Source organism: Mus musculus, chromosome 2 (assembly GCF_000001635.26).
Source record: "Mus musculus strain C57BL/6J chromosome 2, GRCm38.p6 C57BL/6J".
NCBI classification, from domain to species: Eukaryota; Metazoa; Chordata; class Mammalia; order Rodentia; family Muridae; genus Mus; species Mus musculus.
The window spans coordinates 171,605,477-171,677,565 of NC_000068.7; the positions used below are offsets into that span (position 1 = coordinate 171,605,477).

The 72,089-nt window shown below is 43.0% G+C and overlaps 1 long non-coding RNA gene across 3 annotated transcripts; it reads right to left on the minus strand.

The window, feature by feature from the left end:
* Positions 1-17,419: 17,419 nt before the first annotated feature.
* On the minus strand, positions 17,420-34,985 carry Gm35481. 3 transcript variants are annotated; one of them, XR_867052.1, is made up of 4 exons: positions 33,364-33,536; positions 30,346-30,477; positions 26,733-26,870; positions 17,420-17,538 (listed from the first exon to the last, which is right to left on the minus strand). It is a non-coding gene; the product is annotated as a predicted gene, 35481 (long non-coding RNA). The 3 variants fall into 3 exon arrangements; XR_375336.3 differs by lacking the exons at positions 30,346-30,477; positions 33,364-33,536 and adding an exon at positions 34,955-34,985; XR_867051.1 differs by lacking the exon at positions 30,346-30,477.
* Positions 34,986-72,089: the final 37,104 nt, after the last annotated feature.

Consider the following 72,089-nt stretch of genomic DNA (forward strand, 5'->3'; position numbering starts at 1 on the left):
TGACAGAGAGCTGGAGGAGTGTAGTCTTTTATAGGTGAGCCCTTCAACGAATTATAACGGCTATACACCCCAAAGTGGAAAGTAACTCCCAGGCACCGTGTTTTTAAATGGTCATTCACCATCTCTAAAGTTTTCCTCAAGATTGTCTGAGTTAACCTGGTCTCCAGCAACACACCTATGAGCAGCAGGCAAAATGGCTCAGCAGATGAAAGAGGTGCTGACAGACAAACCTATAACCTGTTTGATTCCAGGGACTCAGGTGACAGAAGGACATAATCAGCCTCTAAAAGTTATTCTCTGTCCGCATGTCCACTGTGACAGACTCCCTACACTTCCACCAAATAAATACAGTAAATAAGTAAAACTAAAGATATGTATATTTATAGAGAGATTGCAATAAATTGTATATAAGGCATATATATAATTTATTGTATATGTAATATAATATATTGTATTAGTTAGGATATACTATATCTATATATATGCATTTAAATTCTGGGACCTGGCTTAAGGCTATGCATGCAAAAATAAGGAATTTTATAGCTTGCCCTCTCCATTCCTTTTGAGAGACAGAATTTGCAGGAAACAATAAAAGGATGTGTGTGTGTGTGTGTGTGTGTGTGTGTGTGTGTGTGTGTTTTCACACATATCTGTGTGTTCAGTTGGTGTCAGACTCTCCAACTTTCTGGTGCCTAAAAGGATGGTGGCCTCCCAGTGGGACTGTATTAATAACAGAAAACACTCAAGCAGGGCTATTGGACATGTCACCTGGTTTGGGTGGTGGCACTATGTTTCTGAATGTGTTTTCCTTAAGAGTTTCCTTCACAGGGATGATCAGAAATTTTAACCCATGAGGAGAGGAAGATCCAGTGTTCAAGGAGGACCATTGTTTTCCTATTTGTAAAACACCTTTGGGAGAGGCTAATAGTGAAGCCAGTGGCCACACACGCTCCTTCCTCAGATGGTTTAGAATTTGAACAAGAAAGCAAGCCAATAATTTTGTATTTCAAAGGGTGCAAAATACACCGAGGTAATGAACACCAAACAGAAATATGCTGGATGAAAAGCTGCACACATTAACCTCAAGCTGTGCATCCGGAAAAGAGTCTGGCCTAAGAAATGATCATTGAAAGATGTGAAGAAGACAGTTATGTAAGAGTCAGCAAAAGCCACACATTTAGACATTTTTTTTCTAATTAAGGTTTCACATGGAGTTATTTATGTGTATATCAAAGAATAGTGTCTTATTAAATTCAAGCATATGCATATGCAATATCTGTAATATCATACAGAGATGCCCAACTTTTAAGTCCAAAAGATGTCTGAAATATAAAAGTGGTCTGGTTCTCTAATGACCTCTCGGTGACCTTGCTGAGACTGTTCTGAGGATCCCAGAGAGCTGCTGAGAGGATTCTGTTATTTCTGAGAGATCTTAACTCATTGAAGTTGGATAAAGTGGGAAAATTAGCCAACTGTTGTCTAGGAAAAGTAACCTGTGTAAACTCTAAAGAGAGGAGATGACCCTGAAGTGCCAAAGAAAGCCTGAGCCTCTGCAAATGATTTCTGCAGCAACCCACATACATGTACATGAATGCATTTATTCTCCCTAACAAAATTCAAAAACACACTTTCTAAAAGCAGAGAGAAAAAGTCATTGAAGAACTCTGACAAGAGAAAGAAAACGTTACCCAGTAAAGCAAGATGCTGTAAGTTTGTCATAGAACAGCTTGTTTGTGTTTGAAGACTGCAAGATCTGGGGTAGTTTGAGAAATCACAACCAGAAAGTCAGAATTAAAATCCACACTGGGTTAGAAACTAAGACCTCTCTGCAGACAACTATACCCTTGGTGCAAAGGTCAAATCTGAGACATGTCCCCAAAGCGTGTAGGGAAGAAAAGGCTAATGTGAGAGGGGTTCTAGGCTCCAAAGTGGTAGAGGAAGCAGACCAAGAATTCTTAATGGGGACCAGAGAAGAGCTCGCCTATGTGTAGCCACTCTCATCAGCCTGCAGAGAAAGCAGAGGTGTCTCCTTGCCTCATGTGGCTGCAGTGTCTCCTCATGTTAGCAGAATACGCACTCAGAAGGTCAGCGAGTGTATTGTGTGCTTATAAAATATTAGAGAACAGCACAGATAGCCCTAGTGTTTACATTATAGAGAGGAGGTAGAGTATCTTGGGACTTCTAATGAAGGAAAGAATCAGTTAATAAAAATTAGACAGTGCGGGTGGTCTTCGAATTGCTGCAGGACTCAGAGGAGCTGTGCATCAGAGCAGTCTGCAGACTTTGAAGGGATGTGCAGTGAACGGGCCCAGTCAGTACTCCCAAGCAAGGGGGATTTCAGCACTCAAGGGCAATGTTAATAATGAACACCCACCTCACTTAGTGAGTGAAGATGTAAAGTTAGGGGCTTAGAATCAGACGGTGCTGGTGTAAAATAATTACACACAAACCCAGAAACCACTCACACATAGCATTGAAACTTGACAATTTCACCAATCAAGACTCAGGACTAAGGGTGTAGATCAAGACTGACCTTGAATGCTGAGGTATGGCGAGGAGGTATAGAACTGGAGAAATGGAAGCTAACAGTCCATGCTAAGAAGAGTGAGTGGAGGAGATAATTATGTAATAAACCCTTTGACTAAAAGAGCCAACCTAGCTGTAGCAGGTACTACAGACTTCTTACCTTATTACCAGTGACGGAGTGGACACTAAAAGAGCATGACGTAGGATGGTTAATGTTGTGAGTTATCCAGAAGTCAAATGACTGAGCACTTGGGTTGGGAGTTCCTTCCTAGGTTAATATTTCTGAGAAGGCCCATCATAGATGTAGGGAGAACCGCTTCTATAGACTGAACGCAGTTCTAGGCTGACTGTGAAGGAGAAATGGAGCCACACACCAGCATTCATCTCTCCCTTCATCCCTACTGCAGAGACAACAACACCTCTTGCTGCCTCAAAGCCCTTGCTGTCCTGCTTTTCCCTCCACGAAGAGAGCGCATCCCTTCTCATCTATAAACTGAAACAAACCCTGCTCCCCATCACTTGATTCTTGTCAGATATTTAATCACAGAAACAAGTAAAGAACCAATGCATAGTCACAATAAATCTGTCCATCATAAATAATCAAAACCTATGATTCATATGTAGAAACTGGAGCAATGGAGGCAGTAGGAAAATATAAAACTAGGGGATGGAGAGATGGCCCCTGGGCTAGGAGCATACCCTTCTGCTGCAGGGGACCCAGGTATGGTTTCTGTGGTTACTTACAACTCGCTATAACTTCAGTTCCAGGGGATATGTGCTTTTCTCTGATCTCTGTGTGCTCCTGCACATGGTACACGCACATACACTCAGTCACACACAAATACATAAATGCAAAGAAAGAAAATGTAAAATTAAACAACTAATGTTAGCATAAGTCTACATAACAAACAGCATGAGCAAACTCGCTTACAAAGATGAAATATATTGAATAAAATTACATCTACCGTAAGATCTTTACAAAGGGCAATTCAATGATCCCAAGATGTTTTGAGTAAAGTAAGAAACAAATGACGATTCGATGAACGAGCCAGTGGAGGAGACGTTTTCATTTTCAGGGATGTCTATCTGTGGCACGTAAACATGTGCGTTTACATGCAGATGACCTTGAAGGACAGAAGATGATGTCAGATTCCCAGAGCTGGAGTTAAATGTAGCTTTGAATTGCTTAACATGGGTTTTGGAAGCATACTTCAGTAATCTACAGGAACAGGAAATACTCATAACTCTTGACCCATCTCCTCTGCTCCAGGCAGAAGTTTAATATTAGCAGGGAGTAAAGGACTGACACAGTAAAGAGTAAAGAGAATCGTCTATTTATTTATTGGTCAATCCTAATATTCCCATAGATGGGGCAAACATTAAGCTTTGAGCAACAGCCTTGACTTCAGTCATTCTTGAAAAATAAAACAAAATTGAAATGTATCTCCCAATTTCAAAACCTCTGGTCAAGAACACAAGAAACTGCGGAAACAGATACTTTTAATTCTACTTGCCTCTGCACACATCTACTCATGCATCACACAAGGGTTTTGCCTTCGTGTGATGTCGGATGCTACTCTGACAATAGCCCCTCACTTCAGCAGGCTGATGATCTATGCTGTGCCAAATGCAGGCACGATACAAAAGAGAGCAGCATGGTGTGTGTGTGTGTGTGTGTGTGTGTGTTGGGGAATGAAAGGAAAGACAGCAAGGAAGGGAGGGAAGGTGAGGAGGACAAGCCTAGAGAGGAGTCACTTATTTTCTCTCAGGATAAAGTAGATTCCTGCCCTGTTAGGTGATGAAGAAAATGCCTTGCCCAAACGCACATAAACCTGATAATCGTTTCTATTTAAAGATTTCTCAATAATATGATTATTTATTTATTTGTTTGTTTGTTTGTTTCTGAAGATTGTGGCTTCAGAATTGCTTGTCCTCGATCACAGAGAAGCCAGTGCCACTTTCCCAGACGTCACCATGACATCACCAGGGACGCTCTGTGTCTCCCCCAGCTCACAGCCCAGGGTCCCAGAGGGAGGAAGGTCACTCCACACATACAGCTAAAGGCACTGCTATGCTAATTGGAGCTGCCTGAATCTCTTACAACCCACAGACACAAGCCCAAGGCCAGCGTGTCTCCACCAATCACCATCTGTAAGCTGGATCTGGCTTACTCGGTCCTTTCCCTTGGCCCTGACATCAAGCGTACTCAACTGAAAATATGGAACATGACAGGACCTTCTTTTCTTCCAGTGCACTAAAATGAAACTATTTCAGAGGAACAAGTTTCACGCTTAAATGCTGAGTAATGGGACCTGCTGAGAGATTAAGACATGTAGCAAGGCCTTGCAGCCTGACATATGTTCATCCAGTTGACAGACAGCCACCCATGGAAGGAAGGTGTGGTGGCTATTCTTGGTTGTCAACTTGACTACATTTGGAAGTGAATAATAAAACCCAAGTGACTGGGCACATTTGTTAGAGATTTTTTTTTTTGATTGATTGAATCATTTAAGGTGGAAGGACCCACCCTAAATCTAGAAATACTGAGGTGGGAAGACAGACCTAAAGCTGGGCCACGCCTGCTGGCAGCTTATAGAAAGGACGCAGAAGAAAGGAGTTCTTTCTCTTCATCTGCTCGCTTTCACCGGCAGGTCCATTCCTTCACTGGCACTAGAGCCTACGTCTTTGGGCTTCCAGCATACACTAAAGACTGGCTGAGACATCAAGGCTCATGGACTGAACAACTACTGATCTCATAGACTTTCCATCAGGAGACACTTTTGTTGAATAGTTGGACCATAACCTATAAAACCTATAAGCCATTGTAATAAATGTCAATTATATATGCATTTAACCCACCAGTTCTGTTCCCCAGAATGCTGACTAATACAAAAGACCAAGCACCCATGGGACACCTATTTCTCTTGCCTTGGATGCTTTCCCCGATAGTCTTAGAGGATGACAGGGGCTCCTTTGCTGGTTTCCCCTGAGGCCTTCCTTAGAGATTTCATCCTCTTCAAGCAATGACAACTGACTGACTTCCACTTGGATTTAGAAGAAGTCCTTGAAGTGGGACATCCTCCACAATGGCGAGAAGCTTCCTGGCCACCATACACTCAGCAGCCCCATGTGGCCTGTGTGACTGTCCGGTTATAATAAGACTGTTGGCCAAGAGATACTGAATTGCATATGGCTGCCTTCTGCCAAGCTGAGAACCGCTCTAGTTTCTGTGCCTTGAATTTCACCTTATTTAAAACATGGAATGGTGAGAATCATTCTCTGTGTTCCGCTGTGATAATTTCTAGTGTTCTCTTCATCTCTTATTGAGACTCCCTGTGCCTTCTCTCAGAGCACACAGTGTCTGAAGCATTACTTAGCCTCACAGTCCTTCAGATATGCTATGTTCAATGAAGCTCTGATATTTAGGGACTGTCAGTCACTTGAAGTTGTACTGAATAAAACATTCCTATTAAATATCCTTCTAAAAAGTTTATGTACATGAATTGGGGGGGGGGGGAGGTGCTGAAGACCAGACAAGGTAGAAAAGAGATCATTTACTTTTTTAAAAAATATCAAACAACACAAGGTAAATGATGTTCTGAATTAATGAGGCATCCAATCATAATTCCCAACATCCTACCTTCCAAATCATGTCCCAAATAAGCTGATGACATCACACTGCATACAGTCCTCAGCTCAGTGCTTGGCCTGGGTATTCTGTGTTTTAGCCCAGGTTGTCTGTACTATCCCTGCAGCAGAGAACACACCCAGCCCTGAACACTGAGGCAGAGGCCATGGGTCCTTTCCAGCTCTGCTCTTGCCTCATTTCTCTCAACCAGACTTCACACTGTTGGATGGATGAGAAAACCGGGAGGAAATCTGATGTCATGAAGGCCTGAAGTTTTCCCTGAGGTCAACATACTGCCACAAGGTTGCCTGGGTAAGATGCAAATGAGGGATAAAAGAAAGTGCTGTTTATTAAACAGCTGGCACAGACCAGGAGGGTGCCTGTCTTGTTTGTGCCAGTAAGTGGAGCAGGATACTTCATACAGAATTGATGATCAATAAATATTTAAACAAATGAATAAATGTATGACTTTTTAGGGAAAGGAAAGCATGTATATGTGTATTTATTTAAATGTACCTGGAAATACAGAGGTCACGTGTCTGGAGGTATACTCAACGGATGTAGGATCATCTCTGACAGCTCAACCTTAAATTTCAAAGCATCATAGTATTTCTTTCTTGTGTCTCTATTGCTAGAACCTCTTTTGCCATCCCATAATTTCTTCTTGACTGCAATCACTCACGGTAATGGGGATCTTATGGTCTCCCTATGAAAGCTATGTCAGAACATAAGTTTCTCACATTGAGAACCTTATGGAACCACTGTGCCTTTTGGTATTTGGCCCGATTCCTTCTGCGATGTTAATGGTCTCGTTTCCTCTGCCTACAGAAGGGAGTGTTGGCAAGAATATTACCTAGCACCAGTCAAGGTGACCTAAGGGCTGACATCCCAGGGCTCTGCTTCAGTGATTGGAGGACCAGTCACATGCTGGCGTTAAACTCCATGTGTATGACATGTGCCCAGTCACAGCAGCGAACCCATGACCAGCCACAGCAGTGACCCTGTGCTGAGTCTCAGCTTTTCTGGAGTTCTCCAGACAAAACTTCAAAGACTGCAGGTTTGTTTACTCTTTCCCGAACTCTCAGCACTCAGTAAAAGGCACACAGACAAGACAGAAACAAGACAAAATGGCTGTTTGGGATGCCTCCTTTCCCCTCAGCACACAGGGTAGAGGATTCCATTGTGCCATTGATGTCCAATAGTCCCTCCTTCCTTTCCCATTTTACCCAGCTGGGGCACACAGTATAAAGAACCCCCAGATGCCCTTCCATGTCTTTCTGTGTCATACATATACAAAACAAGTTTGTATTTTTAAAAAATCCCATATAGAATTTTATAAAACCTACATTTCCCTGCAGCTGGCTTTTCTCCATTCCACACACACACACACACACAAAACCATTGAGTTATATGATGAACATAAAGATTGATTTAATTGCCTAGGTGCCCCTTCTGTCCTCATCAGGGTCATCATGGTCAGGGGAAGTGTTCCTAATTTTGTCCATGAACATGACCTTGGTGAGTGGTATCGGTATGGCTTGTGATGCAGGTGACCATGGATGCCATCGGATCCTCTAGAACCGGAGTTACAGGTGGCTGTGAGGTGCCTGACCTGAGTCCTGGAAACCTAACTGAAGACCTTTACAAAAGTAATGTGTGCTCTTCACAACTAAGCTGTCTCTCCAGTGAATTCTGTTTTCATCAAGGGCAAAGAGCTGCTAAAGGAGCCACTAGCGAGTTCGGGATGGTTCTCTTCCCACATTTGCTGACATATCTTCTTCCCGAGGCTTCTTGGCTCTGACTGGAATCTTCTTCCTCCATTCATCCCTTATCTTCTTAGGATCTCATTTCCCTTCCTTCTCCCTCGCGCTGCTGTGGTGATCCTGCCTGACAGCGGCCCTGGATACCTTAGTGACACATAGTCCTCACATTCATCTGAAAGGGCCAAGTTCATATCTGCGGCTCATTCTTAGTAAGCCATCTCCCCTGGAGCTGTGTGTGTGTGTATCTGTAAATGTGGAGCTGTATGTGTAGAGCTGTGTGTATGTGTGTGTGTGTCTGTGTATGTAGAGTTGTATGTGTAGTGCTGTGTGTATGTGTGTGTGTCTGAACATGGGGAGCTATATGTGTAGAGCTGTGTGTGTGCCTGTGCAGCTGTGTCTGTGAGTATAAAGCTGTGTATGCGTGTATGTGTGTCTATATGAATGTATATGTGTGTGTGCATGTGGAGCTGTGTTTGTGCACATGTGAAACTGTATGTGTACACACACATGTGGAGCCCTGTGTGTGTGTGTGCATCTGGAGCTATGTCTGTGAGTGTGAAGTTGTGTATGTGTGTGTAGTTGTGTTTGTGCATGTTACTTTGTTTCATGCAATTCCTTTTTTCATATTTTACTTTGCCTAGAGCTGCACTCCAATTTCCTCTATGAAAAAAAATTAAATAAAAATAAACCTCACCAAGTTTTCCTTGGAAACAACTGCAAGATGCTGGGATGAATACCAAATTGGAATTACATTTGTCTTTCTATACTGGTTGTAAGGGAATCAAGACTCTGCAGGCCACCAGTTGGTCTTGTTACTACAAAAAAAAATAATAATAAGGCTTCTTTTCATATCCATTAGCAACTTTGAATCTTCAAAACAATAAATAAAACCACCCCTTTGTCTGGCTTTTATATAAAAACAAAAACAAAAAGTCTATCATTTTATCTCAGTAGAATCATCAAGAGAGACCAGAAATGCTAGTGTCTAGGAACAATAAATACAAGGCCAATTTTTATAGTCTCAGTGTAAGGCTTAAATGTAAGACTAGCTAATTTTTTTTTTACTCACCATAGAGACTCCAGAGAGGATCTAGAACTAGCCGTTTGCTGTGAAATGAGTTCGATGTGGGACACACCTGTATAGACAACTGAGCTTGAGCCATTTCACAGCACAGAAAACAGGTTCCGCAGCACCTTAGCTATGGAATAGGGAACTCCCACCTTAGATAAGCAACAAGGATCATGTGGGGAAACAGCAGAAAGTATACAAGAAAACCAGGGTCATGACTCCAAGGAAAGCCCTAAGTCATACAAGGCCAGGGTGGGAGATTAAGGCCAGAATTAAAAAGCAAAAGGTGAGCTCCCCGGAGAAAAGAGCTCCAGGGAGGTGAATGGAGGTCAGACCTTCTGTAGACACCATCAAATACCAGAGTGGCCAAGGTCTGTGTCATTTCCACCTTTTGAATATTGCAGTATTTTAACTATCATAGCATGGCCCAATCTCAAGTATAAAATCAGCGATACTGTCTGGTGTTCCCTTTAGACAAATCAATACTTTTGACAGTAACTTCATAATGCAATGTAAGTATGATATGCATAAGATATTGGATCCAAGAAACCACACACTAAACACCTGACCAGTTTGTTAACATAGGATGCTTTCTCAGCCAAGCTTAAAGCTAAATGCTGTCTCTTCGAGACTGTCAGTCTTGGTCTGTCATTGAATATATATAAACTAATACTTACCCAAAATTAGAAATCTAAACTTTGGATTATTAGCAACTGTGTAGTGTGGTCTTTCCTTTCCTATCCCCCTTCTCTGACCTGGGGTGGGTCTTAGGCATCCCAGCAGGGGAGCTGTCTGTATCAGTGTGATGAGTGCAGCTGACCTGAAGGGTGACAGTCAGCAATCTGAATTTACAAAGGCTTCAAAATTCAGAGTTAACATTTGTGGTGCATCTCTGATAGGTAAATTACCTGGAGACATGTTTTATTTATGTTTTGGTGTGTCGGTGTCTCGCATCCCCTTGCATGCAAATTCCCAATTATGCTTTCTTTTCCTTGGAATGTGATTTTCATAACCACAGCAAGATTCAAGGAACAACTTGGGGAATTACCTTTTTTTTTAATCCAGTGGGTGCATATGGATATTCTGAATAAATTGCTCTTGGTTGTATTAATCTCCCAACATAGCAGGATACATGAATCATCCTCTCCCGGAAGCTAGCACTAGGATCCATTGTTTTCTGCTTGAAGCCACTGTTAAAATCATCTCCAGGATCTATCTAGGCAACACCATGAGGGACACACCCATGTTAGCAAGATGAATAAGGCACTGCCTGTAGCAGAACTTCCCTGGCTGAACAAATAGACTCGAATTTTAAGTTGTTCTTGGTAAGGATAATTTAAGCAAGTGGGCAAGGAGCTAATATACAGGGAAAATGATTATCCCTTACATCAGCTACCACTTGATGTCCTTGCAGTACATAACTGAGGCATTTACAATAGATTTTTAAAGTTTTAATTGTGGGATATGTGTGTGTGTGTGTGTGTGTGTGTGTGTGTGTGTATGTGTGTGTGTGTGTGTGTCTTGGAGTGGTGGAGCTAACAACAGTAAGACATGAGTTCCCTTGGGAGGTAGCAAGTGCTTTTAACCACAGAGCCATCTCTCCAGCCCCAACCTTAAGTATTTAAAAAAATGCTTGTATTTAATTTTTTTGGAACACATCTTTTATGATAAATTTTGAAGTCAGTTTTTAAGCTCCTAGTATAACTATAACTATGTGCTGTTTCAATCTGATTGCTCCAAGTCATGACCCTAGTTGTCTGTCAAAACTTTGAATTTATCACATACCTGACTCACATTTCCTATCTTGCGGGGGGGGGGGGTTAGCCCATTTTATGGTAAGCTAAATAAAAATTTACTGTTTATTTTGTCTACTATAATTTCCTTTCCTTGGGTTCACGACATACAACTCCAAGTGGAAAAGTTAGGTTCTAACGACTGGAAGTATAAACATGTTGAATGAAGCCGGATGACGTGAGCGAGTCTTACTTCAAGTAAAGCTAGATCTAGCTGTTTAGTTCATAAGATTTTTTTTAACTCTGTGTCTTACATAGTTCTCATCCATGTTATAGTACTTGAAGCTTTTCTTCCCGGCCACTTAATATAATACCCAGAAATAACAACTCTGAGGCCATAAGCCTCAGCTTGTTCTCTGACTAACTCTTAATTTACTGTGTCTCTCCTTCTAACCTGTGTTCACCTACTTGGCTGCTCTCCTCTCCGTGTTCTTCCTCTCCCTTCCTTAGTGTTCTGTCGTGCGAATCACCCATGTTCTTGACTATTTCCCAGAAGTCTCTCTATTCCTGCCGGATGTCCCACCTCCTATTTCCCTGCCTCACTCAGCTCATTGGCCATAAGCTTTTTTATTGACAGGCGATGCCTAGAGCCTCTCTACGCTATTGGACCTATTCCTTCCTTTCCACACATGACAGAAGGCTCTCTGCTGATTCCAGACTTGCACACTATCATCTTACCAGCCAATCAGATGGAGCTCCGTTTCCAATCCATTCAGCACGATGGATGGTCACCATCTCAGCTTGGGTCGCAGTCTCCTCCATGAACTGCTAAGTGTAGAATTGTAGATGCAGAATGTAACACTCTGGATTTCTCTATTAGAGTCACACAGAGTGAGAATGGCGCACAGGGGAAGAAGGAAGTAAGTGTCTTCTGGAAGGAGCAAGCGTCCCTTCCTCAAAAGAAAGAGGGACGTGATCTGGGTGTATGAAGATAACTCAATTTGTCCATTACCTGAAAGGACTATGCTGGCTTTCATTCAAGTCCCAGGTTGTACTCTGCACTCCTTCCCTGTAGCAAAAACTGGTTATAGCTCACACCTTCACTAAAACACATGCTGGAAACAGTAGCAGCAGAGAGAGCTCAGAGAGTAACCGTGCTTGCTTCCAAGGCTAAAGACCTGAGTGCGATACTCAGGACTCAGCGAAGGAGAACCAATTCCCATGGGTTATCCTTTGATCTCCACACAAGGACTATGGCATACTCACCCATACCCTTTAATTCGCACCCTCAACCAAAAAAAAAAAACCATAAATAAAATTAAAGAATATACATAGTGGGGGCTGGAGAGATGTCTTAAGAGCACTATTTGCTCTTCCAAAGGCCCTGAGTTCAAATCCCAGCAACCACATGGTGGCTCACAACCATCTGTAATGGTATCCATTGCCTTCTTCTAATGTGTCTGAAGATAGCAACAGTGTACTCAATTCATAAAAATAAATAAATAAATAAATCTTAATAAAAGAACATACATAGCATAGGTAATGTATGAATGGGATATCTGCTGATATTAGAGATGAGATGTTCTGATATCTAAGAGAACTGCTTTCAAATTTGGGGATCACACATGCTGGTTCACTGATCCTGGGAGCAATCATGACATGGGCTCCCATTTCCTCTCTGGTAAACTGAATGATCGCATAGAGATTTGGTGGAAAAAGATGTGGGCACATACATAATTTACACAGTCTAGGTCTTGGGTTTGAAAAAGCTGACATACATTCCATTAAATATTATCCTATTGGTAGTAGTAGAATCATTGCTTAAATATAATTTAGATAAGCATGAATATTTTAGTATCAAAATATATTTATGTTTATATGACTAATAATACCATTTAATACCTGTTGAACAGGGTTTAGGCATATTCAATAAATTTTAATACAATATCAGGGTGGTTATAGTTATTAAGTAAAATGAAAGTCATTATTTAAGGAAATTCTCTATTTGAGACAATGTTCTTACAGAAATATGTACCATTTCAATGCTAGGAACTGGCTGGTAATTTTCTCACTAGGCATAAATATAAAGGCAGACCGAAAAGAATGATATTTTATACCCATAGACAAATAATGTTTTATTCTTTCTATTCCTATTTACCCCAGGCTCTGGGGGACGTAGAGATAACATTGTGGTAGAGTTACCATTTGTGTATATAATATAAAAAGGGAATGCACATTAGGTCTGTTGCTTTCTGGCTCCCGTATGTCTCTGCTACGTCTCCAGTGCTGTGAGCTCCTCCACTGTGCTCTGCAATTGCAAACAACCTCGGTGAGATAAAAGCGATGGGCCTGTGCATCCTGATAAGCCGCCTGTTGGCAATGCCTCTGCCGTTGTTTGAGGAGAAAGATGGGGCCAGTAAACACAGATAATTCTTCAGCCACTGCGTTGACATTGAATTTCCTCATGCAGAGCATTTCTCTGGTTCACAAGTTGAGATTCTGATACTCAGTGCATCTTAATCGGATGCTGAGTGATGCACACTCTCTTCTAACAGTGAGTGTCCTCCATCAAACACAATTCAGACTGATGCTAAATAAGCAAAACCTACTGCACACCTGAATCAATACAACACTGAATCCTAACTCTGAGCAGATATGAGAAGCCAGTGATTGGTTAGGGAGGGGTTAAGTGTTATACGGTCTGGGACTGTATAACATGTCGCCCAACTCAGCGATGCCACTGCATTGATAGTGGGTCTTCCAAACTCCATTAACTCAATGATGACACTCTCAGACAGGCACAGAGTCTGTTTCCATGGTAACTCTGAATCCCATTGTGCTGGTTAGGGTTACCATTGCTGTGATGAAACACCATGACTAAAACAAGTTGGAGAGGAAAGGGTTTATTTGGGTTATACTTACAAGTCACTCTTCATCATGGGAGGAAGTGAGCTCAAGAAGTCAAACACGGCAGGAACCTGGAAGCAGGAGCTGATGCAGAAGTCATGGAGGAGACATGCAGAGGTCAAGAAGGGAGATGTCCAGGTCTGCTCATCATGGCTTGCTCAGCCTACTTTCTTATAGAGCCCAGGGATAGCACAACCCATAATGGGCTGGGCCCTCACCTATCAGCTAACCATGAAAATGCCCTACAGTTATATTATGGAGGCATTTTCTCAGTTGAGGATTCCTCCTTTCAGATGACTCTAGCTTGTGTCAAGTTGGCATAAAACCAGCCAGGACATCCATCAAGTTAACAGTCTAGATTGGCCAACACTGGAGTCTCCAGGATGTTTTAGGAAAGACTATCAGGGATGATTCCCAGAAGCAGCAGCAGCCAATTAAGATATTCAAAGAAGAGGTTATAGGCAAGTCATTGTTAAGACACTTGGACTGTCATCACGCACAGTGGTGAAACAGGACAGTGTAACTGAGCCCAACCTTAAATGTACCTTTTCCCATAAATACTCTACCTCTGTCTCTTTCAATATGTAACCATTTTCATTAAAAAGTCTAGAATATTGGGAAAAAACTCCTACCCCCAAATGGATGACATATTCTTCAATGTGTTTTCCTGAAGAAGCAATTTCCATTTTAGCTTTGTTTCCATTACACTTATGGGTACTCACTTTAATATAATGTGTAATGTAAGAATAGCTTGGGTTTATTCTCACTGAATTGATTTCACACTAAATTCTGGAGTGTGTGTGTGTGTGTGTGTGTGTGCGCGTGCATGCATGTGTTTCATGTTCATGTATGGATGCATGTGTGCATTCATGTGTGTGTGTATGTGTGTGTGTGTGTGTTTCATGTTCATTTATAGATGCATGTGTGCATTTGTGTGTGTGTGTGTGTATGTGTGTGTTTCATGTTCATTTATGGATGCATGTGTATATTTGTGTGTGTGTGTGTGTGTGTGTGTGTAAGTTAAAGATTTCCATCTGGTCTCCTTAAATATTCTCTACCTTAACTTTCTTGCACAGAGTCTAGGGTTCACCAGTTTGCCTAGACTAGCTGCTCAGTAAGCCCCAGGGAATCAGCACGTGATCACCCTCCCAGCAGGACAAATGCATACTACCACAGATAGTTTTTGTCATGTGGACATTGGAAACCTGGTTAGGTCTTCATGCTTACCCAGCAAGTACTCTACACACCATCCCCATAATTTTAAGTAAATCTCCTGGCTGAGGCTGACCCTGTGGGACTAGAGCTTCCAAACACTATTCTATAATCCACAAGCCACAAGGGGACCAGCTCTGTGACTTATGACTTCATTGCTAGTCCCCGGGGCCTCGTCAGTAGCTGCCACAGGGTAAATACTTGATAAATGTTTGTTGAATGAATGAAAGATTTAAGTAATTAATATGCTGTGTTTATCCTCTGGCTTCTCATTTTCTCTTCACATAACCCCCAGAGGAAGTGTACTTGCATTTGAAAACCACTGCTCAATAGGATGCAAATTGAAGCCAAGGCCCAGAGCTCACGGAGACAAATTAGAGAAACATTTCTCTTCACTTTGTGATTTTATTAGCTGAATTATGGGTACGGTTGGATCAGACAGCTCAGGCTTATAGGTCTATGGACCCAGAACTCAGCAATTACTCAATTAATATGATTAATGAGAGCAGTAAAATGAGCATCACATGGTCACAGAGGGTCTTGTGTCTCAGAGCCATGGAAACCACATCCGATCTGCAGGAGATGGTTTATTCTGGGGGGAATTGCACTCTAGGGATGCCTGGTTCCTCTCCAGTGCCTCCGTATGTCTTCTGTCCTCTTGTTTCCCTCCCGCCTCCTGGAACTGCTCACTGTTTTTGCAAATTGTCATTTCTGGTCAGACTGCATGGAGGCTGTCACTCTAAATTTTCACTAATATTTCAAATATTGGGATGATGAAGCTAATTCTGCTCTTAGGTCTCGATGCTGCGATGCTGTAGTGTAAATTAGACGGTGGTCACCACAACCCATAGCCGATAACACCGTCGGGGCAGAAGAAGAGAATTGCTGATTTCAAATATTTGCAGGCTGGGGAGATAGCTCAGTGGTTAAAATGCTTGCTCTCAAGTACAGGGACTCGAGTTCAGATGTCATGAACACTCCCAAATGCCCGTGGGCCGGGCTGCGTGTCAGAAGTTCTAGCCTTGGAAGGCAGGGCATGAGGTCACTCGGCAAACCAGCTGTGTCCGCCAACTCTGGGCTGAAGATACACTGTCTTAAAGGAATGAGGGGGCACAAAACCAGAAGAAGATTTTAAACATCTACCTCTGGCCTCTGTGGGCACCTGTACATACACATGCATGCTCACACTCCTGCACACACACACACACACACACACACACACAGACACATACACCACTCAGAAACATGCATACATGTATGCACACAAATACATAGAAAGAAAAAAATTACATTTTTTTCCTTCAGCAAGAAAATGATTTTAAGTGAAAAATCACCTTCAAGAAATGCAATTACAAAATAAACAACTCGGTGTGGGCTCTGTACAGTCGAGCATCACTCAGACACTGGGTTGGTGAGCTCACCCTACTAAACCCTCATACCTCCCAACACCTCCTGAAAGGAAGATAAAAGACGGGGTTTGGGTCACTGAAGACTGGCATTCGCACCAGTGGAAAAGAAGACCTTGCTTCAAAGTCAGCAGAAAGCAATGACAGACAAGATGGTCCTCGGACCTCCATGTGTGAGCCATAACATGTGTGCGATTACACTCACATACTCAAGTGTATATATGCACTCATGCAATATATACACACAAAATAAAACAAACAAACTGACAAGACATGGAACAAAAGCAAGATCTGATTGGCCATCCCAAAGAAAGGACAGAAACAGAAAGTGTCACTAATAAAAGTGTGCCTTGGACAACTGTCCCAAGGAAGGCAGCAGAGCCAGATTATCGCCGAGGAAGGAACCGATCTAGAGAGCTCTGGATGCAAGGAGGACGAGATCCATCCCAGCCATCCAGACTGAGAACCATTTGTGGTTAGAAATTAAGTTCAATTTAAAATAAATGTCTTCATAGCTATACATACTTCAGCAGTCTTTGCCTTTGAACTGGCGATGCTCTCTGACTTAACACACCACTTTGTGATTTCTAGAGCAGGCAAGCTTGCCAAAGTCAGCTGAGCATCTTACAACTACTCTCTTCCCTCTAAATATATAACAGCTTTTCTGCGTGCAGTAGAACTCCTCTGCTCCGGGTGGCCTTCCCCCTTTTCTTGTGGCCAGCCTCTACTGGATTCCACAGACACTCCTTTAAACACCTTCAACCTTTCCCATCCCCGCAAAGGCCTGATTTGCAGTTCCTCTGCACAGGGGCAGCTTCCCTTTCAAGGCTGGACCTCAGGCTGTGCTCCAGTGTGGCCTCTGGCCGTTCAGTCCCAGGCCAGGGTTTTGAGGCAAATAAGCAGGACCCCAGACTGAAGTCAGTGGAGTAAAAAGCAGGAGTTTGTTACAGGCTGCACACCGCAGTCACACAAAGTCTCTAGATACTGGTCTGATTTCTATACTCAAGATCAGCTCCTAGGTTTTTCTTCCATCTTCAACTCTTTTGACGTTCAGCTGCGGCTAAAACTGAAAGCACAAAACGGAAGTCACAAGAGTGGAATGGGCATTTGGACTTCATTTTATTCTTGATGAGTCCCCCCACTCTCTATTCCACATTAAAATATGCTCCCAGATTGAACTTGATGGATGGCAAGGGATTAGTGGTTTATAATTCTCCAGTAAAAGAGCCTTTTTCATCTGGTGTGAATCTTCAGAAGTCTTATTTGAATGTCTATAGGCGCCCCGCAGATAGATCTAGAAGGGAGAGAGGTACAAAGGCTTAAACAGTTTTGTATGATCAAGAGAGTTCAAAGGCAAGTTGGAGTCCCCAGGAAAAGCGCAGGAGAAGAGAGACCAAACCTGTCTCACTCAACCATATGGAGAATACAGACTTTGAGAATTAGGAACAAAAACAAACAAAAAAAAGTCAGAAAAATTACAAATACGTCAGTTTGTAATTGTTCTGGAAAGGACTATCTGGAGAGATGTATTTAAGTGCAATTTAGAGGTGCTGAGAAATCTCTGGAGCGAAAACAGGTGCCTACCCCTCCTGCCTACTTCTCCACTGAAAGGCCCAAAGTGCACATCTGTGAGAAGGAACGGGGGAGGAAGACGAGGGTTGACTGCTCTGGCTGTGATCAGCACACACTGTTTGCACATGTACAAGCATCTCCCAACGACCCGGTACTAATATGTAAAAAAAATTAGGATGTAGGATATAAAAAAAATATTTTTTGCCTTTTTACTCATTTTTTTCTTTATATCCCAATATCAGCCCCCCTCTCCTCCCAGCACCCTGCACATCGATTTCCCCCCATTTACCCTTCCTTTTCTCCTCTGAGAAGGGGAAGTCTCTCATGAGCATCCCCCATAATATGTAAAATAAATCTCTGTAATTAAAAGTAACTCAGGAAGAGCACGTAGGAAAAACACTTTGGGAAATGGAAACTTAACAAGAGGGCATTAGAAATAAGAAGTTTTGAGGTTTCTCCAGGGGTTGGATCGGGTTGGGGGGGGGAGCATGGGGAGAATTTGGAAGGATGGAGCCACAGCAGAGCAGCACCAGGGTTCTCCTGGGGTCAAAGCATGGAGGGGTGCATCACAGGGCTGTTAGTAGCACCTCACCTGGGGATCAGAGCACACTATGTGCTATGAACTCCTCTTACAGTTAGGAATGAAAGAAATACAAGATGCCATCTTCATCAGGTCCTACCCAGAACAAGACTCTAGGTAATTACCAAACCCAACCAATAGGCTCAGGAACTAAGTACATCACCTCTATGTGTGTTTCTGATCCCTGAGGCTTGTTACACAGCAATTGCTCTTTTATACAATAATTAAGGGTTACTCACATAGGGCTAGCCAAACTGGCATCCACACTGGCCTAGACTTGTCATGAAACCATGAGGAATAGAGGGATGGAGATCTGGGAGTGGAGAATCCCAGCAAGACGATGCACCTACACCCTACAGGCCAAATTCTATGGTTCAGGATAAAGGCTCTCAGAGTGGATTTCCTCCTCCTTTGTCCTGGATGCAGGCAGCGCTGACCTGGTACTCAAAATCAATGTCAGAAGCATTTACACAACATTTTCTGGGAAAGTTATTGACATAAATCAATGACACCTACTATGCATAAAAAAGAGCTGACTGAGTTGAAGAACATGACAAGCCCCAAGCAGAGACAGCCCTGGTCTCCAAGAGCAGTAGCTCCTGTCAGTTCAGAAAGCACAAAGCCTGTGGATATGGGCTTTTGTATTGTCAGTTATTTTAAGCCAGCGATGATGGAGCCACTTGCATCCGGTGTGTGATTTGACTATGAAAAGAAAATGTGATGCTTTTGTGAAGATGGAAATTCTTGGCAAGGCAAAACTTAGATTCTAGCATGTGTGCTGCTTTTTAAAATATATTTAGGAATATATATATATACATATATATACATACACACATATATATATAAAACAATTAATCAATTAATGGATAAAGAGGACCTTGATTGATAAGAGAGCAGCATGGGGTATATGGAAGTATTTGGAAGGAAGAAAATAAAGGGAGAAAATATGTAGTTATAATCTCAAAAATCAAAAAGGATGAGCTGGGCAGTGGTGGCGCACGCCTTTAATCCCAGCACTTGGGAGGCAGAGGCAGGCAGATTTCTGAGTTTGAGGCCAGCCCAGTTTACAGAGTGAGTTCCAGGACAGCCAGGGCTACACAGAGAAACCTTGTCTCGAAAAACAGCAACAACAACAACAACAACAATAATGACAATATTATGCACTCAAGAAGTGACGCCACGCCCCCAAGACAATAACTGAAAAAGGCGAGAGGCTTATGTTGGCCCATGCTCTGGAGGCCGTGGTCAATAGGCCCAATGTTGCGGGCCCTGTGTGAGGCAGTATAGCAAGGTGGGAGTCATATGGGTTCATGGTCAGGGAGCAAAGAGAGAAGGGGAAGGAGGAGGTCCTGCAAGCTGCCTCCTTACCTAAATTCTTCCCTAGGCAGAGCTTTTACAGCTTCCAACACCACCCAGTGGCAGCTCCCTGAGGACTCAGCCTTCAGCACAAAGAGAAGTATGGCAGGACCAGACTCTAGCCCAGCAGGCCTGTACTTCTTGCTTCTTTTTTTTTTTTTTTTTTTTTCCTTTTATTTTTTTTCTTTCCATTTTTTATTAGGTATTTAGCTCATTTACATTTCCAATGCTATACCAAAAGTCCCCCATACCCACCCACCCCCACTCCCCTACCTGCCCACTCCCCCTTTTTGGCCCTGGCGTTCCCCTGTACTGGGGCATATAAAGTTTGTGTGTCCAATGGGCCTCTCCAGTGATGGCCGACTAGGCCATCTTTTGATACATATGCAGCTAGAGTCAGGAGCTCCGGGGTACTGGTTAGTTCATAATGTTGATCCACCTATAGGGTTGCAGATCCCTTTAGCTCCTTGGGTACTTTCTCTAGCTCCTCCATTGGGAGCCCTGTGATCCATCCATTAGCTGACTGTGGGCATCCACTTCTGTGTTTGCTAGGCCCCGGCATAGTCTCACAAGAGACAGCTACATCTGGGTCCTTTCGATAAAATCTTGCTAGTGTATGCAATGGTGTCAGCGTTTGGATGCTGATTATGGGGTGGATCCCTGGATAAGGCAGTCTCTACATGGTCCATCCTTTCATCTCAGCTCCAAACTTTGTCTCTGTAACTCCTTCCAAGGGTGTTTTGTTCCCACTTCTAAGGAGGGGCATAGTGTCCACACTTCAGTCTTCATTTTTCTTGAGTTTCATGTGTTTAGGAAATTGTATCTTATATCTTGGGTATCCTAGGTTTTGGGCTAATATCCACTTATCAGTGAGTACATATTGTGTGAGTTCCTTTGTGAATGTGTTACCTCACTCAGGATGATGCCCTCCAGGTCCATCCATTTGGCTAGGAATTTCATAAATTCATTCTTTTTAATAGCTGAGTAGTACTCCATTGTGTAGATGTACCACATTTTCTGTATCCATTCCTCTGTTGAGGGGCATCTGGGTTCTTTCCAGCTTCTGGCTATTATAAATAAGGCTGCTATGAACATAGTGGAGCATGTGTCCTTCTTACCAGTTGGGGCATCTTCTGGATATATGCCCAGGAGAGGTATTGCTGGATCCTCCGGTAGTACTATGTCCAATTTTCTGAGGAACCGCCAGACGGATTTCCAGAGTGGTTGTACAAGCCTGCAATCCCACCAACAATGGAGGAGTGTTCCTCTTTCTCCACATCCTCGCCAGCATCTGCTGTCACCTGAATTTTTGAACTTCACACCAATTTCTCTTATGAATATCGATGCAAAAATCCTCAATAAAATTCACGCTAACCGAATCCAAGAACACATTAAAGCAATCATCCATCCTGACCAAGTAGGTTTTATTCCAGGGATGCAGGGATGGTTTAATATACGAAAATCCATCAATGTAATCCACTATATAAACAAACTCAAAGACAAAAACCATATGATCATCTCCTTAGATGCAGAAAAAGCATTTGACAAGATCCAACACCCATTCATGATAAAAGTTCTGGAAAGATCAGGAATTCAAGGCCCATACCTAAACATGATAAAAGCAATCTACAGCAAACCAGGAGCCAACATCAAAGTAAATGGAGAGAAGCTGGAAGCAATCCCACTAAAATCAGGGACTAGACAAGGCTGCCCACTTTCTCCCTACCTTTTCAACATAGTACTTGAAGTATTAGCCAGAGCAATTCGACAACAAAAGGAGATCAAGGGGATACAAATTGGAAAGGAGGAAGTCAAAATATCACTTTTTGCAGATGATATGATAGTATATATAAGTGACCCTAAAAATTCCACCAGAGAACTCCTAAACCTGATAAACAGCTTCGGTGAAGTAGTTGGATATAAAATTAACTCAAACAAGTCAATGGCCTTTCTCTACACAAAGAATAAACAGGCTGAGAAAGAAATTAGGGAAACAACACCCTTCTCAATAGTCACAAATAATATAAAATATCTCGGAGTGACTCTAACTAAGGAAGTGAAAGATCTGTATGATAAAAACTTCAAGTCTCTGAAGAAAGAAATTAAAGAAGATCTCAGAAGATGGAAAGATCTCCCATGCTCATGGATTGGCAGGATCAACATTGTAAAAATGGCTATCTTGCCAAAAGCAATCTACAGATTCAATGCAATCCCCATCAAAATTCCAACTCAATTCTTCAACGAATTAGAAGGAGCAATTTGCAAATTCATCTGGAATAACAAAAAACCTAGGATAGCAAAAACTCTTCTCAAGGATAAAAGAACCTCTGGTGGAATCACCATGCCTGACCTAAAGCTTTACTACAGAGCAATTGTGGTAAAAACTGCATGGTACTGGTATAGAGACAGACAAGTAGACCAATGGAATAGAATTGAAGACCCAGAAATGAACCCACACACCTATGGTCACTTGATCTTCGACAAGGGAGCTAAAACCATCCAGTGGAAGAAAGACAGCATTTTCAACAATTGGTGCTGGCACAACTGGTTGTTATCATGTAGAAGAATGCGAATCGATCCATACTTATCTCCTTGTACTAAGGTCAAATCTAAATGGATCAAAGAACTTCACATAAAACCAGAGACACTGAAACTTATAGAGGAGAAAGGGGGAAAAGCCTTGAAGATATGGGCACAGGGGAAAAATTCCTGAACAGAACAGCAATGGCTTGTGCTATAAGATCGAGAATTGACAAATGGGACCTAATGAAACTCCAAAGTTTCTGCAAGGCAAAAGACACCGTCAATAAGACAAAGAGACCACCAACAGATTGGGAAAGGATCTTTACCTATCCTAAATCAGATAGGGGACTAATATCCAACATATATAAAGAACTCAAGAAGGTGGACTTCAGAAAATCAAATAACCCCATTAAAAAATGGGGCTCAGAACTGAACAAAGAATTCTCACCTGAGGAATACCAAATGGCAGAGAAGCACCTGAAAAAATGTTCAACATCCTTAATCATCAGGGAAATGCAAATCAAAACAACCCTGAGATTCCACCTCACACCAGTCAGAATGTACTTCTTGCTTCTAAGCTAGAGCCCAGCATGAGAGCTTTTGTCTCCTCACTCCAGAGTCTTTTGTTTCTGACCTTGCTGCATTCCAGTCCTCTGAACCCCATCTTCAAGTCCTTCAAACTGATTGGTGCCAAGATCATTATGACCAAGGCCATCACAGGGCTCTGCGTATCCCCAAGATTTGCTTCTTTCCTTCTTCAAGGCAACCCTCATCTTTTTTTTCCACGTACCATCCCGCACTTTGATCATTATGTCTCCTACCTACAAATGCGTCCGCACAGAACATCCAGGTTTGCTTTGTATCTTTGCTGCATCCGGTCTCCACACTCTTGTAAATGACCCTCTCCCCAGGCTGCCTTCTATCGAACATTCCACCTAGCTCAATTAATTAGGCTGGCTCACCAGAGTCTGAGTCACCATTTTATCTAAAGAAATCTATTCTATGGACAGAGTATCGCTTTATCCCCAAGCCCAGATTCCGTCTGCAAATACTAGAGCCATTTTCTCACTCAAGAGAACTGGACGGCATGGCTATGAAGTAATAGCAAGAAAATCTCTACATTGCTCTTTATGTTAAGAATGATACAGCCATTTGGATTGACTACTGTGGTTAAGTGTGTCTTTTGAGAATTTTCCACAACAAGCTAAATTTACCTCTTAGTTATTATCTCCCTTGGAAGTTACTAGAAGGTCAATTACACTATTACACTGTAATTGATGGAAATTGGCAGGAATCAAACATTTTCCCTTTTTGAAAAAAACATTCCTTTTTGCATGCTAAGTTGAGTTAGCATGCAAAATCTCTGCAGGATTTAGAACTCTGATGGAAGCCAGTTTCCTTTCTTTCTCCCTTGGGATCTTGTCCACAGCTAACACAGGGCTCCTCTGAAAGGAAGATAAGGAAATGGTCACATTTTCTTAATGGTTTTGTTTGCTGTGAACAACATCAACTGGTTTTAAGAAGTTCTTCTCCACAACAGGATTCCCCTCCCTGAGAGAATAGATGCTAATGTCCAAGACATTTCTCCTTATAGTGACTTGAACAAGGATGCTCCTGCATCTAGTATACAAAGTCTAAAGATGCTGCCATCGCACAGAACACAGGGAACGGCCCATTCCGGTGCCCACTCACCTCTCCCTCCTAACAAAGTATCAATGGCTCAAAATGTCAGCAACTCTGAGGCTGATACATTTTCATTGAAGAAAGCAGAAACCAATTTTGTCTTTCAAAAACTCTGGCTGGAAAGAGGTCTTACAAGAGCTGATCTTGACTGAGACAATACAGAGGATTCAAGGCAGGGAGAGTGTTCCTGTGGCAGACAGGCCTAAGATCTACACTTGTCTTTGGCTGTGAGTACACCAAGCTTTCTAACAACGTACCTAGCAACCTGTTAGCAGCCTAGTACTGCATCTTGCAAGGAGCTGTAGTTCACCCACTTCAAATCATTGAAAAGTTACATTTAGCTACACTTTGATTACACCCCATTTCTATCCTGACACACTCTAGAACACAACTCAGCAACTAAATACAGTCACTCGGACTGGCCCAGACTGGTTTTCCCCTATTTACCCTCTTATTCATATGCATAACAGCATGTACATGATTAAAGCCACATGCATTTTGGGAAGAGACCTGTAGAGCGAGAAAAATCCCCTATAATCCAAGCCTGCATGTCAAAAAAGAAAGAATCTTCCAAACTATGCCCCTAGTAACCAAACTCCTCCCCCTGGATGCTACGAAGGGATAGCTGGAGCTTCTGCCGTCTTCGCTTCTCAGTCTGTACACTGCTCCCCTCTAACCTAGAATGTCTCTTTCCTTTGAATAACACTCCTTGATACTTCCAAATATGTGTAAGATTTTATTCCATCCTTGACTAAGAAGCCAAGAGCCTGGCCACACATGGTCCACATTCTGGCCATCGGTGACACTCACGCTCAGCTCCCATGCCCCGCCCCACCACCTCAGATGAATGACTACCACTGCTCTGTTATGTAATTCTAGCTTCCTTAGGAATATTCCAGAGGAAGCTTCTTCAGGCCCCAATGGTCATGTCCTCTGGTGGCTAAGAATCACCGGCTTCGTCCGCCTGGGTAGTGCACATCGCCTCACATTCTGAAGCTTGCAGCCTGACTTGGGGATTCTCCTGCCAGTGAACTAACCTCCTGGGAGCAGCATCAGCTGGCTAGCTGAGCAAATGATAAGGGAGGAGCTGCCTGGGGCTGGGCTGGGAGAGTCTGGGTGCTCCTGGGCCACCCAGCCAGTCTGAACAACCATGACCTAGCTGGCTGAACTCATCTCTCTGTGGAGATGACAGTGGAGCTGTGGCATTTATCATGACCCTGGGCCCGGGTTCAAAAGCACCCTCTGATGAGTTGAAAGCGGGGAAGTGTAGCAAGCTAAAACGACTGGCCGGTGCTAGCTGCTTCTGGAGGCTGGACAGGCCACTGTCATGCTTCGGCACATTTCACAATAGACAGTAGCTGAGAGCATCCAAAACCTTACCAAATAGAAGCAAGACTCACCATTGATAAACCTGGGATCCTAGACACAGACTGTTTGTTCTCCATTGTTTGCACGAATCTGATTTTGACTTAAAACTGTGGCCTTTATAGTGGTTGGTTTTATAGGTCTTTAATGGACCCTAAGCTCAGTGAGATGTCGGAATTCCAGACTCTAGAATCCTGTTGCCACAGAGTACCAAGAGCCCTGGCCTTTTTAACAGCCTTTCTCCCCCTCTCTTCGAGAGCAAGCTCCCCTGCACTTCAGGGCTATGGGGAAGCCCAACTGTGGGGCTAAGTTCCATTCTTCCTGCCCCAGGGACTTAGGTGATTAGAGCTCAGCCCAAGCCATCAAACGGAAAACACTGCAAGACCTTTAAGGGCTTAGGAAGGAGATTTTCTCCTTCATAGAAAACTAAACTCACTGAGAGTCAGGCTCTAGGGAGGAGCTCCGCCAGCCAGAGACGGAAGTAGCCTCAGAGTCACTCACTCCATAGAAGGTCAAGACTGTAATTTTTGTGACACCTGAGTTCCACTCCGCTTTCTCTTTCCTTCCCTCTTTCGTGTCCATGTGGGGGGTGGGGAGGAGCAAGAATGCCCTTGAACTTTTGGTCTCTTGCCACCGTCTGTCCTGCCCCAGGTCAGAAGCATGCACACTAGCAAGCCAGGGTTTTATGTAACACCCGGAATAGAACCCAGGGCTTCATGAATATTAGGCAGCGCTCTACCAACTAAGCTACTTCGCAGACATTCATCTGTTTTAAATAGTCTTTTGTCTTTTCTTTCCTTGCCTTTCCTCCTCTTCTCTTCTTCTCCCTACCCCCAAACCTCCTCTTGTATTAAGGACTGAACCTAGGGCTCCATGGCCATATATATATATGTATGTATGTATGTATGTATGTATGTATGTATGTATACACACACACACACACACACACACACACACACACACACACTAAACAAGTACTCTACCACTAACAAAAATCCAACTGTTTTTAATTTCTTTTTTTTAATTTATTTATTTTGTGCACAGTGTTCTGCCTGCATATATGCCTGCATATCAGAAGAGGGCACCAGATCTCATTATAGATGGTTGTGAACCACCATCTGGTTGCTGGGAACTGAACTCAGGACCTCTGGAAGAGGAGTCAGTGCTCTCAACCTCTGAGCCATCTCCCCAGCCCCTGTGTTTAATTTCTTATTCTGAGACACTTATCACTTAAGTCGCCCAGGCTTGCCTAGAGCTTACTCTCTAATCCAGGCTGTCTCCTCTATTGAGCCTCCTGCCCTGAAGCTGGGGCCATGGGCTGCACCGCCAGTACTAGCTCCACAGTTAAGCAGTTGTCTAAACAGCATTATCAAGCAGGAGCTATCCTACATAATAACTAGAGAACATACCAGATTTATACGTGATAAGAGGCAACTGCTCCAAAGATGCAACCCGCTTGCCTGAGAGGTTTAATGGTGCCTTCATCTCGGTGGTCATGCCAGGTAGAGAAGGACGTAAGCCCTGAGATGTCACTGAAGCCTCAAACACTGAGAAAAGTAGAAAGTATCTGAATCAGAGAAGGACTGGACAAGAGGAGAATGTGGGGAGATGGATTTGGAGGAGTAAGCTAAATATGGAAGTCTTAGAACCCAGCAGCAGCTGGTTTTCCTTCTAGGAAAGATGGAGTTCTCCTGAAGAGCAAATGTGGTTGGGAGTCTGGCTGTGGTCTGCCCTCATCCTGTTGGGATTTCTCCAGACTGATCATTGTGTGCTCTGGAGATAATGTACCATTTAAGGCAGGGCCTAGAGCAGGGATGGCAGACAGCATCTGGGCGGCATGAGGTTGCCTCAGAAAGGGAGACAAGAGCGATGAGGAGACACGGCTAGACCATTGGTTCAGTTCTTGGAGGATGGATGGCTGGGGAGGGTATAGGTCAGAGAAGTAAAATCAAGGGACAGAATGGGATAAATGGTGGTGATTCCAATATTGGTTCTCCTCCTTTTCTTGCTCCTCCTCCTCCTCCTTCATTGTCCTCCCCCTCCTCTTCTCCCTCTTCCTCTTTCTTCCTCCTCCTCCTCCTCACCCTCCTCCTCCCCTCCCCTCCCCCCTCTCCTTGCCCTCCCTCTCTCCTTCTTCTTCTTCCTCTTACTCCTCCTATTTCTTTAGTCCTAGGTATTGAATCCAAGTCTCTGACACACTAGGCAACTTCAATGCCATCAGATCTCCTTTCCCTTTTCACTTCCAGAAAAGTTCTCATTAAGTTTCTATGGCTGCCCTTGAGCTCACTCTGTAGCTCAGGCAAGCCTTGAACTTGCAGTCCTCCTGTCTCTGTGTCTGGAGTATCTGAGATGGTGTAGGCCTGTGCCACCTGACCCAGTCCCCTCTATTGACTGAGCAATAGAAATACCTAAAAGAAACCAAGTTCTCTCCAATATTGGACTGGTACATCCTGCCTAAAGCTGACCTCATGGATGGGCTGAGGAGGCAATTAACTGTCAAAACCTAGAACTCCTTGGAGAGTTTCAGATCCCAGACAACACAGTCAGAGTTGTCAGGATGGCTGGGAAACTACAGAAGCCCTGACTAGAATTTCTAAGGCAAACACAAATGAGGAAGGAAGTGCTGTAAGGCCCTCAGACTCACGAGGCTTCCTTCGACAGGAATCGCCCAACAATAGAACTGTCAGTCGGTCATCAGAGAGAAGAAATTCCTATTTCGCTTCAGCTTGGTTCCCACAGCAAGGCACAAACTCCAGCCCAGCCCAGAACTCCGGCACCTCCTGAGCTTGCAGAAGGACTACATGTGTTTAACATTAGTTGTGAATTGAGCCCTAAAATTTTACTGCCTTCCATAAACATTTATTGTTTTCTGGGTTTCTGACTCTAAGCAGAAAGTGCCAGAGCCCTCTGCCACATTCCTTGAAGAATGGTCGTGCCAAAGCACAGAACACATTAAGCACGTGGGCCTCTGACTACAGGTCCCACGAGGAAAGAGGATTAAATAGAAAGAAACATGAGCCACAGAATACAACTATTTTTACAGTGGCTGGGTAGGCTTTTACCGTTTTTCTGTCTCCCCATTCAGTCTCAGCAGCACCGCAGCCTGAATGGTTAATACGGATTCCAGCAGTGATTTTCACTCCCTTTATCACGGGACTCAGCCCTATTACTTGTTCATTGTATTGCGGCTGGGATTCAGATTTTTATGACCATTTTCTCAAATGCCGGGCACTTTATAAATGTATGACTTTTATTGCAAATCAATAAATTTTATCCACCTATTTCTCAGCAGAGGACATACCTGCCTGGATAAACCATGCTATTGCTTTTAACTTTTTAATCTATGGGAAATTTTAAATTAAACAACAGCAACAACAACAACAAATGGTCATACAATGTAAAGGTGAGGACACAGAGAACAGAGTGAGGTAGTGAAATTTAGAAAGGAGGTAGAAGCAATCCCAGGTACTAAACTGTGCTTTCCCCCCAGGAATCCATCAGATAACAAAGCCTGCAGACTTCTTTTTTACTTTAATACTATTGGTTGAAAACTTCATGCATGCACTGTATCGTGGTCAGACTAACTCCACTCCCTCCCTCCATCTTCCCCTGGCATCCCCAAGCACGTATCTCTCTCAGCTTCATTTGCTTTTTGTTGACTGATTGATTTTTACTTCTTTATTTTATTATCTACTGAGTCCAATTGGCGCTATCCACATGTTCATGGAAGGAGATTATTCTTCTGCTAGGCCATGGCCATGACCCAACAAAGAAAAGTGACTTTCTTCTTTAGCATCTGTGGCTTTCACCAACACCTCAGCTATGGGCAGGAACTGGGAACCCCTCTCTACTTTGAGATAGCCTTTTAACTGACTTGATCTGTGCCATTTATGGGCAGATAACCACAGCTAGCATGTGTTCATGTGTACAACAGCAGAGTCTCGCATATCCAGAGGCCAACATTGCACGGCCCTCCTCCTCCTCCTCCTCCTCCTCCTCCTCCTCCTCCTCCTCCTCCTCCTCCTCCTCCTCCTCCTCCTCCTCCTCCTCCCCTTTTGGCTCCAATGTTCTTTCTGACCTTTCTTCCTGAAAGTCTCCTGAGCCTTAGGAGTGAAGGTCGCTCTAGAGACTCCATCTACAGCTGAGCACACATAGTGAATTATTCAATCATTTTGAACAGCTATGAATTTTCTCCTTACCTACTACCTTCTGCAATGAGCAGCTTCCCTGACCAAGGCAGAGAGTAGCATAAATTCATGGATGTAAACATACTCAGAAGGCAGTTTGATTTTGATATCATGACCGATTCACAAAGCAACATCAAAGGTTTCATCCTGAAGCCTGCAGCTTCCCTAGGTTTGGACCTTGTTTCCTGCACCCTCCTGACCCCCCCCCAAATAATTCTCTCTTGTGGAGTATGTCTGAAAGCCAAACAAGAAAATAGTGGGTTAGCCCATAAACAGTCCTGCTGCTATGGCATCAATGGGCACACCTTGTCTGGCAGGTCTGTGTTTTATTGTGGCGTCAGCTCTGGGTAAGACCACTGAGGTGTTTCCCCCAAAGCAGCCCAAAGAGCACCTGGCAGTACTCTGGAAGTGAGGCATCAGGGAAAAGGCCTCAGAGTTCCAAAGTGCGTGGCATCTTCAGCAGCAATGGGGCCTTGCTGTCTAGTGCTGGAGGGCAACCAGAAGCTATCATAACTTCCTGTTGCTTTCTTTTTTTTTAAGAGGCCTCATTGACCAATGACTGCTAGGTAGTTAACCTGTGCCTGGCACTTAGATTTCTCTACCATATGACTTTTTAGGAATGCCATTGTACAGCCATGAGGGTTATCTCTGCCTAAACTCCCCTCTAAAACAAAATTAGCTAGTATTACAAGCTAGTATTGTTTCATGAGATTCCCCATATACCTTTACTTTTCGTTTACCTACCCCCCGACCTACTATAGACTTTATTTTGTTAGTTCATTTAAAAATGTATCGAAAAAATCGACTTAGTGGTAATAAGACATGGGTATTTTACCTCCCGTGGTCCTCATAGAGAAGTGTGGATATCAAAACCAAGAGAAGAGGTCCAACAGACATTTGAGTAGAGGCGCCAGCGATGTCCCTTACTATCTCACACTGAGCAGGACACTCTCTGAAGCAGACAGTTCTCCAGACACATTGTAATAGAACTAAGAGTTAGTTAGTTAGTTCAGGACACCAGGGGAAGTGCTAACAAGCTTGTGCATGCTAACCCATACCTGCAAAGCATTGTTGAAAATTGTGAAGATTTGTTTCCTTTCATTTTATGTGTATTGGTGTTTTGCCCAAGTGTATGTCTGTGCACCACGTTGAGTACAGTCGGTGTCCATGGAGGCCAGAGGAGGGGACCTGATCCTTCAGCACTGGAATTTCAGGTGGGTGTTGCCCACATTAGGGTGCTGGGAATCACACTCAGTCCTAGGGTTGAGCAGCAAGAGACCTTAATCACTGATCTGCGTTTCCAGTCACCAATTTTTTTATTCCGTTTTATAGAAAGTTTTAAACAAATATCTAAAGCTTCTCTTTTTGTTTGTTTGTTTGTTTGCTTGCTTGTTTGTTGGTTTTTTGAGACAGGGTTTCTCTGTATAGCCCTGGCTGTCCTGGAACTCACTTTGTACACCAGGCTGGCCTCAAACTCAGAAATCCGCCTGCCTCTGCCTCCTGAGTGCTGGGATTAAAGGCGTGCATCACCACCGCCTGGCTAAAGCTGCTCTTTACACTAGGTTTCAGACAGGCAAATATATAATAAATAGATAATAATAAATAAATGATAAATAACCATTGATAAATATTAGTAACCTAGCAATATTGATTTTTTTTCTCAAAATGTCAGCAAGGGGTTAGAGCTTTGAGTTCTCTAAACACAGCTTAAACACCGATCAGAAAACTCAGCCTTTGTTGTTTAGAATAGTTTCAGAGCTTATCGGTTAATGAGGAATATATTTAATTTAATTTTGGTTTCTTCATAAGAAACAGTCAGCCTAGGTACCAACAATGACTTTTGTGAGTTTAATCAATAAAGTCGAAAACAGCTCATTTATTTGCTGTTTGAACATTGTAGCTCCCAGTGTTCGTCAGCTTAGCCAAGCAACTGCATGCCATTTTAAGAAAACGAGCCACTATTTATGCGCTGAAATCACACAGGACTACCTTCTGTCACATTTATCTTGTTAATGCGTGGCTTCCCGCTGATCTTAGAAAGTGCAAGCTTTCCTTAGAGTAGAGATTAGGAGATCAAAAGCTTCCAGTTTGTTTAAGTAAAGTATAGAGGAAATGACATAACTGAAGTTACAGCCTTCCAATTGGCTTTAGCCAGCATTCAAGCTGAGAAACAATAATTGGATTTGCAGAGAGTTTGAACAGTGTCTTCAATGTATGTGTGTCAGAAGCAACTTCTTATTAGTCATTAGAAAGGACATTTCCAGTACTGATTGAGAAGCAGGTATTTCCTCAGAAGGGTATCTCTCTGTGTGTGTGTGTGTGTGTGTGTGTGTGTATCTATGTATGTGCTTGGGTGTGTATATGTGTGTGGGTCTGTGTCTCTGGGTGTGCTTGTGTGTGTGTGTGTGTGCATTCTGTATCTGTGTCTCTGTGTATCTGTGTCTGTCTGTGTCTGAGTCTCTGTATGTGTATCTGTGTGTCTGTGTGTGTCTGTGTATGTGTGTGACTGTGTCTGGGTTGTGTCTGTGTCTGTATGTGCCTGTGTGTCTATGTGTGCATGTCTGTGTCTGAGTTTCTGTGTGTGTGTTGTGTGTCTGTGTCTGTGTATGTGTGTGTGTGTGTGTGTGTGTGTGTGACTGTGTCTGTGTTGTGTCTTTGTCTGTATGTGCCTATGTGTCTATGTGTGCTTGTCTGTGTTTGTGTGTGTCTGTGTCTGTGTGTATCTGTGTGTGTACATATCCATGTGTATGCATTTATGCAAGGGAGTGCAGCCACTGACGCATGCACACAGAGGCTAGAAGAGGACTTGGACATATTATTTTATCACTCTCCATCTACGTTCTTTAAAGACAGTGTCTCTCACTGAACGTGGAGCTAGATCTGCAACCAGCAAGCCTGGCTCTCTCCACCCCTACAGTGCTGAGATTAGAGGCAAATGCAGTCACACTCAGCTTTGAAGGCAGGCACTGGAAATTTGGACTCATCCACTAAACCCCCTGACCCCCTGAGCCAGCTCCCCAGCCGCTGAGAGCTTTAATGGCTGGCCTTGCTTAAGCTCTCAGAGAGCCTTACGAGGCTGACATGTCTACCTCCTTCTCAAAGACACGGAGGATAGTCTTGGTCAGAAAAGTCACTTACTCCAGCAACAGAGTGCTCCGTCACAGAGCTCAGTCTGCCTAGCTCAAGCCCGAGCTCTTTCCCAGCTGCTGCCTGAAAACCTCTTAACAATTGCATTTAGCACACTCCAGGAGCACTGTGAACATAGGGCGGCGCTCTGTGGCCGCCATGACCTCTCTCAGCTACTGGAAATGAGGCTTTGTACAGTTTCAACTTTATACAAACTGAGATCATAAATCTCCCCCCCCCCATTTATATATGTTTATCAGTTATGTATACAGCGTTAAAGGTGCATGAGGTCTCCAGTCCACATAAGCATGTTCAGTAACCCCACCATCCATCAGGCAACAACACACAGAACAGTCTACCTCGAGTCTTTAACATCATCCCTCGATTAATATACTTTGTAGACATAATTCTGAACCTATTACAAAATAAGTAATTGTTCTTTGGCCGCACTGTATAATTTAATTGAACCAGGATATGTGTCTCCCTAGCAGACTAATTAGGTCTTCAGCTGTAGGAATATTAGCATTCTGTAGCAAGCATCCATTGGCCGCATGATCCATAGAGATGCGAAGGGTCCCTGAGAGATACAGAAACAACCCATTTTCCACGGTGCTCTATGCCAGCTTAGGTTCAGTGAGAAATAAACTGAAAACACAGAACCCTTGCTGGTGTCTGCTAGGTAACTACCCCTCCCCAAATCAAATAGAAGTTTAGGGCAGATGGTTACCGACAGCTAAGCTGGCCTTTGAGGTCACGATACTGATAAACTTTAGAGATGAACACAGTCTAACCACATAAGCGTGAGAAAGGAAGGATGGAACCCGGATGGTGGGAAAGAGACAGTCCTCAGGAATATTCAGCCAACAAAGAAATGGGTGGGCAGAAAGCGGGGTATCATAAAATCTGTTCTCTAAGTTTATTCAGTGCGCCCACCCTTCTTGCCACTCCCACCACTCTGTGCCACGCCCACCATTCTGCTCCATGCCTACCATTCTATGACACACCCACCCTTCTTGCCACACCCACTATTCTGTGCCACACCCAACCTTCTGTTCCAAACCCACCCTTTTTGCCACTCCCACCCTTCTGTGCCACGCCCACAGTTCTATGCCACGCCTACCATTTTATGCTGATGCTTTTACAAAGTGGTGGGCCAGTGTTTGTATTACCAAGTGGGGATCCATGCTTCTCACACTTCCTGGGAGGAGAATTGTATTTTCCAAGGTGAATCCCTCCTTAATATCACTGTCATGAGCTTACTTGCAAGTTTAAAGAGAACATTAAATGGAATTCGCTTTACTTCCTACGTGGGTATTTATCTCATTTCCCACAGTCTCTGGTTTCGTTGATCTCACACTGAGAGAAATATGACTGCTGAGATTATTCAGTTTTTACTACAAGCCTGATAGAGGCCACCTGATTAGCCTGGGGTCAACCAATTTATAAATGGTTCATACAGGATGGGCCTTCTAAACAGCCCCTCACCCCAGCCTTTCCTGTCTGCATGTTCCTGATGTAATTTGCTGCGTGTCTATGGAGTGCTGCAATTTGTATTTCCTCGGAATGCATCTGTGTGGCCTGTGAGGCTTTTGATGTTTAAAGGGCAGAATCCACCTGGTCCTCTTAGGAGTCCGGCCTTTGAAATTCAGCCACCATGCTGTAAGAAAGTCCAATGCAATGTACAAGTGTTCCATCAACAGCATCCAGTGAGAGCCCAGCCACAGCCAGCACTACGGGTAACTGCTTTATCTCACAGTACAGTTGGGGCTATCACATTCTGTAGTTGGTATCTAACACCCCTGGCTAGTTTTCAGCACATGAATGCATATTAAAATAAGTTGATGAAGTGTCTCTATGTGGCTATCTAACAGACCATGAAGGTCATTAAAAACTGAGAGAGATGTGAGGGCCATCACTGTCTCTCAAAATTCAGTTCATAGGAAGAGCTGACTACAATATAAATCCCAGCCCAGTCAGTCAGAGAGGGCTGCAACTCTCAACCTCTAACTAGCCCCTGGGTGATGCTTTGTGGCTGGTTTAAGGACACAGGTAAGAAGAGAGAGGATCCAAGCCCATGAGACAATTGTCCAAAGCCATTCAATGGGAGAAGAAAATCACAGAGTGGATGCTGGATCCTTACACTCTGGGACAACACGCATTTTTTTTTCTGTACTGTGCCCATGCATTTCATAAATGTTAAGATGTAAAACATTGCACCATGATGCATCTGCAGACCTTCGTGAATGCCTCTGCATTGCCATGGTACCGAATCAGAAAATATTCAGAAACTCTTGGAAGAAAAGGGATCCTAGACACACCTCCTTTGGATATCAGGTCTGCTTCAAGCAACAATGGCTTCCCTTTGACTGAAGGAGGTGGAGACTTCCTCCAGATGGAAGCCACAGCTTGTCATACACAGTAAGGCAGTGTCCTCAGGTGCATCCCCTTTAAGGAGTCGGTAGGCACAGCCTTTCCATAATTATCTGCTGATCCTTTCACTCAATCCCCAGCTTCCCTCCTTGCTGCAAAAGCCTCCGACTTTAATGTATCCTCTCCTGCCCTGCCAGACAGTCAGCCCCATTCACTACATCAGCTTTGAACTTGTCAGCTGAAACAAGGTGACAGGGGCTGATGTTACAGAGCTCGATACAATAAAAGTCAAGCAGCTATTCGTGTTCCACGGCTGGGGCGTCTCCGTCATAAAATATTCATCCTGTTATGTCACTCTTTATTTGGCCGCCAGAACCAAAAGAGCCGGAGAACCTTCAGGATGTCGGTGTGCAGCAGTACCTCGTGCATATAACCAAGGTCCCCAAATTAATTTGGAGTGCTTAGAGCAGCCTCTTCTATCATTGCAAAGTTCACATCTCTCAAGGTAACTCCTGGCTCTAACGCAGTGTGAGAGCGAAGTATCTTCCCTTGCACAGTACTCTTGGGACTCCGCCCGTGTGCTCGCCAAAGTCCAAGTGTAACTCCTAAGTAGTTCCGAGCATCAGGGGCAGCAGCTTCCTGTCGTCTGCAGCAACCGAGCAAACTTCCGCATGGCCGAGTAGTCATCTGAAGACCGTAAGGAAGGTGTACGTGACTCGTTGCCCATACAGAACGTACATCCTTAGAAACAACAGATACATTTTCCCGATTGCCCCAGTGTCACCCTGTGTGGACAGAATGTTATGTTTTTCCAGAATAATTTAAATTGATAGGCGTGACCTTCCGACGACTTCCCCTGTTTCCTCATAAATCCATTCTGTTTGCTAACGGCGCTCCATCACGAGACACTCTGTGCGTTTCTAACATGAAACCCCACAAATCTGGTGTGGGTTTATAATTCTGGGAGTCTGTTAAAAATAAAATAGTGCCAGGAAAACTTATTGGGGTGCCTTTGTGGTTTTTTTTTGATAGTATCTGCAAATAATTTGTAAAATATGCTTTAAAATGCAGGGTTGCCTTTCTTCCCGAACCAGAGTCTTCGGTGGTGACATTAAGCATCAAACCATGTGTCGACAAGCTGCTGATGAATCCGTCCTGCAGACCCAGTCTTGTGACAGCATTGCTGGTGGGGAAATGTGAATGGTTTCTCACGTCTTATGGGATTCAGGCTATCAAATGAATATCTCTATGTTCATTTCTCTCCATTTTTCTGGCTGGTATGTGATATCGAGCCACAACAGCAAGAATTTGACAAGAAGGCAAAATTTAAAAGCCAGACAAAAAAGGCTCTGTCCTTCCTGGCATGTCAGCTCATTTGTGCAGATCTGTCTGCCACTGGCATCAGCCCTTGTCTTTGGGTTTACAGCTTTGTTCACACTTCCTAAAATAAAGCTAATATGCTCAGTATACAGCATATTAAATTCTGTAAATAGCGTCTGTTCAGCAGTGACACCCAGTAAAGCTCCTGTAACGAGAGCTGCCAGCAGAGACGCTGCCTACTCTCTTTATTCTTATACCCAGGGTTTTGAACATCATGGCAATCCCCAAAACAACTCTGCATAAAGAAGGGTAGCTATCCACATGTCACCATCTTGTCTCTGAAGCCATCCCAGCCTGCTCAGAAAGCCCCTTAGCTATGTGACTAATCACTGATTGTAGAGAGAAATGTCATTGCTCTCTAGCTGATATTCATATCCACATTCTGGCTGAAGCCCTTCCATAGCGGCCATGTGCCACACACTAACACATGGGAAGAACATGGTTGTTGTCACATCCCATCTCGGTTCAGATCATGGCTCCATTCACATCAACTATGCTGATGTGAGAAAAGTCACTTAAGACCACTAACCCACAGTTTCTTTATCTTAGAAGTAGAGTCTAAACATTTGTCCAACCCACAAGGGGACTAAACCCACTCATACCAAATATTGAACAGGATTAGACAAAATCATTTTCTCAACCTGACTTCATTTTTACTCCTTGACCCTTTAAAATATACTCGTCAGCATTCACCTCTTCCTCTCTTATTAAGGAGGCAGCCAACCCTGGCTTCTTAGATGATCAGATGAATTTGAGTGCAAAGAGGAGACAGATGGAAACAACAAACTATACCACACTGCTCTGTCTTCTAGCTGTGGGGAAGACATTCCAGAGCTTCACAGCTCTTTGTAAAGTAACACTCACTAATCAGAGGTATCTTAGGTAGGGTTTCCACTGCTGTGAACAAATACCATGACCAAGGCAACTCTTATAAAGGGAAACATTTCATTGGGGCCAGCTTATTCTTTCAGAGGTTCTGTCCATTATCATCATGGGTAGACATGGTGCTGGAGAAAGTTGAGAGTTCTGTGTCTTCATCCAAAGGTAACCAGGAGGAGACTGGATTTGCTTCACACTAGGCATAGCTTGAGTATTTAAGACCTCAAAGCCCCACAATGACAAGCTTCCTCTAACAAGACCATACCTCCTCCATTAAGGCTACACCTCCTAATAGTGCCACTCCCTATAGCCAAGCATTCAAAGACATGAGTCTGTGGTGGTCATTCTTATTCAAACCACCACCGTGATGGACATGACCATCATTCCTCTCACTAGACTGTGGCTCTAATCACCCTTCCCCTCTTTCAAAGGTCTAAGTGAAGAAGCGAACCAGAGAGGTAGGCAACGTTTCTGATATTCTTTTTGTAAAAAATAACTATCATGAATTGCTTCTACTTTTGATAGCATGTGGAATCTTCTCTAATGCTAATCCTTAAAAAAAATAAATAAATGATGTGGAGAGTACCAGTGTCGTATCTGTGAAGGTTAGTTTTAACTGTAGACTTGAAACAATATAGAATCCCTTGGGAAGGGAGCATCAATTAGGGATTGCCTAGATCATGTTGGCTTAAGGATATGTCTCGTGAGAGATTTTCTTATTTGTATTAGCTGCTCTGTTCTTAATCGCAGTCATGATGTGACTACCAGCTTCGCATCCCTTGCAGCTTTTACTTCTATGTCTTGATGGACTGTAGCCGGAAACTGTGCATCAGACACAGCATTTCTTCCTTAAATTGCTTTGTCGGGTATGTTGTCAGAACAGGGAAGACAATCTGGCCTTAGAACAATTGGTAAGAACGACCATGTTGGAAGTGGCCCAATGTGCCATCATGACTAACTTCAGCAGCTCCACAGGGAGCCTCTGGGGCAGAACTCCCTACTCTTCACCTCCCCAACTCATTCCTTATTTCCTTAGCTCAAGGACCAGGACTCATTTGACACTGGTTCTTCGTTGTTGATGGTGGTAGTTTGTTATTGTTGTTTGGTTGGTTTGGGGTTCGTTTGTTTGTATTTGAGACGGGGTCTCACTATGTAGTTCATGCTGGTCTTGAACTTATGATCCTCCTGCTTCAGTCTCCCAATCCCAGTCTTCACTGGGATTATGAACCAGGAAAACCACCCTGTTTGACTCATTACACATTCATTTCCTGAAACTCTCAAGTCCTCTCTGCCTAACCAAATTCAGCTTAATTTCCAAAGACTATATTTAGAATTGAAAAATCATTCTATACGTACGGTAATCTATTATCATCCAGTATGAAGGATGTCCTTTCTACTGGTCTTCCAGTAAATATTCATGGGATCCTGTTGTAGCTTCATTTCTGTGGCTGTGATAAATTACTTCTACCAAAAGCAACTTAGGGAAAGAAAGGGTTCATTTCAGCCTCCAGGTCTCAGTCCATCACAGAGGGAAAGAATGCCAGTGGGGACCTGAAGGCAGCTTGCTTGCTATTCCACGTAGCATAAACTCTACTGTGGATCTCACTTCATAGGCAAGGGGAATCCGCAGGGATCATGGAGGATGCTTCTTTCTCAATACTGACTTATAACCACTCAGCTGTCCATTTTATAAAATATAGTCCATGACCGCCTGCCAGGGAATGGTGTTGCCCACAGTGGGCGAAGCCCTCCTATATCAACAAATAACTAAGACAACTCTCTCCCCCAAGACATGCCCACAGGCCAACCTGATCTAGGCAATCTCTCAGTTGGGACTACTCTCTCAAATGACTCTAGGCTATATTAAGTTGGCAGTTACACAAAACTTGGACGCACCCCACCCCTTTCATCTAAAAATTTTTTTAAAGCAATTACTAGGAAAAAGAAAAAGAAATGTGTTTTGCATACAAGGCCAGGACAAATAGGACAATCCAAGGGTAAAGTCTAAGGAGAATGTTGGGTATTCTCTTTTGGGGAAATTTTTTTCAAATCTTTTCTAAGGAAAAGAGCACTCATCCAGTTAAAACAGAGAAAGAGATTCTAGCCAACAGAGAGTACTGTGGTCATTAATCTTGCATTAGCATATTATATTTCAGACTGGTATTGATTTGCTTTCTTTTTCTAAGATCAACCACATATTAAGAGTGTTCTATTCTCTTTATTTCATCACCATGAACTTCTGCCGTCAAAATGTACTGTCAAGAGGTGATACTGAACCTGAATCTTGCAGAGAATGTTGTCGTTGCCTCGATGGGAAGGATATCCTGGATCTTTGAACAAATTCTTTCAGGAGAGTTTAGATTTCTTTTCCCTCTTAGCCAACTCATCATTGAAGAACAGCAGAGAATGCCAGAGTTTAAGAAAAAGAGCACACAAATGACTCCAAGTGCTATCTCAATGTGACATAAATAACGCATGCTAGTAAATATCATCCATTTGTCTGCATACATGATGTAAAGTTTCTTTATCAAATAAGTGCATGGATCTGAAGCAGATTGACTTCAAGTGCTCAGGGCCAATGAGATGGCTCAATGGGTAGAAGCACTTGACACCAAAACTTGACCGGAGTTCAATTCCCCAAACCCATGCAAAGATGGAAGGAGAGAAACACCTCCAGAGAGTTGACCTCTGATGCCCACATACACACATGTCCCAACCCCGCCACACATTGCCCACATGAACATGGTAATTTATAATAACATCTTAAGGAAAGTCTAGGGAATCAGGACACATGGGAAATGTGCCTCAGTTGGGGGAACAGAGGAAAGCATGGAAGTTAGCAGAATCCAGAACACTGTGAGAGTATTCGTCCTGGATGCTTGTTTCTAGAGCTTCCAGTGCTAGACACTTTGATCATGTTGACAATTATTCTGGCAATGGGGAAGCATTTCACTCCCACACATGTTGTCTGTCTTTGACACATTTTCAGCTACTGTAATGATACTGACAACAACCTTAAACATTAACTAACAGCTGCCACAAGGGCTACACTCTGTGCTAATAAATGTAACAAATTTAAAAAAAATACATTTTTCTTCTCTTAATTGAAAACAAGACAAAAACACGTCTATGGTCTAAAAGTAATGAAACCCCAGTCTTCCGGATGGACCAGAGGAAAGCCCGTATTTAAAGGGGTAAGAGCTCATTGTAGGTGCAAAACAAAACAAAACAGACACTCAGGGAATGGAAGAACACATTCTCTGATTTCACAATCCTGTTTTTTAATTGTTAAACTTTGGTACCTAGGTTTTCAACGACAGGTACTTCTTAAAAAGTAAATTACAGTTAATCTACACAGGGGAACATTTTATAGCCATAAGAGGTGATGTTACAGAGGTATGATTTTACATGAGACAAGATATAATCTTTAGGGGGAAAACAGATTATAGAGAAGGAATACGAACTGTGATAGTAATTTCCTTAAAATATGTGTATTTGTGTTTCCTGAAGTTAAAAGCTGTTTATAAGCCAATGAAGATTATCTCCCAATGAGAGGTGAGGGTGTTCTGATCGCTCAGAAAACTGTTTACTTTTGTAACTCATCAGATGTGAAATGCAAAACCTTGCCTGTTTTTTTTTTCCTGTTTAATCCCCTTAAAATCCATGTACTACCCACACAGAAGTGCATATGGCCATTTAGAAACATGCCTTGGTTCATAAAATGAAAAAGCATTTCTCATCAAAGCATACTCTTTATTCTGGCACCTGCTCAGTTCTTTTTAAGAAAAGAAATATGGGGCTGGAGAAATGGCTCAGCAGTTAAGAGCACTTGCTGCTCTTGAAGTAGAGCTGAATTTGGTTCCCAGCACACACTTCGGGTAGCTCACAACCACTTATAACTCTAGTTCCAGGGGATCTGACATCCTTCTCTGGTCTCAGAGGTCACTGCACACACATGCACAGATCTTCACACAGATACATGCACAAATATAAATGCAAATATAAATATATCTTTTCAGATTAAAATCTTCTTTTAACTAGTATTAAATGCAAATTATATATGGAAAAGCTCTGGCTATGGGATGCCAGCTTGAAAAGTCAGCACGTACTGTGTGTGTGCTTGTGTGTGTGTGTGTGTTCACGCATTAATTTCCTGGGCACTGCCCCAAATGCTTCCACAACTCATGTCTTTTAAGCCTGCCATGAGTTACAACAGCCACACTTTATACTTTGCTGACTGAGGCTATGGGTTTTCTGTTTTTTTCATAACTTGATCAAAATCACTCAGCTTCTAGATTACAGAGTGAGCAAAATTTTGACCCAGATCTATACAAAACAAAGGCAAGTCCTTACTGAATGCACTCTGCTACATAGGTGCTGATGTTTGTATTTTAAATTGCCCTTCCTAATTACCTGACCTTTGCAGAGGACGACTTGGACGACTTTGTCTACAGAGCCATTCGTTGCTTGTTCATTCATTCAACAAATGTTCATTGAGGATCCACTACACAGTTCTAAAACAAACGCATGTGTGGTGGAACTGCCTTCTACTGCAAAGTCACCAAGAGTCAACAAAGAAGAAAGAGAAAGAGAGGAGACAGGAAGAGGGAAAGAGAAGGAGAGGGAAGGGGAAGGGAAGGGATAGGAAGAAGGGGAGGGAAGGCATGGTTAGGGAAACAGGGCAGGGAGAAGTACTTAACTATATATATCTAAATTCTCATTTTATAATTTCACTTGAGAGAGAGAAATAGCGTTTGTAATTTTAGAAGCCTATGCATGAACAGGCTCACAAAATGCCCTTCAGTAGTAAACTAGTCATTGTCCATCTCAGAACCGTGTTCTACCTTCTCTCCAGAGGACCATGGTTTAAGTCATGGGTTGGTTTGGCCTTCAGGCTGGATGGAGTGCATGCATGAGTTTGGTGTTGTCTGAAGACCATTTCTCAAAACACACCAGGACATTGTTGGCTGAGAAAGCGTCAACAAGAGTTTCCTCCTTCCTCTTAACAAAGGCTCACATTCATCTGTGCAGAACCCAGTTTGGAAATTTTTAAACTTCCTGAGTGCATTTACAAATAAGTATTAGGTTTCCTGTAAGTTAAAAAAAATGTGTCAGGAAATGCTTGTGTGTGGTGGGCTGTGCAAAGCATCCTTGCTAGCCTAGCTCTGTATGTGCTGGACAGTGTAGAGTCGTGTGGTCTCGGTAAGGCGTTGTTTCTGTTTGTTTCTCTTCTCCACCCTTAGGACTGGAGATGATAGGGGTTGGCACCACACTTCTCCCTGGTGACAGACATGGATGCTTGCCACGGTGCTGCTCTTTGGGTTTCTTTCCTGGAATCACTGGTTTCTATCGTATTCAACAAGGTGGAAGAAAAGCTTCAAAAACTGCGTTCCATGTACATGAAACATCAAAAATGGATTTGGCAGGTTTACATATCTGTATATACATATATGTAGGTAGGTAGGTAGGGATGTGTATATGTATGTACGTGTGTTTGTTTGTATATATGTGTCAATAAAAAGGAAAAAGAGACTATTGACATCACTGTGGGGGAATTGGAAGAGGTAGGAGGGAGGATGGGAAAGTGACATAATTCTATCTCAATTAAAATTGTTTTTAAAATAGAGCATGTGTTCTACAAAAACAAAGAAACAAAAATCTTCATTTCATACAATGGAATGGAGTACACTGACTGACTAAGAAACAGGGCCCAGGTCTCATGGCTAATAAACTACCAGGCAGTGCAAATGCAAGGGCACAAGTAAGAAGATTGGGCACTCGCTGTCTCTCCTGCTTTGGCTGATGCAGACGTGGGAATTAACAAGAACTCTCCAATTACCAGTAGCAGAAAACCCAACCAATCTGGCTTACACCAAAATTGTGAGCCTTGCTCTATATAAGAGTCTGCAGATAAGAACATTAAGAGGCTAGAGCGGACCAACAGACGGAGACGCTGTCGTCTCTAATCTGTCTTTCAGCTCTACCCTCTACTTTGCTGGTTTTAATTTCAGGCTCCAAATAGAAGCCTCCAGCCTCCAGCTAAAATTCGTGTGTGTTATGTCTGTGTGTATTCTGATGTGCCAATGGTTGCTGAGACCATAAGAGATCATCAGATCCCTTGGAACTGAAGTTACAGGTAGTGGTGAATGGGTACCAGGAACTGTGGGAAGTCACATGTGTCGTTGCAGAGTGGCACTGACTACTGCTGGCCACCACGCATAAGTTTGGACAAACAACCAATGTGTACATATGCAGTAAAGTTTTTTGCAAAGACACTGCCTGGCCCGGGCATGATAATGAGGCTTTGAGAGTATAACCAATCAGATGTGAGACATGCAAATGAGGTATGATAATGAGGCTCTGTGAGGTACAGAGAGAGAGAGAGTAGCCAATCAGATGAGGAATATGCAAATGAGGCGTAGTGCATAACCAATCCGGGTGTGAGACACGCCTCTCCTAGGCCTATATAAGCAGCACCAGTTCTGGGCTCGAGGTCTCTTTGCCTCTGCAATCAAGCTCTCCCAATAAACATATGCAGAAGGATCCTGTTGCAGCGTCGTTACTGCTGGCCAGTTCAGCACGCACAAGAGGGAACCAGCATCCAAGGCCTCTGAAAGCACAGCAGACGCTTATCACCACTGCATATCTTTCCAGTCTCAGCTAGAATCCTTTTGATTGCTGACAGAAACATCACATTGAATTCCACAAATATGTACAACTAGCATACATTTAAAACAAAATGAAGGTGCTGGATAGGTGGCTCGGTGGTGAAGAGCACTGACCACTCTTCCAGAAGAGCCCGAGTTCTGTCCCTTTAATCATATGTAAAGTACAGATATGAAAATAGAAAGAACCTCTATGCTTTGGCCTATGTAGACTACTCCTCAAGAAATCACCAAAGTCGTTGTTTATTTTGTGCGATTTTAATCAATACTTTCAATATGCTCACTTTATGGAGATGGCTACTGCTAGTTAGCAAATTAAAAATAAATCTGTTTTTCCTTTGCCTCTTTCCCTCCATTCAGGTGCTGGAACATTCCCCAAGGTCCTCAGAAAGGGTGCGTTCATATAGACTCTTCCATACCGCACTCTAATCGATAAGCACCAGACGAAGCCACAACAGTTCTAATTACTGGCTATAAGACTCCTGAAAAACAATCACTTTCTTGCAAAGAAACTTTTCACTTGGCAGAAAGGGAAATCAATCCTAGCTTCTTACTGGCTGAGCTCTCCCCATCATATAGAATAATGCTCTGGACAGAAAGCAGCCATGCAAACAGCAGCCACAGAAACTATGAGAACCTGGGTAGAGAGTGTGTCGATTCGGCACCTCTGGGAAATCAGAAGAGGAGACTCTTTAATTTAATCTACCTTTGACTCTAAAGCGGCTCCATTGTCTTTGTTCTTCAGAGAGAGGTAAGCTACAATCAGAAAAAGTGTCCAGATAGCTATCTGCATATGACCCTTCCCCTGCTCATATCTGCAATTGTAAGTTTAGTCGTGAATACATGAAAACAGATATTTACTAGACTTCACTAGGGGTGAAGAAAAGGCTAAGGAAACCTCCTGCAGCTGTCTATTGATAAGTCATATTGATGACCAGCTTGGGATGAACTCATTGACCTTTGAAAAATCCCCATTGTCTATGCCACCAAACACCTCCAATTAAGCCAGGCTTGTGGCTGAATGTCAGGTGGATGAGCAGGCTCAGAGCAGGAATGGATGCTAGATGGACCTATATAAACATGACAGCTATCTCCCTGTTATTCCTAATGCTTCGTATATACATGGAATTTCATAAAGCACCTAGACCTTGGATCTTCACTCTTGCCTATTAGAGTGGTTTGTTAAGCTTAGTGTCTTTAGAAGATGGAGATTGCAGTAGGCTTGTGAGTCTCAGGTGTGTGAACCCACAGCCTCCTGAGCAGGAAGGAGACCAGTGAGAGATGAGCACAGAGCTTGTTGCCCAACATGACTAACGAGGGGCAGTGAGAAGGTCAGCTCCACTCTTGCTGTGTACGATGTTATTTGGCCTCCCGAGACTCAGTTTCCCTTTCCACGAATGATGACAACATACCAAAGATGGAACGTGATTGTACACAAAGGCTGGAGATAGAAGGGATCAATCACCGGGATAGCAATGGCAGTGTTACTGCAGTTGAGATGCGTCTTGGGGTCCTCGCTGCTGTCTGCTTCAGGACTCTTTGCTCAGCACCAGACTCATCCACACATGGCTCCCCATGTGGACTTTAATGTCTGCACACAACTTTACTTCATCAGCACCTACTTAGGCTTTCCTCTGTCCTGGGAGTGTATGTCTCTCGAAATGTTTTGTTAGGAACTAGACTATGTGTGATATCTCTATACCTTGTGCTGTTCCTAGGGATTAGTTTTGCTATTAATTAAACTTCACAGACAGCCCACTGACTGGTCTCATGTTCCACCCAGCTCCCTATAACCCACCCCCACACAGCTACTTCATGTCTCCTCTCAGACTCCTGTCTATTTATTTTATTCCATAACACAATGAGTTTAACCAGGCTCATCTGTATGGCCATGGGTGTGGGAGGAGCCATTGAAGCTTGGGTTTCATGGCAAATACCCAACAGAAGGCCAATGACAGAGCCACTCTTACATAAGCTCAGTGTAACTGAGCACAACTGTAAGCTAGTTATCGCAATGCTTGGTCAACCAATGTGAAGTTCTCATTTATATTTTGGGATTCGAGTTTGTTGCTTTTAGTTATGGTGTTGGTTTGTGCACGTGAGTATAGCTGCTCCTGGAGGACAGAGGAGAGCATCAGATTCTCTAGGGCTGGAGTGAGTGATCTGGAAGTGTGAGCCACCAGAAAGAACTCCGGTCCTTTGCAAGAGCAGGAAATGCTCTCTTAAAGGCTGAGCCATCTCCCCAGACACATGGGCGTTTTTAAATCAAGTGAGCTAGTCCATGAGGGACCCAGACTCCAGCCCTCATGACCTGAGTTTGAATCCAGGCATTATGGGATGCTATGCTTAGACATTTGCCTCATCTTCATTGAAAATTATTTCCTTTCAGGACATGCGTGTTCCAAATAGCCAGAGGACTACACATGTAAACGCCTAGATTATTGACGTCTAAAAAACACTTTTTAAATGTCAAACATCTTCCTAAAAGCTTTCTGACAAAAATGACAAGCTAATTTTTTTTTTCACAAAACAGTTTAGGCCTCTAAAACAATCAGTTGGAAAATGTCAGAAGTAACCCAGAGGCGTGAGCCATGATTCACACACCTGTTCTGAGGTAGAAGAAAGCAGCAGTGGGTGGTAATGACTCGGCGGCCATGTGGACTCCCTCCTTCTTGGCCAATTATGCTAAAAAAAAAATCCTTTGAGTTTGGAAGAAAGCTAGCTTGGGCCTAACTCTTGAAAGCTCACAGGCTGATGTTCAGCGGTGCTCGATGACAAGTTCTGATGGTTAGACAAAGAGGAATGAAAAATGTAAATAAGTTGGCTTTTTAGCAGCTGCATTAAAATCTCTGTCTCTGTGTCTCTCTGTCTCTCTGTCTCTGTCTCTGTCTCTGTCTCTGTCTCTGTCTGTCTCTCTGTCTCTGCCTCTCTCTGTCTCTCTGTCTCTGCCTCTCTCTGTCTCTCTGTCTCTGTCTGTCTGTCTGTCTCTGTCTCTCTGTCTGTGTGTGTGTGTGTGTGTGTGTGTGTGTGTACTTATAGATATATGTTAGTGTGGGCATGGGGAGACAAGCACACGACCACGCCCAGACTTGAACTACGTCCTAGAATCCAGCTCCTGGTCCTTACGCTTGAGCAGTAAACGCTTTGCCCACTGAGCCATTTCATCACCAACAGAGTTGGCCTTTGTGTTTCAAGACTTTAGAGTTCATTATTTAATTGTGTGTGTGTGTGTGTGTGTGTGTGTGTGTGTGTGTGTGTGTGAGTTTCTGCAACTGAATGCAGGTACCTGCAGAGGCCAAAGAGGGTGTTGCAGCCCCTACAGCCAGAGTATGAGCTGGCTATCTGAACTTAGGTTCTCTGCATAGTCAGAAAGCCATCTCTCCAGCCCCCCCACCCCCCAGAAATGATATTCTCAAGGGTTAATTCAGTCCTTCCAGGATTTCTGATAGCTTGACACATGGGCCATTTTATGACAATTGCCCATAACACTTAGCATAAGTTTAGATTCCTAGGCCTTACCCAGGATATACGAAATTGAAATCACGGCATACAAGGTCCTGAAATCTGTGCTCTTCTAAAGCATCCCAGGTCACACTTTCGCACAGGGAATTGTGTTCACTGTGTTTATGTATAGCCTGGAGTCTGGCTTGACTGGATAGAAGGAGGCTACGCACACACACACACACACACACACACACACACACACACACACACAAACACACACACACACACACACACCTGAGATATTCAATCATAAGATTTATATACATGCATACTATGTCTGTTTGTGTGCACATATAATAAAATAATTTCCTGTGCTTTATTTCTGAATTCCTTCCCACTTTATCAGCTATTCTGCAGGGGTCCATGGGCTGAAACAGAAGTCTCCCTTACAATGACATTAACAGAGAGGAGGCCTTTCTGCATTCTTGCCAATGACAATCAGTAGTGTTTGCTCCTCTTGAAATAGAATATAAAATGCCCTTTACTTTCAGCTAATTAAAAAAAAAATCCACAAATTCTTTCAAGTTGCCAAACTAGCACAGGTAGAAATATTAAATTACATCTTTGCTCTGAGATATTTTAAAGGATTTAATAAAGGTTAAATATGCACGCAGGGCCTTCCCATATCCACAGGGAGGCCAAGAGACCATGTGACTGTAACACTGTGGGTATAACAGTCATACACTCCAACGGGTAAATGGCAGGGACACCCTGGCACCCTTAAAGACTCTGCAGACACAGCACGCTCTTACTTCTGCTGTTACATGTGGTAGGAGAGGGTTGAGGGGTTTTGTTTTTTGTTTGTTTGTTTGTTTTGTCTTTTGGGGTTTTTGTTTGTTTGTTTGTTAAGCAGTTGACTGTGTCTGGTGTGTTAAAGTCACAAACATGCCTGGGAGTCATTCAGTCCTTACAATAACCCTGTAAGGTGGACAACAGGAAAATCAAGGTGGTAGCAGATTGTCCTGAATCTGCCCTGTCATTTCAACATGGAGATTGCAACTCCAAGGCCATGAATGACCTGGCAGCACTTTTCACTGTGTCCTCAAGCAAACCACACTGATATTTATTCTTTATATAATGGTCTATGCATTTGGCTGATGATGGCCTTAGGCTGCCCAAGTCAAGAGGACAAACTATCTGTCAATCATCTGGTGTAGCCCACTTGCTCCATGAGGAAGGGACTCTCACTAATGGGAACACTACAAGGATCCTAGGCAAGCTGGCCAGAGAGCCCTAGGGTTCTGCCTCGCTCTGCTCTCCCAGTATCAGCATTACAAGGTGTGTGTGTGTGTGTGTGTGTGTGTGTGTGTGTGTGTGCCATCAAAGTTGCATCCTCACACTTAGAAGGCAAGCAGTTTACCAGATCCACCACACCACATTTATTTAAATGTTTTCTATGGTTCCTCTTTTCTGTAATATCAGAGGTGGGTTGTTTCTACAGAAGGCTCACAGCCCACAGCAGCAGATCTATTGTTTATCTTTACAGGGACAAAGCCAAGCTTGCTGCCCACTGCTCTGCCCAGATCAGCCTCTTCCTCTCATGTCAGATCCTGTACACACACTGCCCCCTGCCATACGCAACCCTTCCTGTGTCTTCGGGTGAGAATTCCTATGCGTTCTTACTTCAATGTCATTTTTCAGAGACTCTGCTGATAACCCACCTACCAATGTATTTTCCATGCTGGCTATCCCATGTGTCTTTGCATTTTTCTCTATTAAGAATGGAGACCAACATATGTAAATATTCACCCCAGCCAAGGTACACAGTAGATGTCCAAGCAATAGACAAGATCCCTTGAAGGCCAACTGAGATTCATTGTAGCAGAGACAGCCCCCCTGATTCCTTCCCCAAACCACATAATTGTTTGAAACAAACGAAAGTATTCTATCCAGAACCAGCAGGACATATATGCAAAGAACAATATAGAGTTAAAAATAGGTTTATAGGGGCAGGAACAGAGAACAAAAGAGTTGCTATCAAAGACATTAGGCTTCCAGCCCAATTCTTTAAGAAAAGCCTCCGATAAAGCTTTACTTTGGGTGTTGGCTTAGTGGAAGTCCAGAGAGTTTGCCCATAGATTCACAGCCATGTTGGGTGGTTAAATTGCAAACCAACCCTCCAAGTCTGCTTAATTAGGAAGACTAACAACCTTAGTAGCTATGGGGAAAGGCAGACATTCTGGAGAGAAGGGAACTTGCTCAAGTTCTCTTTCTGTCTGAAGAGATCAGACAGCACATACATTTTAAGAAGTAGGTCAAAAAGCAAATCTTACTTTGGCCAGCCTCACCTCCTCTCAGCAGCTCATTAGTTCTTTCTGGGCCCCCATTAGTCCCTTATTCCATCCATCAGATAAGATCTCAGGGATCTGCATGTTTAACAGAGTACTTAAGGCAAGCACATACCTAATGCAGGTTGGCAGTGGCCCCAAGAAAGGTGGGGTTAAAACTGATGGGTGGCAAAACACCACACAGTAGAAAGGTTTAAAGGGCAGGAATAGAGTCAGACCACAGAACAGTGGTAAACAGCACACATGTGTGCCCATGTGTGTCTGAGTTCGCATGAATGTGCAGACGTGATAGAAATACATATTTGGTTAATGACCTAGCGTAAACATTACCTAGCACATGTGCAATTTTTTTCCCAGTGTTTCTACCCAGCAACATACTCAATGCGGTAATCTTAGACATTGGCCCTGTTCTTTTTGCTGCTATATGATATTCCCTGAGTACATGGGCACCCTTGAGTTCTCTGAACACTGCAAGATGATTACAATAACCTTGATGCCTTGTGGCTTCAGCGGCTCTGGGTTTTGGTACTGGCTTTGCTGTCCTGTCACCTGTAGTGAGGAAGCGTGACAGACAAGAGAGACAACAGTGCAGAGTTCACGATGCCCTTAAAAGACACAAACACAGTAACCCATTTCCAGCAAACATTCTGTCCTCCATGCACCACCTCCCAGCAGGGCTGTCAGCTGAGGACCAAGCATTAGACCCATCAGTCCTCATTGAATGCATCTCAGATTCAATGTCTAACAGTTCTGTTGCTTTTGTCTATGAGATGGATGGCATCTGTAAACTGTCTGTATCTCATAGAATGTTCTGGACATCCAGTGACTCACAGACGCCCCAGACACATGTCAGGAGAGCCAGCCATTGGGACCATTCCCCATGTATACTTCTTCCTGTTGGGTAGCATGGTTTTAAATACAGATATCACCAATAGAAACAATATGCTGTGCAACCATTTTCCATTCACAACAGTTCCAGATTGTTCATGTTGTTTTCAAAGGAAAATGAAATTGGTTAAATTGGCCAAAAAGAAAAAGAAAGAAGAAAAGAAAAGAAAAAGAAAAAGAAAAAGGAAAAAAAAGAAAAAGAAAAAGAAAAAAAATTTGGTGACAGAACACAAATCCAAATGCCTGCATCTGGGGTGGCCTTGACCTTTGGGGTCCCCTCTGGCCTTGCAGAGATGGGAGAGTTCCTCACTTCATAATTAATCACAGCTTTGTCATGTAGACCTTAGGCATCTATGAGTTGCTTGCTCGTGTAGACCTGTGGTTCCTATGAGTCATTGGGGGAACTGTGAAAACCAAGCCAGGGTGCAAAGGCTGTGATATAAAGCCTCAAGTGGCTGTGCTTGGGAATGAGGTGATTAAATAATGCATGCACCCACCCACAGGCGCAGGGAACGCTGGGTTTGATCTTGGAAACTCACAGAACTTTAGTCAGCTAATGTGGCATGACACCTGATAGAGGGCATGCTTTTCCACAAAATTGATCCAATAAATAATGCACGGGCAGTTTCATTCAGACACATATGTGTTTGTACATTTTCTTTTAATTTAACAAAACCTTTTTATTTCAAGTTAGTTTTAGGTCAAGATATATATGTGTGTGTGTGTGTGTGTGTGTGTGTGTGTGTAATCTGTTTGTATTCTTGATTTGATATTTAAATCAAGCCACTGCCTTATCTTACAAAAAAAGTGAATTTTAACAAAGTGAGACTTACACAGACTTGAAAATACAGTGTTATCTCAAAGGTTACATTATATCATTATATACATGGGGTTTCCTATTTGATAGAAAGGAAAGAGGAGAGAGAGAGAGAGAGAGAGAGAGAGACTTGAAGCTGCATATGGAGGTCTGAGGTGACACAGGACCCTATGGCTGTGAGCAGGGCAGAGTTAATAGGACAGCAGAAGCCTTTATTAGGATTACATCTGAGTGGCTCCTGTGAGAGATCAGAGGAGAACCAAGGCGTTTAAAGCATTCTAGGCAAATGGCATTTTCTAGAAAGCACAACTAAAAGAACACGGGATCCTCGTGCATGGTGGGGACATAATCAGATGTGTCTCTGTGTGTTTTAATTTGAGTGTGTAAGGTGAGGGGAGGGAGAGCAGGGTGCAACATACGTGGATGAGGCACACACACCCAGAAGCCAGAGAAGGGAGACAGGAGTCCTGCTCTGAACCTCTTTGCCTTACTCCCTATAGAGTTTCTCGCTGAAGGCAGAGTTAAGCTGCTAGTCAGCTTTCCACAGTGATCCTCCTGTCTCAGCTCTCCACAGTGCTGAGTCGTAGGCACATGTGGACATGCTCGGCTTGTAAACAGATGCCAGGATGCAAACCCAGGTTCTTATGCTTGCATCATAGCAGCAAATGCTCTTGCCAGTGAGCCATGCCCCGCGCCCCATAATTTAGAGGCTTACATGCATTTTAAATAGCACGTTTATCATTACAAAAACACAACCCCAACCCCTGATGACAAAGACAGAGATAAGTATCAAGCCTGAAGAGGATTAGTGATGATTTTAGTGAATGTCTGTTCCTAGAGGCCAAAGACAAACAGCTTGAGCCAATAGCAACAACTAGGAAGAAACTGTCACAGCCTGGGGATGCGAACAGTGGGGACCACTGAGGTGGGAGTGATATAAGACCCGGAAAGCACAGCTGCCTCTGGAGGGACAGGGACAAGAGCTGCAACCTGGAGGTTCCCAGCAGAAAAGGAGTCGGGGAAACGAAGAGCCCTACTCCCAAATTCCCCGGTTTCCTGTCTTATGTTGTTGGTGGCATCCAACAACAAACTATGACAAGGCCTGATTATTCAGAGCACCTTTGTCAGTGTTCTGAGACACGGAGCAGGAAAAGGGTGGGTGTGTCTGGGCAAAGGGGTAGAAGACTCTTAGAAGAACTCTGTAATCACCTGAAATGTCTGACTGCGTCCCTCCTATGGCTGTGTTAAAATACCCTGGTAGAAGAACAGTAAGGTGGGAACAGTTTGGCTTTGCTCGCAATTACAGCTTCTAGAAATCCTAACAGCTAGAGCTTGAGGGATTTTGTCATTCCCCCTCAGGCAAGGGGTTTGCATCCTCATACAAATAACAAGAATACCAACCAGACTCCCCAGAGCTCCCAAGGACTAAACCACCAACCAAAGAGTACACATGGAGGGACCCATGACTCCAGCTGCATATATAGCAGAAGATGGCCTTATCTGGCATCAATGTGAGGGGAGGCCCTTTGTCCTGTGAAGGCCTAATACTCCAGTGTAGGGGAATGCCAGGTCAGGAGGCAGAAGTGGGTTGGGGAAAGCACCCTCATAAAGCAGGGGGAGGGGATGTAATAGGGGGTTTGCAGAGGGGAAACCCAGAAGGGGGATAACATTTGAAATGTAAATAAATAAAATAACCAATAGAAGGAGGAAGAGGAGAAGGAGGAGGAGGAGGGGGAGGAGGAGGAGGAGAGGAAGCAGAGAGGAGAGCACACACAGTACTTAGCTTCCTCTCTCTATTAGTCCAGTCCAGGATTTCAGGACCTCAGACCTTTCTCTAGTGAGCCTACATTCTGATGAGTTGACACTAAAGACTACAGCCACGACAGTCATAATGAAGCTATGGAGGGCAGTGTAGAGGAGAGAGCCTCCTTCCAGTGTAATCAGTAAGTTTCATTGTTCCCCCACGGACCCTTAAAGCCATCACACCATCCTCACAGAGGAATCCAATGCTAGGGGCCCTGTCACAAAACTGTCTAGATGCAACCAGACTACAAAAATCTTCCAAGCATGCTATTTGTTCCAAACATCATAATAGCATTCATCCTACAAAAACCACAAAGAAATCCAGTTAAATATGGATGACGTTGAATAATTCAGTCCATATGTGTAGGATGCAAATGTTTTTTATAGGTAGATGCAGAATCTAGCTTTTTTTCATGTCCACGGGTTATTTGCAAACAAGAATCATAAGTCATACCCAAAACAAATTCAAAATGCTGAAGAATAGAACTAAATCACACACCATTGCCCATAGCTCCGACAGCAAGGCAGTATATTCTGAAGCATGTAACAAATGGAGAAATCTAATCTTCCAACTGTTGGAATTTAGAAGAAAATATTTTCTACTGAATGGTGTGAACCATAGAAAACAACACAGACGGGTACTGAGTCATTACAGCACAGTGAGGCTGGAAGCTTTCTGCATGGTGGGTGGTGTGAGGCCATAGATTTGGCCCAGAGAATAATCAGAATCATAAGGATTTTTTCTTACCCCGAACAGAACAAAACAGTGGGTACCTAGGGCATCCTATATAAAAAGATAAAAGAGAGAGTCAAGCAGGACCAAGGGAAGCAGGATGAGACGGTTGATAGACATTAAAGCATAAATTAATTTACCAGGAAGGTAAAATTGATAAGTGCACATAATAATTAAGAAGATAAAGACAGTTAATGCATATGAAAGCACACATTGATATGCTGAAAAATTAAAAAAAAAACAGAATTGATGAATGCATAAAATAATTGGCTGTTTGAATAAAACAAACCATTTTATTAATGGAAAAAGAAGAATGCATTAGTATACTAACTTCTAAATGTGAAAAATATAGCTGGTTAAAATTCTCAAAAGAACATTTGCCCAAACATATGCTAATCAATCTAAGACTAGAATAGACCATTTCCAATAAACACAAAGCACTCGACTGCAAACGGACTCCACCAAGACAGAAGTCTTAAACAGAGCCGAACCACGAAGGAAATGGAGAAAGTTGTCAAAGATCTACTTCTCAATAGACTCCCAGATAATTTCACGCATGAATTCACCCGGAACTTCTAGAAACAGATAATTCAAGAGCTTTTCAAATTGTCCTAAAGCATGAAGTTAGAATGAACGCCTAATTCTTTTTTTTTTTTTAACCCCAAGAGCCAAAATATGTAGGGTAGACAGGGAGAGCACGGAAGCCAGGGCCTTTGAGTCACTCCACGACTAGTGATTTAGAAATCACAAAATATCAGCAAATAGGATCCCCAATGGATTGAAAACAGGAATTCACTGGACTAAGTGGGCTTTAGGTCAGATTCCAGAACAATATACTACTAGGAAAATATCACATCAATTCGGCATCTGAGTGAGCAGGAAATGAAATAATAAAATATAGGATTTTGTAAATAAAGGCCAAAGACATGTCATTGGCCCCAGGGACTATTTTTTTTTTCGAGACAGGGTTTCTCTGTGTAGCCCCGGCTGTCCAGGAACTCACTCTGTAAACCAGGCTGGCCTTGAACTCAGAAATCCACCTGCCTTTGCCTCCCAAGTGCTGGGATTAAAGGCATGCACCACTACTGCCTGGCAGGGAGTATTTTATATGTGTTATATAGCATGTGGATGCTATGGTATTTCTCACTCATTATAAAGTAGGTCTTGCTCCCAACACTGTTAGCAGGGCACACATAAATACGATTCTCAGCCACTGAATGACTAAATTACAGTGAGTTGTTTTTGTGTTGTGGGCTTTTAATTTGCCAAAAAATAAAAAGGAATACTTAGTACTTTCTCTAAGACAGAAAACGAAAGTCTGAAAAAAAAAAGCAATGGGGAATTCTGGGCTTTTGCAGACACAAATGCAGAAAGCCTAGTCAGGCATCAACTATGCAATCCTGACCAACAATAAAATCTGTATAGTTCTCGGGGTTTTGTTAAAGAAGTGTGGGGGCGATACATTCAACTATTTAGGTTACCTTAATGATCATAAGTAATCGTGGCAGAGTCTCAGTACACAGTAGGCACTCAAAGGATATTGTCTTCCGTGTCCTTGTTGCTAGTTGCCATAGAATGATTTATACCATTGCATTTGAGTCTGAACTTACAAAAGACGTGTGTTTTTTAAAAAGACCTCGGCCTACTTTGCCATGTGTATTTGTAACAAAAACATAATAATTTGAAAACAGTTTTCCACTGTAAAGTTGTTCTTACTTGGAAAAAACAAAACTTCCTAATACAGGACCTAAGGTGCTCTTAGTCTCTCTGACACATCCTTCCGTGCAAGGGATCATGCTTTGAATTGTAACCTTAAAACACATATTGTAACAGACATGCAAGATCTTCAGTGGAGAAAATAGGTATCCATGTTCATACTGGCTGGGTCTACACATTCTCAGCATTCATAGAGCTGAGCTTTTGGCCCAGAGTGGAAATGGCTCAGGAGACTGTATCAGAGCCAATTAGCCCTTCCCACTGTGCCCACAGCAAGGTCACTGGGAGGTTAGTGTTTCTTGGTTGTCCTAGGTGTGTCATGTAAGAATAGTCACAGGCTAACAGACAGGGCTGAGCCTTGGGGGGACACTTCCATGAATTTGTCTGTATCACAGGGAGTGGGTGAAAAACAGACAATGGGCCTGGTAATTTGACTGAGTTAGGCAAGCTAACTGTAGGTTTGAGGTTCCTCAGTGACAGATAACAAAAATTGGAACTGTTGTCTTATATGAACTTAGTCAAATCAACACTTGAATTCACCAGTGACATTAATCACGCAATTTCCAGGATTCCAGTTTCCACTAAGCTCATAAAAACTTGGGTCCCCCCACTAGCCCAATGAAGCTAACACCAGTTTAAGTTCTCAGAGTTGCCCATGGTTGAAGTTGGCTGCAATTAAACACAAGGTTATTGTCTAAAAGCCCATTATCATCCTTGTTTGTCTGCCTAATTTCCTTCCATTAATATGTTCTTAAGGTACTTGCAAATTCCTTCTTCCAAGCTAATTTAGGAAACACATTTAACCCAGAGCAGGCCATCGTAAAATCTCCATTCTAATCCTGGTCCTTCATTATTTCTCTAATAAACAGTGTAATTGGTAGGAGCTGAGGCCACTGTAGATCAGTCTTTAGGCAAGCCTTACATATTGAAGGTATTGAGACGTCTCTGGTGCCTAGTGGCGAAGAAATGGCTGAGAAAGTTTGAAGTGGCAAGCTCCCCTTTCCCTCCCTTCTGCCCAATTGCTTATCCTCATTTGAAAAATAAACATGTACTGGGGCATGTCCTGAACAATCAAACATAATTGCAGGAACCTTAACAAATAAATCAAGGAGTCTGTCACATCCTGTTTCCCTAAGTTTGCCATGTGGCTACTTTTATTAAATCACTTAATATGCATGTGCTCCGTAAGACATGTGCAAGCCGTCTGCAGTACCCAGGGTGTCATTTGGAGAATCGACCGCAATTAAATCTAATTGCCCTCCCTTTCAACTACAGAAGCATGAAAAAGTCCCATAAACTTTGTTTTAATTGTAAGTCAATTACGTTGTCAAAGCACTGGAAAAATATTAAATGAGATTGACAGAGACATCATCATCCATGCTTTGTGGACCTTTGGAGTTACCAGGCACAGGTTATTTCTTTTAATGCACGTTCAAGCTGGAATGGGTTGCTGTTTTTATTGCTGTGACAAGATATCTGAATAAAAAAACACATTCAGGAAGGAAACATTTATTTTGGCATGCTGTTGATGGGCTAAGTCCCTCCAAGGTAGACAAGTCATGTTGGTTGGAGTGTAGGCAATGTCTTCAGCCAGGAAGCAGAGACAGACGGGTGATGGGTAGATGATGGATGAAGGAATGGATGGACAGACAAACGGATGGATGAATGGATGGATGGACAGGCAGACAGACGGATGGGCAGCTGGGTGGGTGGACAGATAGATGGATGGACACACAGACGGGCGGGTGGATGGATGGATGGATGGATGGATGGTTGGGTAGATGGATTGGATATAAGGATGGATATATGGCTGGCTGGCTGGCTGGCTGGCTGGATGGATGGATGGATGGATGGATGGATGAATGGATGGATGGATAGATGGACAGATGGATGGATGGTTGGGTAGACGGATAGATGGATTAGATATATTGATGGATATATGGATAGATGGATGGATGAATGGATGGATGGATGGATGGATGGATATATGGATGGATTGGATGAATAGATGAGTGGATTGGATGGATTGGATGGATGGATAGATAGATAGGTGGATAGATAGATGAATGGATGGATGAATGGATGGATGGATGGATGGATGGATGGATGGATGGATGGATGGATGGAGGTGCTCAACTGTCTTTCTTCTTTGTTTCAGAACCCCAGCCTATGAGATTGTGCCATTCATATTTAAGGTGACTCTACTCATCTCAATTAATCTAATCAAGGGTCTCTCCTGCAAACATTCCCAGAGGTTGTTTTCTGTAATGACTTTAAATCCCATTGAGCTGACAATCAAGACTAACTATCCAAAAACTTAAAGTACCCCTCCCCCTTATATTTGAACTAACACCAGTTTCCAATGGAAATACAATGAAGTGTTGAAAGACATTACTAGTCAACATGAGAAAAGATGACATACTACTGCATCTCCACTACCCTAGGCAAGAATCAGAGGCTGTGTTGGTCTCACATAACCATCCTGCTCAACAACACGGCCAGAAATGACAGAGATGGACTTTTCACTTACATTCTTCAGTTTCCTCTTGGTTCACAAATTAGCTTACATAACAATCCTAAGGATGTGTGATTCTGTAGTTGGGCGGTTCTGAGTAAACACCACCCAAAGAACCCAGGGAGAGTCAAGGGACACTGCCCCCTCGATGGTGCCCCCTTCAGTCTGGTGTTATTCACAGAGGAAAGGTGCCTGGGAACTGAAAAGAAAAATATTGCTTTGGCTAAAATTTATTTGGGGGGACTGCAGATACTGAACTGCATCTTCCCCCCAGGCACTTTCAAGTATCTGGTGTATGTTTGTAGATAAAATGAAGTATGCTTCTAGAACCAATCCACAGATTTGTCATGAAAGTATTATTAAGGACAATTTTTGGTGTATCCCATACTTTTCTTTCCTTTCCTTTCCTTTCCTTTCCTTTCCTTTCCTTTCCTTTCCTTTCCTTTCCTTTCCTTTCCTTTCCTTTCCTTTCCTTCCCTTCCCTTCCCTTCCCTTCCCTTCCCTTCCCTTCCCTTCCCTTCCCTTCCCTTCTCTTCTCTTCTCTTTTCTTTTCTTTTCTGTTTTTAGAACTCACATAAAGAATTCTTATCTGTTCTTAGCATCAAGAATACTTCCAAATTCTCTGTTAAATATTTTTAATTTTATTTCTAAATTATGGGCTTTGGATAGCATATCATGTCCTTGCCCCATTTTATTTAAGAGAATACCAAAATTCTGGGCAAGTAAATGTGTAAGGAATGTGTGTCTGTGTTCTTTTTAAAGGACTACGGTGGGGGCCTGGAGAGATGTCTCACTGGTTAAGAGTCCTTGCTACTCTTACAAAAGACACTGATTTGTTTCCTACCACCCAAACACTCTCTGGACACAAGGAAGCTGTAGCCAGGCATGGCCTGCACAAGCAAAAGGAGAAAGGTCTACTCTTTGCACTAAGAACAAAATCTAATTAGCAGTTTTTTGAAATGACAAGAAATATATGCAATACTTTTTTTTTCTTCTAGTGCATCCAATTTATCACATTTTAAATGAAGACAAAACAAGAGCAAGTTTATCTTTGGGATTCCCAGTTATTCATTAGTGCCAAAGTTCAATCTGAGGGCTGTGTGGAGTCCTAAAATAATATTCTCTCTTTCCATGCTTTTAAACAAATATGTAATAGTCACTCAATGGGAGATTAAAACAAAAGTGCCCCACTGCACAGATACACATGAGCTTTATAATCACCCTTATAGAGCACCAAGCCTAAGCCTCAGTCACAGTCTGCAGATGGTGTCGAGAGTAGATTAGCTTTAGTGTTAATGTAGCTGGGAAGGTTAATGAGAGACAACGCAGTGGTTAAGAGTACTTGGTGCCCTTGCAGAAAACAAGGGTTCTGTTTCCAGCATCTATGTTGGGTGGCTCACAACTGCTGTGACGCTAGCTCTGGAATATCCAGTGTCCCCTTTGGGTCTCTATGGCACAAATCTGTACCTGTATGCACACAGAGAAAAAGAAGAGGAGAAGGAGGAGGAAGAGGGGGAGGAAAAGGAAGAGGAGGAGGAAGGGGAAGAAGAAGAAGAAGAAGAAGAAGAAGAAGAAGAAGAAGAAGAAGAAGAAGAAGAAGAAGAAGAAGAAGGAGGAGGAGGAGGAGGAGGAGGAGGAGGAGGAGGAGGAGGAGGAGGAGAAGGAGAAGGAGAAGAAGAAGAAGAAGAAGAAGAAGAAGAAGAAGAAGAAGAAGAAGAAGAAGAAGAAGAAGAAGAAGAAGAAGAAAATAAATCTTTTTTTTTTTTTTTTGAGCATCCACTTCTGTGTTTGCTAGGCCCTGGCATAGTCTCACAAGACACAGTTATATCTGGGTCCTTTCTGCAAAATCTTGCTAGTATATGCAATGGTGTCAGAGTTTGGAAGCTGATTATGGGATGGAACCCTGGATATGGCAGGCTCTAGATGGTCCATCCTTTTGACACAGCTCCAAGCTTTGTCTCTGTAACTCCTTCCATGGGTGTTTTGTTCCCAATTCTAAGAAGGGGCAAAGTGTCCACACTTTGGTCTTCATTCTTCTTGAGTTTCATGCGTTTAGCAAATTGTATCTTATATCTTGGGTATCCTAAGTTTCTGGGCTAATATCCACTTATCAGTGAGTACATATTGTGTGAGTTCCTTTGTGATTGGGTTACCTCACTCAGGATGATACCCTCCAGGTCCATCCATTTGCCTAGGAATTTCATAAATTCATTCTTTTTAATAGCTGAGTAGTACTCCATTGTGTAAATGTACCACATTTTCTGTATCCATTCTTCTGTTGAGGGGCATCTGGGCTCTTTCCAGCTTCTGGCTATTATAAATAAGGCTGCTATGAACATAGTGGAGCATGTGTCCTTTTTACCAGTTGGAACATCTTCTGGATATATGCTCAGGAGAGGTATTGCAGGATCCTCCGGTAGTACTATATCCAGTTTTCTGAGGAACTGCCAGACTGATTTCCAGAGTGGTTGTACAAGCTTGCAATCCCACCAACAATGGAGGAGTGTTTCTCTTTCTCCACATCCTTGCCAGCATCTGCTGTCACCTGAATTTTTGATCTTAGCCATTCTGACTGGTGTGAGGTGGAATCTCAGGGTTGTTTGGATTTGCATTTCTCTGATGATTAAGGATGCTGAACATTTTTTCAGGTGCTTCTCGGCCATTCAGTATTCCTCAGGTGAGAATTCTTTGTTTAGCTCTGATCCCCATTTTTTAATGGGGTTATTTGATTTTCTGGAGTCCACCTTCTTAAGCAAGATTTGTAGATGTAGTTTCCTTGCTATTGCTGTGTTAAAAGACAATGGCTAGAAACAACTTAAGGAGGAACAAAATTATTTGGCTTACACTTACAGGTCACATCTATCACTGAGGGATATAGAGGCACAAAACCTAGACAGGGACCTGCTAAGCCAATAGAGGAACACAGCTTGCTGGATCACTGATTTATGTTCGATTTGTTTGCTTATATATCTCAGATCCACTTGCCTAGAGACCGTGCTGCCCACAGTGGGCTGAATGCTCTCTCCGTAAACATCAACCCAACAATCCAACCAGTCTGACCCAGGAAATCCTTCAACTGAGGTTCCCTCCTACCATGTGACTCTAGATTGTGTACGGTTGACAATAAATCTAACCAGGGTAATAGGGTGTGATGCTCACACCAGACGGAGAATTTAATTTAACCAATCTGGAATGCATTAAGTGTTTTCTAAGGGCTTTTGTTCATAGGTACCTATCTTTCTAATTCCAGGGAGTTGATGGTATTATCAATACAGAAAAAGAAGCAGAATATGCTTGGCTAGTGTTGCCTTTAAAGAAAAATCTTTGTGGTTAAATTAGAGTCATTTGTTCCATAAAAGGGTGGGACGAGATGTGCCAGCTCTAGAGAGTTGATAATTCTCCTCGGCACTGATCTGAAAATGATAAGAACTGCCTCCAAAGACCTGTAATGGCTGTGAACTCAGAGGAGCATGCGCAGACCTGCCTCCCAAGGCCTGTAATGAGCCTGAGCTCAGACGAGCATGCGCAGTCTGCTGCCTTCCAAGGCCTGCAATTTGAGTGCATCATTTGAAACATGAAGCTCTGAATTCTCCATCCATAACTTGAGATCCTCTCTACCAATGTGCTCGTGGTACCCAGGATGGAGGATCTCCATTTAACGTTACTCGTCCAGTTTTTCACTTTGGAAGGATCTGTGTTTTCTAAAACAGGACAAGGGTCAGACAACGTTTTTAAGAGAAGGAAACCAGAGAAGAACTAAAGACTCTGGTTTCAGAGTGTATCCTATGGGTGGCTACAGACAAGGCTCTTTCAGGTAGATGGTGAGGTTGAAACCACGTTTTCACGTACCTAAAACACCATTGCTTTGCCCACACTACCTGCACCTTTATTGATGGTACAAAAGCAACAGAGTCGATATAATAGCTACAGGTCAAGGTGGGGAATCAAACTGGACCCATAGCTTCTAAGTCCCTCCCCTCCTCGAACTTGAAGCCAGTAAAATGTATGCATAGGTGTGATATTATTGGGTACATATCTAGCCCTCATCCCTGTTTCCTAGCATACAGATGTTGAAATCCTTGAAGAGGATGTGTTCGGTTGTCAGTGAGGTCACTAGAGACTACCAGCTCCAAGCTGACTCCAACACGGGATCTGATCACAAGGGAGACTGAGGTGGTGGGACTTCCAGCTCTGTCTTCAATCTCCAGTAGGGATGGGAAGAACTGGATGTTGAAATGGCCAACATTGGAAACTTGTGTCTTCTACCTGTATTTTAAAAGCAAACTGTAGCACACACAGTGAAGATCAATATATGTTTATGAAAATCAATATATGTCTTAAGCCTATTAACACAAAACAGGCATTGACATTCCATCAAAACCTATAGCTCTTCAGACAGATCTGCTTATCATAGCTTAGAGTTCCCTTTTATTACCCCCAAGTGAAAGAATGTGCTTAATGTTAAAATTCCTTCTATGCCAAGAAGGTTTTCCTTGAATCTCTGGTGAATATGTTAGACTTTGGGAAGAGATTTAGTGACAGTAACTACCCCCACATTCTCTGTCTCTGATCTTATCCCTGTCCCTCACAGTGATCTGTCTTCCACTGGACCCTCTACAAGTTTTGGCAGGTCAAACAAACACGTTGTTCATATTTCTCTTCCCTAACTCACTCATAATTTCATTTCTATATCAGGATCCTTAGCCCTGCTCATGCCACTGTCTGGAAAGCCACTGCCAGTGGTGCCTGGTTTCTTTTCTTCATTTAAATAATGTCTTCATAGACCATCCAGTCTCAGGCAGCACACTCTTTCAGAATGCAATATCTCTGAAGTGCCATAGTCCTTTTCAAGTTACTATACAATAGTTAATCAGTGATATTAATATTATTTATTTTTTTTCTTCCAACAATATTAATTTTCAGTGACCCATGAAATAATAAATATTGACAGAATAAAGGCCTAAATATTTCCCACTTCACATCTGTAACCATTGAGATGTTGTTTTGTATCTCATCCCAAATTAAATCTAGCCCTTCTCCCCTTTCCTTTGTCTTAGCCAAAGATGCAGAAGAAGCCATGGTGGGTCCATGCTGACTCATCACCATCCTCTATCTTGAAGCTCTGCCTTTACAAAGATCAAAAACCCCAGGGAGAGCAGAAGGAAGAAACCCAGAGAAGAAAAGACCACTGAGCCCATCTTGGATCAGTCAACAGGCAGACCAATCTCATCTAAAACTCATGGAGTGCCTCCCCCATCTGCAGCTGACTGGGAGTTCAGAGAGAGCCCAGACGGAAGCAGCAGGCAGCCCAGGTGTCCTACAAACCCACAAGCCAGAATCAAGCCTGTGTTCCCATACAGCTTCACACTTGCAGATAATACACAGCATTAATTCATTAATAGGCAACAGATTCACCATTCTATTTGAAGCCCCTAGGGTGATGCTCAGAATGGAAAAAAAATAAGATGAACAAAAATATCTGTTGGATGTGAGGAAGGACTAAGACTAAACAAAGCACTGAGCTGCAAAATGCCTTCTTTATGCACCAGCCCAATTACATTCTCCCTACTTGGGCTAGAACTAAACTAAATGATACAATAAGTTTGCTCATGCAATTAATTTAGTTCTTCTGGGCATCCACACCAATTACTGGAAAAGACAAAACCAACATTAGAACAGACATCACTACTAAATAAAAGGTATTCAAATATTTATATCCCTTCTCTCTCTCTCTGCACAGTCTATAAATACACAAGCCCAGACAAGCTTTTATTGGAGTGGGCTGACTCTGGCTGCACAGAGAAGACAAGTGTTGTTTCCAGTCTCCCTTTGAGCTGCAGCTCGGGCAGAATGGAGATGCCCTGTTCAGTTTCTGTCTAATCATTTACTGGAATGCCGATGGGAAGGAAATACATCTTGGAAACTTTGACCAGATCGGTTTAGTTTTTCCATTTTCACAGCAGGAGAAGCTAGCTTGGGGTTTTTATTTTTACAGATAATCTTTCTGAAAGTGAGTACAGTAACTAGCTAAGTCTAAATAATGCTAAGAACATTCAGGTGCTTTTTTTTAAAGGACCCAGGGCTGCACAGATCTCTGCCTTCACAACACAACATCCCTTTGCCACCCAGCTTCATTTTCTCCTGACCCTCGCAAAGAAACTGAACGTTCTGCATATCGTACAGACTGATTCACAGCGAACGTGCCTTCCTTTGAACTTGGACAGTTGAGTGAATGTTTATATGCCCCGTGTTGTCACTTTTGGAAAAAAATCAATAACATTAAAGAAACAGAATTATTAGGAGACTAAAAATAAAGGAACAGCATTATTGAAGAGATCATGGGGAGCTCGTGTGTGTGTGTGTGTGTGTGTGTGTGTGTGTGTGTGTGTGTGTGTGTAGCAATCTTCACAGGGCTATCTCCAGGCCCAGAATTTATTTCTTCCCTCTTTCTTCCTCTCCTCACATCTTCCCCAGGGAGTCTTACCCACTTGTTTCCAGCCTGCACCTCTGTGTGTGCTTCGTCCCTTTCCCTCATTTCTCCGTTCTCCCACATTCTCCTGCTTCACCCTTTCACTCCTCTACCCCCTTCCCTCGTTTCTTTTCTTCCTCCTCCTCCTCTTCCTCCTCCTTTTTTGTTCTCTTCCTCCTCTTCCCCCTCCCTCTCCTCTTCCTCTACCTTCTCTTCCTTCCTCATTCTTCCACTCTTTCTATTTCCTTTATTCTCTCTCTCCACTCCATTTTCTTTTTGGTCCCACACCATCCATCCCTCAAACATTTAGGAACAGAAGACCATTTTTAAGAACTTCTCCTTTCCCATTCACCCAAGTAGGTCCATCAGGAACCATCTATTTTTTTTCTTTTTCTAACTTACACTAGTCAGGGAGTTAGTTATATATAAAACATAATTTATTAGAAGTAAACTAATAGGAATATAGCTTCGCCAAGTGTTTATAAAATTAAGCACTCTAGCAGATAGTGAAGCGACAGACAAGAGTGAGACACATAAGAATTCATAGGTCCTTTCAAATCTAAGTGCTAAACATGGGTGAATATAACACTATGAAAATAAATTGTGTTCATATTAAAACACACACACACACAAACACACACATAAAGGTTCCAAAAATGCAATGGTAATTTCACTTATTAAGTAGCTGTGAAAGATTCTTCAGCTATGGAAAAACACACATTGGAACAGAAAAAAAAAAGAGTAATGAGTAAACATGATGCCCTTTGTAATAATAAAGGTTACATGAACATGTCAAACATGCTTATATGGATATGTACATGTCAGATAATTCCCTTGGAAAAAAATATGTTCCGGTTATAAGGTTTGAGTTAGAGAAATGTAACATCCTTTCAGTGCCATCTACTTCACGGCTGACCTTCCTGTTGCATTTCCATCACCAGGGCAACGATGCTTCCTGCAAGAGCCCTGGTCTATCTAACAACCCCCCAGCACCAGGCACAAAGTTGTTCCGACAGAAACATAGCCAAGTGGTACACATGGTGGCCTAGTTTGCTTTCTGCTGCTATGATAAGTCTGACCAAAATCAACCAATGGGAGGAAAAGGCTTAATCCATCATCCATGTTTTATAATCTATCATCAGGGGACTCACGGCAGGGGCTTGGAGGAAGAACTTAATGCAGAGGCCATGGAAGCACTCTTCACTGGCCTGTTCTCAGGCTCACATGGAGCATCCTTTCTGACACAGCCCAGGCTCAGCTGCCTAGGGATGGTACCACCCCCCACCATCAATGAGCACCTAGGAAAACGCTCCACAGACAGGTTCACAGTCCGACCCAAATGGAAGCAACTCTTCAGTTGATGTTCCCTTGCCTGGGTGTCTGGGTTATGTCAAGATGACCACGAAAATCAGTCATCGCAGATGGATAACTTACCTGGCCTAAATAAACGTGGAAGACGTGCTTGTATGCAGACCTCATAAGACAGAGCTTCAGAGGCTCGTTTCAAGGAGTTGGTTTAGGTGGTTGTGAGTCTGGGTGGGTGACCTCAGAACACAACTGGGCGGCTAGCAACGTGAGCTAGGACTCCAGGCCATGGGTGAAAGCTCCTACTATGTGCTGCTCAAGTCTAGCAACATGAGCTAGGACTCCAGGACATGGGTGAAAGCTCCTACTATGTGCTGCTCAAGTCTAGCAACATGAGCTAGGACTCCAGGACATGGGTGAAAGCTCCTACTATGTGCTGCTCAAGTCATTTGCTTGGCCGAGTTGAGCCCATCCAGTTTTTCCAGGGTACTGTCTCTTCCTGTAATCCAGTGGATTGAGGACTTTTTGGTCACATCTATAGTGAATTATCACAACAATCCTAAACATTTTGAGGGAAGCAATGGCTTCACCTATGAAAAGCACAGTGAGCGCCCACAGCCTTCTTTCTATCACACAGTGTAGCAAGGCGACATTAAACTCAGAAGTATTTTGTTTCAGCTAAAGGAAACAAAATGTTACAAAAACTAAAGGTAATAAGGAGATCTGGCAGAAGACACAGGATGGGGTTGGAAGCTGGGCTCACCTTTTTTCCTGGCTTCCTACAACAGTTCTGATGGGAACCCAAGGTTTTTGGGTTTTGTTTTTGTTTTTGTTTTTTTAGAAAGAAATATCATCCGTTTTAAAATACATTGTGATTCCCCTCCATGAAATTTTTGACAAACACCAGGCATGCATTGAGTTAAGCAATGCTATTTCCCTCTGTATGAAAATGTTCTCAATATATCAGGTAAGGAAGCCAGTTAATAAATATCACATCCATTCAATTTTGTGTAGTAATAAATAAAATTCATGGACGTCTATATGTCAACCTTTAAGGATAGTTACTTCCAGATAATGCCTTAGTAGGTGATTTTTAACTTGTAAGTTTTTAGTAATTTCTAATAGGTATTACAACCATGTCTTGGTTTTGAGGTTAGAAAACCATAATTAGGGTCTATTGTAATATTCAAGAATAAAGCTATAATGCAAAATAGATAATCTTGGATAAGAGACCCATTCAAAGGGCCACTTTAAATAAATCTATCTATAACCATTCATCAGATAAGTCCTAATTTCTTTTGTTATCACTTGCTTCTTAGGCAACAAAATAACATTTTAGTAAAACCAACCCTCACCCTGCCCTGAGAGAGGTTGGTGGTCAAAAGGAAAATTATTTAGAAAAATAACTGCACATGGAAATACATAAGTGGCTGGGGGAAAACAGAGGTGTGATGAGCTGATCGATATTTAGATGAATTTGCAGTAACTAAAATACTTAGTGGTTATCTGTGTGGTGGGGGGTGGGGTGGGGAGGGGGGTGTGTGCAGCATATACACCATATGCTGTGTGCACTGGTGTTGGCTTTGACATCTCAAGGCATCTTCTAAAATGAAGGGGATGAGATTCTAGGAGAAAAATACCTAGAAATGCCTGAGAGTGCCCAAACATTCTCAAAGAAATATTGAACACATTTCGAACCGCTGCAAATGAATCCTGGATAATTGTCTGGAGCGCTCAATGGTGCAGCTGCAGACATTTGGAGTTTTCTAGAGTTTTCCAATGTGTTCATATCATTCATGCCTTTTACCCCTGGAAGCTGAGAGATAAATCTGACAAGCCCTGGATAAACGCCGGCTGAGACTGCTGGTCCTGGGTGTGGAGGCTGACATGACTTACACTCTGCTATCAACCGGGCTCCTATTAGGCAGCCTCTGCAAGGAGTCTGGATAGATCAACATGTCAGGCTTGAGGCGTGGCAATAACTCAGAGGAGTTGAGATGAAGCTGCCTCCCCTCAGACGCTCAGGAGAACACAGCCACGCACAGATTTCTTTCCAACTGTTGGGACCGTGAGGGGAGGAGGAGAGCTTTGAACTCTGCTGTGATGCATCAGACCACACAATTGGCCAATCGTTGATTTCTCTCTAAATCAGTGAACTTCTCTGGGTTTCAGAGATGAGGATGAGGCAATCAATAGAATCAAAACACGTCACATACGTGAAAGTATCACAGGTGAATTTATTTATTTACTCACTCGGTTATTTAATTCACCTGACTATTTTATCTGCATGTCTGTGTGTGTACACCATGTGTGTGTAGTACTCCAGGAGGCCAGAAGAGGGCATCAGATCCTCTGAAGTGGGAATTACCAAAGAGACTTGAGCCTTCTTGTGGGTGCTGAGAACGGAAGGCATGTCCTTTGGAACAGCAGCCAGTGTTCTTAACCATTGAGCCATCACTGAAAACCCTGAAATCCATTTTTTATGTACAAAGAATACATGCAAGCAAAAAGCATTTAAAGAAGATTTCTAAGAAAGCCAATGGATTATGAGCAAAAGTAGATCTAGAGAGAGACATTTCTTTATGCCAATGTCTCATGGACATGGCAATTGTGACCACACTTGTCCCCATACACATTTGAGGTACTACCATTTATTTTATAGTTGTAACAAAAAGAGACACCACATCCTTAGAACAAGAAAGGACGGAGTTGGGAGACAAACTATGACTTTTTACCAGAAAATATCCATCTACCCATGGTCTCCTTAATAACTAAACAACAATCCTGGGGGTGGGGGGATTCTCTGTTTTCCTCTAAGATGCCTTTTATGTGCCTCGTGATACACAACCTTCTCTTGGAGTGTGGGTGGCCATCTTACAGGAGACTCTCGAGTGGGGTATGCGGAAATCAGGGTGACGTGTTGAGAGACCATGCCATCTTGATGATGGTGAAGAAGAAAGCAGCTTCCACTGGAGCAGACTGCATGTAAGTTTATATTGGATACGGGCGCTAAAGCTATCAGTCCTGTAAAAACAGCAAATTGATTTTTACCAACATCCAATGAGCTAGGGGAGGCTTCTCTGTCTCCTAGGGAGTCACAGTCCAGGCTGACAGGCAGCAGCAGTTCTCCCAAACCCTAGGTAGCTAAACTGTTCCGCATTCTCCCCCAGGGCACGGTTGCCGTAAACTGTAGATATAAGGGTTTGTTGGCCATCCGTGAAAATCTAATGCTTCTCCCTTGCTCCCTGCTGTTTTCTTGGTCCAGTTAAATGAATAACTGTCTTCATCCATGGTCACAATTCTAACTACGCTGTGTGCAGATCTGAGGCCAGCATCAGAGCAGTAGCTGGAGATGATGTCCAGACCTGAGGCCAGCATCAGAGCAGTAGCTGGAGATGAGAGGTGGCTCAGTGATTAAGGATGTATACTGCTCTTCCAGAGGACCCAAGTTAAATTTCCAGCACCCGTGATGGGTAGCTCACATCCATCTATAATTCCAGCTCCAGGGGATCCAACATTCTCTTTTGGCCTCTGTATGCACTACATCCATGTGCACTACACACACACACACACACACACACACACACACACACACACACACATTCACACACTGTTTGGTGACATAGTGTTACATATTATGCTAGTGAGGCCCTGAGTTCTATTCCAAGTACTTCAAAGAAGAAGAAGAAAAAAAGAAGGAAGGAAGGAAGGAAGGAAGGAAGGAAGGAAAATAGACTAAAGGCTATTAGGATATTACTAAAGCTAGATTCCACAATCAAGCTATCTCAATAACAAATTCTCCTAATGATAACTCAGGTTAAAGGACTTCCCTACTCTTTGCTAACAATTACTCTCATACTTTGTTCTCCACTCGTGTTCGAAATTAACTTTTTCATCAACTGCACAAATTGGGGGAAAAGGAAGATTCATTATTGTGCATGAGGAAATAGAAGTTTAGAAAAATGTCATGTGACTACCAAGGCTCTCCTTAAGGAGAAGGTCCGGGTCTAAAGCCTTGTGTGGTGTTTTGAATGAGAGTAACAGGCTTATAGATTTGAATACTTGGTCATCAGGGAGTGGTACTGCATGAAAGGCATTAAGAACTGTGGCCTTGTTAGAGTAGATGTGACCTCGTTGGAGGAAGTGTGTCCCTGGGGGTGGGGTGGGGTCCCTCTTTTCCTGCTGCCTGATGCAGATGTAGAACTACTCTCAGCTACTTCCCCAGCACCATGTCTGCCTGCATTGCCACCATGCTCCCCAGAAGCCCAGTTAAATGCTTTGCTTTATAAGAGTTTCTGTGGTGTGGTTTCTCTCCATAGTAGAAGGACATTGATAAGACACCCTACCACCTCCTAGATCAGCTGCTTATAAAACATAGACCTGGAGAGCTAGGGAGATGGCTCAGCAGTTAAGAGCATGCAATGGTTGCATATTCAGAACACCTAGATTCAACCCCCACATCCCACACGGCAGCTCACAACTCTAATTCCAGTCCAGGTGATCTGATGCCTGCTTCTGTCCGCTGTAGGCACCAGGCACTCGTGTGGCACACGGACGCACATGCAGGCAAAACACCCATACACATACAATAAAATAAAATAAAATAAAATAAAAAATAAAATAAAATAAAAATCGACAACACAGGTATGAGCACTAGCCTTCCTGTATCATCAGCCTCTTAGCTGTGCGGTGAATACCCTATCCTATACAATGCCTTTTGGCTGACTGAACAACAGATGTCAGCAATCCTCGGCTGTTTTTCCCTTGCCTAGACTCCCTAGTCTCTGGCTTAAATGATTCTGCTTATGTTATCACTTCATAACATGTTTACATAGTTAACAGTAAGAGGAAAGGGAGGGAGACGGAAGATGGAAACCCACAGCTGGTGTGGGGATTCGCAACTGGAGACGCAGGCACGTGGCTTGCTGTCAGCTCTTGCTTGTGTGGGCTTCAGCGGTTCTGCTGCTCACTCCAGCCTCCGACTCTCAATTCCCCAGATCCCTGCCTGGGCAGAGCCAGGCACTGTATCACTTTCCCAACGTCAATAAAGCAGGTCTAATTTTCCTACGCTGACGAAGGCCTGATAGATCTGATGACCTTTCACTGAGATGTCATTTACAAGTATGATTAAATTATTCTCCGTGGATGAACTGATACCTCAGGCTGACGGATCTCTCTCCAGAGGTGGCAGAATGTCTCTGGCTGTCCCCTCTCTCACCTTTCTTGATCTGCCATGATTCTTGTTGCAGTGGTTCCCTGGATGGTGAACCTGCTAGTGGTGACCTTCTTTGTTCAGACCTCTTAAGGAATACAACTTTCTCCAAACAGATCAACCATATCTATATGACAATACACACGAAGACTGTTTGCTTATTTAATCTATTAGGGGGAACTGGGAAAGATTCCAGGCAAATTCCCTAGACTCCATGTCCCAGGGAAGGGGGAAAAAGTGACTTTATTTTATAGTGACTTCTATTTGCTGTGCTAAATTCTGTATATTAGTTTATCATACCAAATCTTGACAACAGCTCAATAGCTTGTGAAATATAATACTTGCATTTAGTTTACATTTGAACCTCCTATGTGTCAAACACCGTGAGATGGTCCAGGGATAAGGAAAATCCTATTCTCATTGAATTTACCTGCAGTTATGGTTATCTTCCTCATCTACTTGACTAGATTTAGAGTCACATAGGAGACATGCCTCTGGAAATGTCATCAAGGGCAGGCATTCCCAGGGTTATCCGAGGAGGGAAGACCCACTCTGAATGTGGTGTCAGTATTGTATTGTCTGGGGCTCTGCACATCATAGAAAAGGGAAATGAGGAAAATGAGAGAACCCCACTGCTCCCAGCTCTCTGCTCCCCAGTCTGAGGAAACGCCGGGAGGCCCAGTCACATGTCACGGGCGTGGCCATGCTTTCCCCTCAGCAATGAACTGTGCCTTCTTACACAGCCAGACAAATAATTGCTTAAGATGCTTTGCGAGGTGTTTTGTGGAAGTAACAAGATTTGATACATTTTCATGCAAGGAAATTGAGGTGTAGACTTATATAAAATAAGTGCTCCCACGTGTCCTTCTCTCCAGTCAGAGACATAGTATGTGCTCAATGAACGTTAAC